Source organism: Saccostrea echinata, unplaced genomic scaffold (genome assembly GCF_033153115.1).
Source record: "Saccostrea echinata isolate AGI-Se365-2 ecotype Australia unplaced genomic scaffold, CSIRO_AGI_Sech_v1 ptg000016l, whole genome shotgun sequence".
Lineage (NCBI taxonomy): Eukaryota > Metazoa > Mollusca > Bivalvia > Ostreida > Ostreidae > Saccostrea > Saccostrea echinata.
The window spans coordinates 23,945,396-24,017,484 of record NW_026889765.1 but is presented as its reverse complement, the minus strand read 5'-3'; the positions used below and the strand labels follow the sequence as shown (position 1 = coordinate 24,017,484).

The window sequence follows — 72,089 nt, the reverse complement described above, 5'->3', positions numbered from 1 at the left end:
TTGCTTCCTGGAGGTTAAGAAAAGTTTTGAGTCGGACAATTTTTAGCCTGTTGGTCGGGAGACCAACATTTTTTTTAAAGATGACCTGAGTGGTAGCAAAATGAAATTTGGCATTCACCACTCCCACCCTCTAGCGAACAGGTTTACCTTGTCTTGGTGTCTTTTCAGTCGTCGTTGAAGCATCGTAAGACTCATCACGCTGTTCTTTATCATCTACTTTAGGGTCCCGTGCCCTTTCATTTGTGTCTTCTCGTGTTCCTATCTTACACTTATTGCAGGCTTTCTGACACATCTTAGACATATAAGATGGGTTTATTTCGCAGTGACCATATTTTGCCCACGTTGTGCAATCTCTGTTATTGTGTGTGTTACTGCAGTTTGGATCTGAATCCGAAAGTAGCGTAATGGAAACACAATTTTTTTAATAATCCACAACTTTATTACTTAAAAATTATAACTCTTAATATTTTAATAATCGTTTTATCTTCATGTGAACGGCAACACCAATTTATTTAGATCTACATCAATATTATATCCTACTTATGTAACATACCGTCGTCTTCATCATCATCATCTTCATATTTTTGTCTTGGTCTTCTCGTTGTCGCCTCACCATCGTTCACATGCACTTCAATATCATCTTCATTTGTCTTGTCAAAGTCATTATTTCTTGTGTTCTTGTCATCATTATCGTTGTTGTTGGTATCATATGACCCATCGAGTTCTTCACAGCTATTACAGGATTCAGCGCAATTCTTCCTCATCCATGAAGGATTTTTAAAGCATTCTCTCTCCTTTGCCCAATATTTACATTTTTTGTCGTCATACAAATTTTTACAGCCACCTATTCGGGCATACGAAATAATTATTTTACTGGGTTATTGAAATAATTCTTTTCAGAAAAAAATCTTTGTTAGATGAAATACATCTGATTGGTAAGGTGATTTTACTTAAACTATATCTTGTTTTAACGAAGCTTACTTCTGTTTTGAAAGTATATAATGTTGGTTGTGGGTCAGAAAATAATCATGAATATTTACCATCTTTGCATCTACCGCAAGATGCTCTACAATTTGGAATCATCCATTTTGGATTTCTTCTGCATTCATCTCGTTTCGCCCAGCCTGCGCATTCTTGTGAATTGTGTTTATCACGGCATCCAATTACCACTGAAAATAGGAATTTGTGATAAAATGGAAAGAATGAGTAGACAAAATTCTAATTCCCATTCATGCATTTATGTGTTGTTTTCTTTTTGACACCATTCATGTTTTCAGTGTGTATCTCCACGTTTTTAATTCCAAACAATCCATATTTGTATATTACCTTCACGACTGAGCTTCTAGAGAAAAATATTAATTGAACATTTGCAAATAGTTTGTACAAAGACGTATCAATCAAAAAAATAAATAATACAGGTAAAACAAAGCAACATAAAAGTAAAACTAGCATGTATCATAGAATTTTCGCTTTTACGAATTCACGAATTAATTTTCGTATGCTGATGATTTTTTTATATTTTATCCTAGTATTTTGTCACTAATTTTTAACTACCATCATCGTCATCATCTCTGTTTCTGGGTCTATTTTCGGTGTCATTATCATCAACATCATCATCTGTTTCATCTGCTGCCTCACACAACTGACATGCTTTTCTGCAATTCTTCTGCATCCATGTCTTCTTTGTAATACATTCCCCTTTCATCGCCCACTTGTTACAGCCTTTATCTCCTTCGATGTTGACGCAATTTTTAGCTGTAAATAATTCATTGTACAACAAAAATAAATACCCATGTTAACAAGTGCTTAAAAACTATAATTGCTCCTTACTTCTTTTTTTAATTGAAGAATATTCAATCTGAATTAATAATTCACATTACTTCTCTTACAAGGGGAAAAAGTCTTTTCCTTTGAAACAAACTCTATGTTTTAACTGTCCAACTGTCCTATAAAAAGTTTTTTTATTATCTATTTGTAGTGTAACCTATTGAAGGTATTCGTGTAAGACATCTTACCATGGTATGACTTTTTTAGTAGATATTCCTCTCAAAAAATGTCCTGTTTATGTTTCCAATAATTTTTGTAGCATATACATGTATATCTAAGACTAAAGAAATCTCGGTACTGTAGATCACTATATTTTCGCGACACCTTATTTTCGCGAGACAGCTAGTGGGTATTTAAATAAGCGAGACAAAATTTTCGCAAGTTACAATTTTTGTTGCATATAACCCTTACTAATACAAATATACGCGAGAATGTAATTTTCGCGAGCAGACAGACTCGCGAAATTACGCAAAAATAACTTTCTCGCGAATTAAAAGTGATTTACAGTATTTTCTTACTATAATTAACATCATTTTTAACTTACATGGTGTTTTCTTTGGCCCAGAGCTACACTTGCCGCAGGACTTCTTACAGAATCTCCCCATCCAGTTGGCGTTAGTAATACAATCACCATTTTTGGCCCATTCCTGACATTTATCATTCTTGAAGTGATCGACACAGTCACCTAATGAACAGAAATTTTAAGAGTTAAGATAAATTTTGAAACAAATGATATTTGAATTCTTATTCCAACCAAAAAGAGGCTTTTATTTTACTAAAATATATAATATACACAGAGAGAGAGAGAGAGAGAGAGAGAGAGAGAGAGAGAGAGAGAGATAAACATGAAGAAAAATAACATTGATGAATATGTATGTGTTTATTAAATTATTGTTTGTGTTCAAACTATGAAAAAGATAAAAAATTTACTTCTTACTCATAGCCCAGTCTCCTGGGAATAAGTTCGCAAACAAACCAAACCACTGCCATGACCAAGCTGCAACGTGATTTTCTGAAAAATAAAAAAAATGAAATAACCTTGCAAAATCGAACCAAAAAACGTCGGGAAAACTCATCTTGCTCTGAATGTTAATTTTTATCCTATCAATTCACAATGGCCTTCCACAGCTCTTAGTACCTCTTTTATTTTCAATTTGTGTCTGTTCTAAAAGATGAGTTCCGATGCTGAAGGATAGTGATTACAGAAATGATGATTTAACCCCTTTATATTTTAGATTTAAGTGTTAGGTATAAATCTTGAGTCCTACTGCGCTCTGCCTTACATAAAATTTAAAGGTTTATTGTCTTATAACAGATTATATTATAGACATTAATTTGTCATTATGACTAATACACTATGGTTCTAGAGGTCTATGTTCGCTCTGCTCTAAATTTGTAACGTTTAATCTGATTTTTCACATTTCATCTTATTCTTATATACTAGTACTTTACTTTTGTCTATTCTAGTTAGATTTAAAATCAGGTTATACTTAACACTATTTTTCTCAGTACCTCCGGTTAACATTTGCTCTACTTGTACATGTAGTATCTATATCGTACCTCCAGCTTCGTCCTCTTCGTGACCACAGACTCGACACGCCCTCTTACAGGACACCTTCATAAAGTCCGGATTAATGTCACATTCACCTTGTGTAGCCCACACGTGGCATTGCCAGTCATTATAAGTATTGACGCAATCTGGATAAAATGGGATAGATCAATGACATAACACTATTGATTCTAATCAATACTAGCAAAGTAATGAAAAAGGTCTTTTACTAAATACATGTATAATATAGTAGATTTCTTTAGCAGTAGTAAAATTTTGCGTTTTGTATACTCAAAAGGTATGCTAATAACTTTGGCGAAACTTTTTTGACACAGTGTTTAATAAAGTTGAAACCAAAACATTACTTAGTACCGTTAAACGGGTGGGTGCTTCAATTCCCTTAAATTTTTGGATACATGTATATCTTCCAGATGAGTTTTCGGTAGGTTTGAATACAGATTTACGAGAGTTCAGAAAGGTTTAGTGTTAAGGACACACGCAAGGTACCTTACTTACTGATAATTTTTCAAGATATTCTTTATTTGAAATTATAGCATCAGATGTTCGTAGGCATAAAATTAACATGCATTACCAGGAGTTTTGAAAATTCTTGTATAATTCAAAGAAAAATATACACAAATTACTAACATATATTCCAGATGTTTTGTTTATCCAAATTTGTTTTAGAAGAAGTGTACAACAGCATATATAGACATTAAAATGTTTAGATCTAAGTATTGAAACTTTTCAACTCCAGAAAAAAAGACAATAAAGTTCAAACTACGTTGCGCATGTCCTTAAATAATCAAAATCCCCCTAGATTTCAGTACTTATATGCATGAGTGCTTTGGTGATTAAACTTAAAGCGGACCATTACCAAACCGCTAAATAAGCCAAGTTAGAGCCCCAATCCTGCCATAAGGCAAGTTGTTTTTTACGTGTATATGTGAGTTAGGTAGTGAGTTAAAATGTACAAGATGTAATATATGCAATATCTGTCTTAAGTTTCTTTCAAAGGTAAGAGATAAAAAAAAGTTTCTTTCAATATAAAATTGTGTCACTTGAATTGTAAAGTCATAGATATATTGACCAATTTTGCTACAAAACATTTTCCAAATAAATAACGATCGGAATATATTGAGAATATATATAATCTACTTATAAAACATTTTTACTTCAAAATCTTTTAATTTTTTTCATTTTGATCTACAGAATTGGAGAATATAGGCATAAAATGACATATTCCTACCACTGCGTCTGTCTGTCTTTAGCTTTTCTCCGGGACTTGGTGCTGTACATTCATCCGATCCGTCAGGACATATGCATTTACAGTTCTGGTCCACGAAACCTCCTCTGATACACTTGATGGTCTTAGGACAATGTGCTAAAAATAGTTTAAACACTGTCCTAAAATGTTTGAAAACGGAATTCTCAGGTGGAAGTTTCAGAGCCAAGAATACGTGCATACGCGTGCTTTTCGTGCTGATTTAACCATATTATCTCCTTTTATACTACTCGTATATTGTGTTTATATACACCGAGTTTCAAAGCATTTCATGAGAAAGTATGAACGTGCTAGCTTGTTTCCAATTATTTCAATTATATATCTGTTATTTCAATTCCATGATGATATGTCTCTAGTTTTGCCAACTGCTGTAACATCTGCGTGAATTTCATTTCTTTTGTTTGAAAACTGTCTGCATTACATAAAAAAAAAAATATTGTAGTGAGTAGACGGCCGTTTCCAATTAATATAATATGCAGAAAGTTCTGTCAACTATCATTTTTAATTTTTTTTTAATTTTTAAATCATGAAGAGTAGTAGATTATTCTACCTGCGCACTCATACATTCTGTTGACAGCTTTAACGTCACTGAAAGCTAGCTCTTTCTTCCACACTTTGCCTATTATATCGGTTGATGTTTTATTCTTAGGACGGATAGTCGTTGACCTCCCGTCCGCTGAGAAAGCCTGTAAAGACAAATATTTACAAAAATACATGCATAGCTATGTTTTAGACAAATCCGATATTGTATTTAACCTTTTTAAAATGTATTCTTTTGATGCCATTTAATTGGGATGCTTAAAATCTTGCTCCGGGGCCATAAAACTTAGACGAGCTCACTTTTGATCTTAGTCTCACTTTTACCAAAGGAATTAATGGTGGAAAAGTGAGACTGAAATCAAAAGTGAGCTCGTCTAAGTTTTATGGCCCCGGGGCCTTATGCCTACCGTTGTTCCATAATGCATAACAGACGTCAGCTCGTAGTTGACGTCATATTGATTAACTTCCCTGGTCCTATATTTCTGGAACCACACGCGCATGCTTGGAGCAACATTTGCAAAGATGATGTCGATGTAGTCATCCCGGTTTGGTAGTTGGTGTTCGTGAACCAGGCCAATGGCGTGACCAATTTCGTGCAGGTAAAGTCCTTTCTTAATAAATTGAATGAATTGAAAAAAAAATATAAATGTACATCAGTGATTCCTTGAATGATTTATGAATGTAGCTTGAAATTATGCTATGACATATAAACATTCTGAGTGACGTTTCATTTCACTTTGATATACTGTATGTGTACTTTAAAAAGCGGGCTTCATATTTTAGCGGCTTTGGCGCGGACAACGATGCTCTAATTCATGAATACCGCTAATAAATCATTTATTAATACAATACATGGCGCGGACATGTGTAGCGCTAATTTATGATTACGCCAACAACTCCATATCCCATGATTGCGCTAAATTTTGAATACGCCGATTTATGTACACGTACAGTAAGTCTTTTATTAAGAGTTTGTCAAAAATGGCAATACAAAGACATACATATACATCTCAAAAAAACTTTTTAACCTAACATGCGTTTGTAAACTAATTAAATACACATTTTGGAAATGAATATATTGCCACTGAACAATGGCGCAAAGTAAAGAATTTTGCAATTTCATTATAGTTTTACATTCATGATTTGTATTTTCTTTTCTAGTATTTAGTTGCTACCCTTTTGCATGAATACAGCCTGTATGTAACTAGGTTACTATGAATAACGTTTCCACATCTAACGTTTAAAGGATTTTAGTTCCATTCCCGCTGATGTGTCTTCCATATGTCTTTCTCTTGCCACTGGCACTTTTCACCTGAATCCTATTATTTCACCGTAAATTTCATCTTAAAATTTTGGCTTGTTTCCCGGCCCCGTTAGTGTAGAAAATACATTGCATTTGAGAAACCCTCTTGTACTTTCGGGAAATACTAAAAGATGATAGTACCATTTGTGCTTGATACGTATTTCCAAAAAATGATTTCTATGCATGATTGAGCAGCATGACACAACTGAAAAGGCACAGAAGAGTTTCTCAGACGAAATGTAGTCTGTATACTTTCGTTGTCCTGGAACAGTCCTGATTCTAACTCTAATAAAAACATTTCGGGCCAGGCCGGACCTTACTCAGAAAATGCAAACAGCTTATAATTTAAAAGATTTAAAGCACTCTTGCAAGAAGGGTGCTCAATTGAAAGAAAGGATTCTTTGAAAACTCAATTCAAAACATGTCTAACTGCATTAAGGTTGTTGTTCGTGCAGATCGGGGAGCAAGTAAATACTACATGTACATGGTAATTTGTTTATTATGAATCTAAAAACTTTAATAAAATTGCAAAATTCAACATATCTTTTGTATATGCCTTTGATTAGTAGCAAAATTTTTATTTTCAATATGTGTCTTAAATTACTTCACAAAAGCATACTTGGTTTTATAAAGATTATTGATATATTTGTTATATGATATTCATAAAGTAAATCCAGAATAAAGTGACAAAATAATATCTATTACATTTTCAACAGTGAAATACTGTGATTTATCTATTGAATAAAAGTGATATTCTCTCACAGTGTGAAAGGACACCAAAATGATATTTTCTCACAGTGTGAAAGGATATCAAAGTAGGTAAAAAAAATAATTCCTGGCCTGTCATAAGACAAAGATAGTAACTAACCATCTTGATAGAGCTAAAACTACAAATTTCTCCCAAAATATGTTGCTAAATTCCATGCTATGTAATATTTCAATCTCACAACTGCTAAGCTATGACGTCTCAACCGCTCAACTATGACGTCAAGCTTATGACACTGTGTTAAGAAAAGACAGGGGCAAAGGGAAAAATCAAAGAAAATGTAATAAACAGAAAATTCAATGTTTTGTTATGAATATGGATTTAATTTCACTCGTGTGACAGGATTTTTTGATATTTTCACTTGTGCTTCGCACTCGTGAAAATATCATAAAATCCTGTCCCACTCGTGAAATAAATTCCATATCCATCTACAAAACATTGAATATCCTCTATATATCAAATACAAGAAACATACATTTTATTTTGTTCAAGACGATTTGCTTATTATTAAAGATCAAAACATTACATATTTTTAATACTGGAAGCATTGTTTCAGACATTTCTTACCCATCTGCAGCCATTGATGTCTAGGTTTAAGATTTGTTCTCCTCCAACCATTCCAAGTTGTGAATTGCATCTAGATAAAAGAGGCTTTCTTTTATAGATAGGTTCTTAAATACAATATCATTACTGATGAAATGGTCACTTTCTTCCATAATTCTTTTATCATTTGCGGGTATTATAGAAAAAAGGCTTACCCATGTCCATTCTGAATGCGGACAAAATTCACATCGCTGCTAGTTTTCTCCCGGAATTTGATACAGGTGTACTTTTCCCATTCTCTCATTGCTGTTTTCATGATGTACAATTCCTTTGTGGCTTTTTAAATCAAAATTTAAGAAACATATTTTTTAAAATAAGATCTTCAAAAACCATGAACACTGAACACTGAAACCATAAAATGTCTAAAGAGCATCCAAACTTGGAAGATTTGATTACGTACTGAATCGATGAAATTCATAAATTTAAAAAGTTAACATGTGTTTAACATTTTTTTCTTCTTTTTGTCACATGAATTTTTCTTATATGAAGACAAACTAAATTGATAATATATTCATAATTAATTACATACTAAAGTGTCCATTGGCAAAAGTATAGGGCATGACTCCGTCCGTCCATCGTAGGTCTGTCCGCCTCACCGCCTTTCTCTTCTTTCGCTTTTGTTCAAAATAGGGCATCATCTCTAAAGATCCACTATAGTGAGAAATGATTCAAAAATATGACCCATTAAAATTTAAATTTTGACCCACTACATTGAAATCAATTAAAATGTTGACCCATTAAAGTAATTAATAAATAAGGTTTCGACCCACTGGAGTGAGAAACTTAATATATCGGTCCCAAATACAGTAAGAAATACATTAAGAATACTGTAAAATCGCACTAATTTTCAAAAGGGGGTAATTTCCTTTTTTTTTTTTGTCCTAAGAAGAGACCAATTAATTCATGTTCTCCACGAAATTTAAAATTTCAAATAAATAATAACTCAATACTTCTTCAAACACGAAATCATATCCCCACAATACAATATTTTTATTGTCAAATCACGAAAATTTGACCCCACAAAAATTAGTGATTTTACAGTATTGAGCCACGAGAGTTACAAACAAATAAACCCATTATGTAAAAATCAAAATAATAGTCTCAAATACCGAGAAACAATCAAAATATTAACAAATCACAATTACAAAGAGTTCAAATTAAAATTATGACAGGTTTCAGTGACAAACAAATAAAATATTGACCAATTGAGGTGTTTAATGAAACAATTTTCAAAAATTTACGTTTATTGCTTGTTGATTGGTGGAAGTGTACAAGCAGAAAGACAGGGTTCATTTACTGCACTATTTTGCATACAATATAAACTAGAGGAACTGTGAGCACTGAGCTCACAAAATGATACCCCCTTCTCCCATGTGTTTATAATGGCAAAGTTCATGTTTTGCTATGGAGATCCGAAATAAGTGTCCAATCAAAAAGTAAAATAGGAGGTCACAATGGCACTACATAATAAAGATTTTGTGAAAGTACATGTATCAATATTTACATTTGCTATGTTTTTCTACTAAGCCAACTGTAGCAACTGATTTGAAGTTCATTTTTGTGTATACTCACGCGTAGAAATATACACGGTGAAACTCGCGGTAAAGTGACGTCACAATGAGGCTACAGAGACGTTAATAAAAATGTAACGATATAGGGCAGCAAGAAATTCAAATATTGAGCATAATATTGTTGCTTTTGAACTTGTAAAATGTAAATATAAGGAATGTTTTTCAGTTTAGTGTGAATTATTGGTGTGTAAATCACACAGACCTGTCACGTAGGCATATTTTTCATGAAGCGCTAGCGCGCTTCATGAAATATGCCTACGTGACAAGTCTGTGTGATTTACACACCAATAACTCACACAAAACTTAAAAACGTTCCTTAATTAAATTTTATTCAGTGGTATAGCAGGATTGCAGATAAGAGATGGGTACCACTCAATGTTATAGAAAGACAGGCAGTGTTCTATGTTGTGCCATTGGAAACCCGATATATGTATCTGATCTAAAAGTAAAATATGAAGTGCATAATTGCATATGTAATAAAGATTCTTTGAAAGTATTATAAAGAGCTAGGTTCACTTTATGCATAAAATGGCCCTGTAGATATACCAATTAATTGACTAACACCTTATGTTCCATTTTATACATCAAGATAAAGTAGAGACTTAGTGCTTTCATTTCCTATTAAAATTTTTCTCCTTAAAGTCCAGGTCTTGGAAAACAAGCTTTATGGAATTGCAATGTGCTTGAATTTTAAGGAAAACTGGCATATTTAAGTACTTTCAGAGAAGAAAAATAATATGAGCACACCCTCTAATCTAAAGAATAAAACATGTTTTGTAATACTCAGAAACGGTTCTATCAGTAAATTATTGCATATTTTAGATCAGAGATTGCGCTCTATATTAAATATAGAAAAAAATAGCTTTAAGAATTGGCTGTTTTTGTAGAATTGTCCAGGATATGAGGAAAATGACGCATTTCATGACGTCATAATGCATTGACTAGCCAGAAAATTACGTCATTTTTGGTAGATTCGCAATGGCCAAATGTCTAAATGAAATTTAATGCATTGTCAACTAAAACTAAGCAGTTTCAGTTTTTCAGAAATTCACAGGGCCAAAAAAGGCCCTAAGTGAACTTTGTTCTTTTATTCAGTGGTATAGGAGGAATTGCGGATAAGAGATTGGTACCCCTTAATATTATAGAAAGAATGGCAGTGTTCTATGTTGTGCTATTGGAAACCCGAAATATGTGTCGGATCTAAAAGTAAAATAGGAGGTGCACAATGGAACCATGTAACAAAGATTCTGTGAATGTATCATTAAATTTAATATAATGGTATAAGAGGAGTTGCGGATAAGAGATATGTACCCCAAAGCGTAACAGACGGACGGACGGACGGACACCCCCATCAAGCGGGGGGTATACGTGTAGTAAGAAATGAATTGATCTAAATGATATGATAAACTTACAGATAAATTAATATTCTATAGATACCGTTCTTTTATACTGTAAGCCCTACCAATGCATTGTATAAATAACGAATAAATATTAGTTTTTTGTACAATTCTGGTGCACTGTAGAACAGCTGATACTGTTCCTCTGTAAGGTTCATATCAAGTTCTGCCAAAATATTTCCGCCAGGGGTGATCATTTTCTGAGCAGCTACTGTAAAAGAAATAAATTTAATTGAGTATTTCAAGTCATGGCACATGCAAGTACGGATTGTCAGTTCAGTGAGCTGAAGGCTAGGGGCCTTGGAGTGCAAAGAAGCAAAAATTTTGAATCATTTTCTAAGTTTTGATGTTTTCTTTACTCCTGTGACCAACACTTTTTTTGTTTTCTGTATTTAAACATGTTTATATGCATACAAATAAACAATGGTTAACTTGTAAATTCTACGGAAATAAATAATTTTGAATTTTATTGATTTTTATGTCACAAACAATTGAAATGTTTATTCTAGAAGAAGATTCGCATTTTAAATTTATGAAATTGAAATATGAGGTGGTTGAATGAAGAAGGGATTTCTGGATATTTTATCAACAGCAAATTTCAAAAATTTCCATCCCAATCAAATTTTTGCACTAATATTCCTGTATTACTTTTCAGTGTAAACATTTGACATACTTACGGTCGATTCCTCCTAGAGCCTGGGTGATGATTTCGTCTATGGTCAGATCTGTGTATTGCTCCACACCCTCTATATTTTCTGGGGAGATATCTAACTTTTTCAACTCCTCCAGCATTTGACCAAAGCACACAGCGGCCAACGCCAACGTCTGCAATAAGTTTAACGCCTGTATTTTAGCTTACTTTCATTAAAGGTGCATAGACACAGATTTGAAGGTTATATTTTCTCAGATTTACTGTATAATATCACAACTTATATGTTGCTTTAGCATTTCACTCGAAAATAAAATTAAAAACTTCTTTAATCTGGAAATTATTGAAACTACGAATTTCGGGAGGCGTTTGATTAACACATCCTTTCACTTTCACAATTTTTAACTTTATTCTTAATACTTAAGAAAAGTAGCAATTTTGTTGTGTATTCATGAATAATATTACATCAATAATCCAGAAAATTCAGAGTAAAAATGTGCGAAAGCAAAACCCACTCACTTAAGTATTGTAGCCCGTGCTCAGTGTTGTGTAGCTATGTACAGAGTTTAACAAATTGAATACACCCGTGAGACGTAAACTGTTTTTGTAAACAGGGCACGAGCTCTGTTGTTGTTAATGTTTACGTTTCACCGGGTGTGTTCAATTGTTAAACTCTGCACACACCACTGAGCACGAACTGACAATACTGGTGAGAGGATTTTGCTTTCTACATTTCTACTCTGAAATTTCTGCATTACAGTTTTAATATTTTTTATTAATAAACAACAAGATTGCTACTTTTTTCAAGTAATAAGGATAAAGTTAGAATTTGTGAAAGTGCAAGGGTGTGTCTATCAAACGCGTCCAGAAATTCGAAATTTCAATAACGTCCAGATAAAATAAGATTTTTATCAAATTTTCGTATGAAATGCTACAGCAACATATATAAGTCATGAAATTATACAGAAAATTTGAGTAAATATTAACTTCAAATCTGTGTCTAAGCACCTTTAAGCTAGTAGTTTCATGTATTTTCTTTCCCGCGGAAATTTGTCACGGTGTACATAAAGTGTTTTAAGATATACATTCCAATCCAAGAAATTTCCTTGAAATTTTCTACTCGCAGATTGAACAGAAATTTTAATTCTGTGGAATTATGACCCCGTGGAAAAAAGTATGTTTACAGTATTCAAAAAAATTGAGGGAGCAGCATGTTCGTACCCCAGCTGTGTGCTTCGTTTAGAAGAAAAATTAAACCACCAAACAGTATGTTGTGATTTTGTTAAACATCTCTTGCAAATGTAAATGTACATCATTAGGTCCATAGCTTCGTGATAAAGAAATCGAATTTAGAGAATCGGTGTATTAGGAGTTAAATGTCATGTTGTAATTTTTTAATTTACCGGGTGGCAGTAAATACAAAATTTACAACATGACACCCGGTAAATTCAAAAGAATGAATCCTCATAACACTGCTTTCTCGCCCCTTTTTAAATGCAGAATTTTACATTTTCAAATCAGAACATTGTTATATTATAGCTAAAGTCTTCAAGCATAGTCTGTATAGATACTCATAAAAGATTTTGGGGGGGGGGGAAGACACTTTCAATATATACATTATATCGATTAAATAAAATCTTACACTTCACTGTAAAATTCCGGTTTCGCCATTACAGCTATAGGTAGGTCATTGTATTATTTGAATGAGAAGGCGGAGCGTCTCTCAAGCGTGCGATTAGTATGAATACATTAGCGTGTGTTCGAAGTGTACTAAGTTTTATGATTAACTGACACCTAAAAAACCTTTTTCATGCTAGAGACCGACAAAATATAAGCATACATTTTTAATTTGGCTGGCTTAACTTTGATTTCTTTTCTGCTTAAATTACGAGTCGTATTTGAAATGATTTACTAGAAATTCGTTAAGTTATTTAAATATTGAATACACAATGGAATTTGGAAACAGAACGTAAAATGAAAGATACACTATTTTTCACACTTTAAAGAAACCCCTTTTTTGAAAAAGAAATAATTAATTCATTTAAGCTTATTACGTACGTAATTAGAAATTGTTCATACATATATAATTTTGCAAAATCCGAGTGCTACAACAAATACACGTAGGCGGTTGAATTACGATATAAAACTACACTCGGTGTATAAAAAATAGATAGTTAAGAAAGTGAAAATTTAAACGTCAATTAAACGTCAATTTAACGTCAGTATCATCGCTGGTGGATAAAGAAACATCCGTGTCAGTGTACTTTGTACAGTCCAAATTGCATTGCTTCAAAAAATCCTGTTTATTCATGCCAGACAAGTTAATATGATCTTCCTCATTTCGGAATTCATTAATTGTCGAAATCCACTCCTGTACTTTTTTGATTTTAACAAACTCTCTCCCTGTAGTAAGATAAATAATAAATCACTCCGAGGTATTTTTAACGCCCTTTTTCATTCGAGTGATTTTTTTTTTACTTATATCTAGATCGGACATGTGAAAGGGTCATACAAATGCATGTTCTTGCTTTTAAACATTATGCTTTAAAAATACCTGCGAACATGGACTTTCTTATACATGATCTAAAAAAAATTGTGAAATTAATTTTGTGCCGATGTAAAAAGTTATACCATTTGCTTCAGATTAAACCTGAAGCTTTCTTCTATTCAAATTAGGGGTGCTTTTTGTGCAAATGTATTCATCAAGTGACTTTTCTTCCGATACACAGGTTTTTTGAGCGCTCCGTACTTCAATTTCTTTCCATGAAGGTTTCTTTTATTGGAAGTATGCATTTGTGCACTTTTAACAAACAATTTATTTTTCTAAAGATATGATGAATTGTTGTTTTTTTTTCAAATAACGGACTATAAAATTAATGACAGTTTTAACTGAAAAAAATCTTTCATATCTTCCAAGGCAATGAACGGAGCACCGATGTATATTTTCAGGAACAAGGGCAAATGAATCATATATACCCACAGTAATTTAAATTTTAAAATTCTGTATTTATGAGACACAAGCAGTAAGTGCAAGCTACATGCTACAGGACTTCAATATAAATTGATATATACCAAAAAAAAAAAAAAATCAAACAAAATCGACTGAAAATATTAACACATCTTAATCATAATAAAGTTTTCTCCCAGAATTTTAATTACCCATTTGAAATATGATTTAACCATCGATAGCTCGCAGACACTAGACACAATATGTCGCGTAGGTGTGCTCAAAGCGTGGAAGTGAATAGATTTGAGTCACGTGTTCAGTGCTTTGTTATTCATGAGGTCAAAGACGGGTTGAAATTTGTTAACAAGGTGCCTTTACTATGGAGACAAGCACCCGTGATTTTGCACCTTTTAGGAAAATAACAAATGAGCGCAAGACTGTTTCAATTTCTTTCATGAATGTAAATGACTAGTATAACTCTTTACATTGACCGTATATACGACAACTTGAAACATCCATGCGCTCATATAAAAAAAAAAATGGGCTTGCAAAATGGGGGTGTGGCCTAAAGTCTATGAGAAATCGATGTAAACAATATGCCCCTGCTATATTAATCACATAAATACCTAATTACAGCGCAAGGAAGTAAAAATTGAAATTGAAATTAATAAACTACAATGTTTGATGGAAAGATCGAGGCAAAAATATTTAGAAAATCTTTAATTTAATTTTTTGTAAATTATCGGGGCGCCAGATTTGGACGTTTAAACGATTCATCCTTTACAACATGACATTAACATCAACATTATCGTCTAAATGGTGAGATTATATATATATATATATATATATATATATATATATATATATTGTTAGAATTTTCAACAGTTTTAATCCCGGGGTATAAACTCGACTTTAATTCTACACAACCGATTTTTGCAGACTTTTTTCCATGACATAGTGTAAAAAAGAGTCTAGATCTGTTAAAAGATCAACAATCGCACGTCAATCAAATTAAACCGCCATGATGGTTTTAATTAAAAGTAACCACCTTAATGTAATACTATATTACAATAACTTCGAAGAGGTGCCTTATAAGATACATTCCAAAAATTATAATAGTGAAGGCTTTAATTCTCATGATTCTGGAGCAGTGTAGTCTGAAAACAAAATTCATATGTAAAATTATAAGAAAATTGTTCTTATTTCATTATTATAACATCTCATTTACTCATTTAAAGCACACCCAAAAATTACTAATTTTCTCTGAGATGTGTCATCAGGCAGTGGTTTTTTCATCAACGAGGGCTCATTTCCTGCTGTAGATTTTCCTCTTGGATGTTAATGTATTTGCTCTAGATACCACAGTACATCATTAATTGCAAGTAGTCTAATATCTGTGTCCCAAATAGCACTTATCTAATTCATACACATATTAATAGGTTTGCTGCTCATTTGAAACAATAACAAGGGTTTTCGTATGTAGCTTTATCCAGGTTTTTGAAAGAAAACTTTTAAAAGAGCATTGCATTATCTCATTGGTGCTATTTATTCAAATATTTTTTATCAAAAGGGAAATCTTAGAATAGGGGACATGAATTCACGTTTTTGATAATGATGTTCAGAACTATGAGTGCACAGTGCTTATACATATCTGGGGTATAATACATATGATAATATATGTATCGCACTATATTTCTTTAAATTGTATGTAAAGGATACCGTGCAACATAGCAAATAAACGTCAATTGCATTAAATAAATTATTCAAGAATCGAATAGTTGAAACAATAGAAAAAAATAGAAGGAGAGAAATGTATGTATACGTACAGAAGAGTAAAGTTTTACAATAAAGCATCTCTCACTGAAAGAAAAGTGAAAGATATCATATATTTATACATATTAAAACAAACGTACCGTTAAAACCAGCAGCTGAAACATTGTTGTTAAATCACTGGTATATCGCCATAGACGTTGTCGCCAATGACTGTTGAGGGAAGAGATTGGTTTTTGTATGGTTGTCGACAGGACGAAAATGGCGGAAAACGCTTCACACAAAAGCACTTCTTCAAAGTGCTTTCGGTACTTTTTTTTTCTTTAATTGGGTTATGTTTTCATTCTGAAAGTGAACTGTGTGTGGTTGACACGATGGTTGACTTGAAGTGGGCAAAGTAATGACCATGTGCATTAACTGACTCAGTTTATTTCAGATCAGCGTTTGATTACTCCATCGAAAGGATTGCTAGCAAGGAAACTGGTTCCCGCATGCTTTATATGTAAAACATCAAAGCTAGGGGAAAATTGAAAAAGGAACACTTTAAATCCAGAATATGTCTGATTCATACATTGAATGAAGTACATATATTTTAGAAAGGAAGTGCATTTCCTTTATTTAAAAAAAAAGCATCGTTCTATTTTTAGACTTTTTACATCTGCCCAAAATTTAAATTCTTTGACACACTGATATAAAGGAACTCATAAATAAAATGTTTGCTTATATTTTGCAAGAAGTTGGTTACTAAAAAAAATGAAAAATAAATACAACGGAAATTTTTAGCATTTTAAGATAGCTCATAGTTGCTTAGGTTTCCTCAAGAAGATGAATCTTTGTAGATTACAATTTACCTGCACAGGCTCATGATCACACATAATTTTTTTTTTTTCATTTTTAACTTTGTACATGTACTTATCATGTACTTCACACTTTCTGAAGAGGCACCCTTGCTCATCATAACCATGTACTTAGTTAGTTTATTTGATACCCAGGAGCAGAGAAGAAGATTTTAAAAGAATTAATGCGTTTGCACTATATGATCAATACAGCACCGCCCTAACACCAGAACCCTGACCCAGGGGCCATGAAATTCACACTTTCTGAAGAGGCACCCTTGTTCATCATAACTTTTTTCTTAATTAGCTTGTTTAATACCCAGGAGCAGAGAATAAGTTTTTAAAAGAAGCAATGTATTTTCACTGTGATCTATACAGCCCCGCCTTAGCACCAGAACCGCTGACCCTGGGGCCATGAATTGCACAATCTTGGTAGAGGGCTTATAGTGGTGATTACAATCATGCCAACAAGTTAACTGTTTGATGTCCAGAAGTAAAGAATATGTTTTTTTACGATTTCACGAATGTCGATGGTTTTAGCCCCATCCCTCAGGCTTCCCCCGGGAGGGGGGGGGGCATGAATTTCATTTTTTTTATTTCCCTTCACCCAAAGATGCTACGTGCTAAAATTGGTTGAAATTGGTTCAGTGGTTCCAGAAAAGAAGCTAAAAATGTACGACGACGGACGAAAACAGACAGCAATAGGTCACCTTAGTGAATCAGGTGACCTTATAATTATATAACTCTTAGCAGGTAATAGAATTTTTTTCGGTAATGAGTGCAATTGATATTTAATTATCCCTAAGAACAATTTAAGCAAATAAAGCATTTCATTATTTATAACTTTATAATGTTTTCGATTCATATATACATGTATAAAGTGGTTGAAAGTAAGCAAAAAGTAAGGGTGAAGACAGAAACATTTGTCTTTTTTCCAACTGTCTTTAATATTATTGTCGCTCTTCCTATATTTTATGAATTTGCGGAGTAAGGATTGATCCTTACGTCGCGGGTTCGAATCCCACTGAGGGACGTGGAGACCGTCTTTCGGATGAGACCGTGTAAACCTAGGTCCCGTGTCGCAGTCGGTGCTGGCACGAAAAAGATCCCTCACTTCTCAATAGGTCTAATTTGCAAAAATTGTTTATATGGACTTTTGAGAAGAATCGCTGTTTTTTATGTTCACATTTCACGCTACAACCGACTCACATTACCCAGATGAGTGTTTAATTTGCTTAATATGTTTGATCCTAAGTCACGATAACTATTATCATTTAATTGTACGGTTAATAAATTTAAAGAACTTTGCAGCATTTTGAAATTTGTTCCCTTTTGATTCTTTGGTTCCTGGAATATGGCCCTAGAACGATGATTAAGTCTACCATCAAAGAAAATCCTCTTTCCTAGATAAATTGAGTCTATTGTGATAATGAGCTATTTGCCCTTAACTGAAGTTTTGGAAATCATGTCCAGATAACATTCAAAAAAGTTGAAGCTATCTTGGTGATTTTTTTTAAATTATGTTTTCAACTTTTCTTTACTCTTGGACAACTAAAAATGAAGTTATCAAAATACACATGTATATGTATTAAATGTGAGTAAAACGAATGCTTTCAAGGTATTAAGCTCAAAAAGTCCAATCAAGCAAAACAAGAGGCCCATTGGCCACATCGCTCACCTGAGCACTGTGGCTAGGGTAAAAGGGAAAATCAGTATTGAAAAGGTTTAAATGCATGAGTGGTCCCGACCCACACCTAAAAGGGGGCATGATTTGAACAAAAACTAAGGATGCTTACATACATGTATGTCTTTCATTAACTGTGACTTTTTTCCCTATAAGTTTGAACTTTCATTGTGGTCCCGCCCTAACCCCGGGGTCATGATTTAAACAAACTTGAATCTACACTATCTGAGGAATCTTCCGAATAGATTATGACCAAACATGGCTTTGCAGTTCTTCTGAAGATTTTTCCTACGTAAAATTTTGAGCGTCCAATGTGGCCCCATTCTACCCCCGGCGGTCAAAATTTGAACAATGAATCTACACTACCTGCGGATCCTTCCATATAAATATGACGAATCATAGCTTTGCTGTTCTTGGGAAAAAGAATTTAAACGATTTTTTCTATACACTAGTACTCCTATGTAGAACTTTGATCATCAATTGTAGCCCCACCCTACCCCGGGGATCATGATTTGAACTAACTTGAATCTACACTACCTGTGGTGTTTCCATATAAATATGACCAATCATGGCTTTGCTGTTTGCTGTTCTTCAGAAGATTTCTAAAAGATTTTTCCCAAGAATTCCTATGTAAAAATTTTGATCGTCAATTGTGGCCCCGCCCTAATCCTGGAGGGTCAAAATTTAAACAAACTTGAATCCACACTACATGTACCTGTGAATGCTTCCATTTAAATACTAAAGTATATGTCCAATCTATATGTCAAAATATGTGCTTTGCTGTTCTTGAGAAGAAGATTTGATTTTTTAAAAAGATTTTTCCTATATATTCCTAATAGATGTAAACTGTGGTCCTATCCCTTCCCCGGGGGTCATGATTTGAACAAACTTGAATCAACACTATAACTGTGGATGCTTCTATATCAATATGACGAATCATTGCTTTGCTGTTCTTCAGAAGAAGATATTTACAAGATTTTTTCAATATATTCCTATGTAAAACTTTAATCGTCCATTGTGGCCCCATCCTACCCGCGGGTGTCATGATTCGAACAAACTTGAATCTACACTACCCGAGGATGTTTATATATAAATATGACCAATCATGGTTTGCTGTTCTTGAGAGGGAGGAAGATTTTTAAAAGATTTTTCCAATGAATTTCTATGTAAAACTTTGATCGTCCACTGTGGCCCCGCCCTAACCCTTGGGGTCATGATTTGAACAAACCTGAATGTAAATCATATATGGTACCAATTGCAATTTTGATGCACCAGATGCTCATTTCGACAAATTATGTCTCTTCAGTGATGCTTAAGCCGAGAGGTTGGGAATCCAAAATATTTTAAAAGAATTGGAAGAGCTGAAAAAGGTGCCAAAGACTGGAGCCAAATACGTCGAAGGATCAGAGCTATGCATGAGGGAGATAATCCTTAATTTTGAAATAAATTTCTAAGTATTACTATACAGCGATCAAATATATATCCGTATTTTCAAGCTAGTACCGAAGTACTAGGTTATTATGTTAATCTGCACCAACTGTGAATGCTTCTATATAAATATGACCAATAATGGCTTTGCTGTTCTTGAGATGAAGATTTTTAAAGATTTTTCCTATATATTCCTATGTAAAACTTCGATCGTCCATTGTGGTTCCCCCTACCCCCGGTGGTCTTGATTTGAACAAACTTGAATCTACACTATGTAATGAAAGTTTCACATAAGTTTCAACTTTTTTGGTCTAATGGATATTGAGAAAAATTTTAAAAGATGACATCAAATGTTCACTAATTTACCAATTTGTATACAATTTGTATACATCTTGAAATAGGGCATGCCCCGTTATTTGAAAAAACTTAAATTCCCTTTACCCAAGAATGCCTTTTGGCAAGTTTGGCTGAAATATATGGAGATAACGAACAGTATTCAAGCTCAAAAGTCCATTATACAATACAAAATAGGAGCAGAGCAAACACGAACCTCCAAACATTGAAATTGGTCCAGTGGTTATTGAGAAGAAACAGACGAACGGACGACGGACAACAGGTGATCAGAAAAGCTCACTTGAGCTTTCAGCTCACAGGACAGTGACAAAATACGTTACTATTTGACCAAAAATCGCTTTTTGAAAGATATTAATTCTACAGATAAAAATAAAATAAATTCCATTTGCAAAATAAACGAACGAAGGCTGGCAGCAAAATCACGAAATTATAGCAATTAATGAATGATTGAAGACTCTGAATATATTCCCGGTATAAAAAGGTACAATTTGTTTCTCCGTTTATTTTTTCAGAATTTTAACAGGTTCCTAGCTCATGTACCGAAGTTGTTTTTTCTCTCCGATGTAGTGTTTATAAATTCTGGATCATGAAACAATGGGAATCAAACTTTTCAGAAAGTTTCTTTGGGGTCTTGACTACGGTATCCGGTATGACGCTCGGAAGTTTGGTTTGGTGTTAAGGCATGCAAATATTCTAAATCGGTACTTATTTAAGACAGGGGGGGGGGTAAGTAAGGTATACTATATAAGAAGTGCATATGGGCAAAGATTCCTTGAGATCTGAAGGAAAAGGGTCAGGTTAACATCATATAATTGCCATAAGCAATTTCTCTGTTTACAATGACTTTGGCCTTGGCCCAATTTTGAAGTCAAATATATCACAATTATATAATATGCAGGTGCTCCAAAGGTTTATGGCTTTTCATGTAGTAGTTTTAAGCTTTATCTGAGACAATCTGATTAAAATCAGATCCTATGATCCGCTCACGTAGATCGCTACATGATCTATGTGAGCGGATCAAAGGAACTGATTTTAATCAGATTGTATCGGAGATAACTGAAGAACTGTAGCATGCAGGAAAGGAGTAATGAATAAAATAAGATATATACGGGGAATCGAATTTGAGACCCTCGTACTATTACTTGCCAGGTGCTCTTCAACTGAGTTACCAAGGTCTATATCCATGGTTCGTAAAGCCCGAAATTCTACATTCCGACCTTGAAGACACAAATTTACACATAACCTAAACTACCCCCCCCCCTCCCCCCCCCCCCCACTGGCCACCAAATGTAGCAGGAAATGAGGAATGTATAAAGGCATTAAGACAATATATGACTGGACCGGGAATCGAACCTGGAACCCCTGTACTATTACTAGTCAATGGCTCCCCGACGGGGAATCGAACCCCTGTCTCCCGGGGATACTTTAACAACTTTACATATATAGGATTCGACTTCTCAAAGTTGCTTCCATTGACTTTGACCTTTGACATTGGCCCAATTTTAAGGTCAAAGGTTTCAGACAGTTCACAGTTCCAGTAATAACAATGCTTCAGAGTTTTACCGCTTTTCGTGTAAGAGTTAAAATTAAGGCTTTATCCAAGAAAAATGAAGAACAATCTTCATGCACCTCCTCAAAGTTGCTGTCATTGTATACTTCGAGGAAAATGGTTGATTAGCATCAATTATACTTTTATTGACCCCGTCGCTTTCAAAACTGACCGGGAGGCTTCGCGTGATTTCCAGAAGTCATAGTCAAACCATTGCAAATATCCTCAAATCAGTCTCAACATTATACTTCTAAAGTTCTTTTGAACGCAGAGAGAGAGAGAGAGAGCGCGCGAGAGAGAGCTTCAAATTGTACACATTTTAGTTGTTTGTTCGTTATTAAGGTAAGTGAATGCAATACCATGAATACATGCCAAAATCGTAATATTTATACAAATAAATTATTTTATTAGTCCGAAAATATCTAGGATTAACGTCATTGGTTTTATCTCTTAGTCTGCAAATCTGATATCCGGTACTAATGTATTAATCGAGGAAAGTCGAGAAAATCGCGGCCGGGGATAATTTCCGACAAACGAGGCATTTTTTTTTCCTCCAGTCTAACAACAAAATGGCAATTGCTGTCTGAAATGTAAGTTTTGCAGATTGTCTATATAAAGACAGCAGGTAAAGGAATAGACAAATAGATTTAATATTTAACATTGAATTATTGGTTACATTGACAACGATTTTAAAATTTATTTGTATGGCCTAAAGAAATATTCACACTGCGAATCAGTATTTTTAGATTATATTTTATTATAGAGGTAGAAAATTTTCAATTTTAGAAATATAAATGTCGCCTTCTGGATAAAATAAAAGTGTTACACTTGGCTTATTGCGCAGGATTGGGAATATCTGTCTGATTTATAAATCAATTAATTCCAATGACATTTCCAAAAAATGAAATATAGAGTACTCAACAGATAATTAAAGTTAAATATATATGAAACTCACTTAAATTTGATTATGGGGGTAATAAATAGAATATCATATAGAAAAAAGACAGATCAAATACTTATATCAAAGGCCCAAGGATATTGTAACAGGAAAGGAGAAAATGTATGGCTGGACAGGGAATCTATGCCGCGTGCATCACTGGTCAGGTGCTGTAACCACTATCCAAGCTGTTATCCACGGCTAACTATTACACTCGACCCTCCCTGAATTATCACATTCACATTGGGGAAGAATATACATTTTACCCAAAAAGACAATTACCCAAGTTATTTTTGCCCCTTGGCAGAACTTTTCACGTGCAAGTCCATGGAGGGAAGGACTTCAGCACCAAATTATGTAATAGGAAAGAAGAAATTGTTTGACTAGACTGGGAATCGAACCTGGGACCCCTACATCACTAATCACTCGGATGTTCTAACCACTGAGCTACAGCTGATATCCAAGGCCCAAACCATTTTCTTTGTTGAGCTCGAGTATTTAATACAGGTTCCTTCATGACATATTGTTTTTATTACTTGTATGAACTATGTTTTATACATTTACATGTGGATGAATATATTTTTCTCTTTATTGAGATCAAATCAATTTGGTACTATGGAAATGCAATGGATGATATGCAAAACTGAACATTCTTGTAAGCATCCCCCCCCCCCCCCCAGTGATTTAATGATATTTTACATGTTGCTTAGAAACACATATGTAAGTAATATGTACACAGTTATCATCAATGTTTGTCATTGTATGGAATGTGACATTTGATGACATTTGTCATCTGCTATTGAAACAGACTGTAAATGAAACCTAGAAATGTATTCTAAATAATGCATGTTATGAACTTATGACACTTACAGTTACTAAAAGCTTTAATCTCCTCCTTGTTTCTGATTTTCTAAGCTCCAATAATACTTTGGACCCCTGGTCTACCTCATTGTCTTTGTTTATAGACACCTCATCTTGTCATGTTTATCACCATGGGCTACCTCATTATTGTCTTCGTTTGTTAATAGACACCTCGTCTTGTCATGTTTATCACAATGGGCTACCTTCTTGTCTTTGTTTGTTGATAGACACCTCATCTTGTCATGTTTATCACTGTGGGCTACCTCATTCTTGCTGCCTATCAATGGTACAGAGACAGACTACGTCACTCAATGATCCACCGAAGTATTTCAGCCTCTCTTCGAGTTGGAAGTGTTGTGGTTCAAAGAGTAAGCACGTCAAATCAAAGTAAGTTGTTAAACATTTTGTGGCATTTATAGATTTATTTTTTAGCAAAGAAGTATAGAAGCTGACCAAATTTGTGGGTTACAAATGTACATGCACTGTACAAGATTGTTGAACTTCGTTATTTAACAGGCAATATGAAGCTGTCACTTAGCTGTTCCAAGCTTGTGGAAAAGCTGGATAATTTGGTCGTCACTGAAGTGTATAATGATGATGATATCTCTGTCTCACAAACCGTACCTAAGGTAAGTTAACTGTTAGAATGGCACCAAGACTATAAAACCAGAACAGACTTAAGTCAAAGTTAAGATTTTAACCAGAACAGACTTAAGTCAAAGTTAAATATTTTAACCAGAACAGACTTAAGTCAAAGTTAAGATTTTAACCAGAACAGAGTTAAGTCAAAGTTAAGATTTTAATCAGAACAGACTTAAGTCAAAGTTAAGATTTTAATCAGAACAGACTTAAGTCAAAGTTAAGATTTTAACCAGAACAGGCTTAAGTCAAAGTTAAGATTTTAATCAGAACAGACTTAAGTCAAAGTTAAGATTTTAACGAGAACAGGCTTAAGTAAAAGTTAAGATTTTAATCAGAACAGACTTAAGGCACAAAGTTAAGATTTTAACCAGAACAGACTTAAGTCAAAGTTAGGATTTTAACCAGAACAGACTTAAGTCAAAGTTAAGATTCTAATCAGAACAGACTTAAGGCAAAGTTAAGATTTTAACCAGTACAGACTTAAGTCAAAGTTAGGATTTTAATCAGAACAGAATTAAGTCAAAGTTAAGATTTTGAATATCTTCTTTTTTATTTAACAAGCATGTTTAAAGTTGCAAGTTTGTGTAATATTCAACCACAAACATATGATCAAAGTCTTGTTCTATTTTCAAAAGTTGTGGCCTTGAGACCAAGTTGATGTACCATGTATTACAGTATCTTATAAACAGATAATGTAATACTAGTAACTTATAATTGATAAATGTTTCAGACTTATCATATTGTTATTTTGTTTTAACTTAATAGTTCTTCCAAAGATATTTAAAGATTTGCATAATAGGCAAGCATTGCTGTTTAAAAAAAATGCACAATATATGAATCTATAATAAAAATTTAGCCTTTCTTACCTAAAAAGGGCAGAAATCAAAGCATACTGTACAGTTTACATGTTTTGTAGAATTTTTTCATGACTTGTGCACATCAAGTTTTGGAATATTCCCCAATTATGCTCTGGCATCTTTGAATTGCATACACTTTGGTCAAGGAAGATTTAGTATGAAGTACAAATTAAAGTACAAGGGAGAGAGAACATGATTTGTGCCCAGGCCAAGTGTTAAAACACAGCTGATATACTGTCATATTAGATCTTTTTCCATTCTGAAAATGTCATCAGTTTGTACACTCCTGTTCATTAACATCACTTAAAATTATTAAATTTTAGGTTCATGTAAACTTGGAGAAATGGACAGCATACTGTCGAGATATCAGTCACACTCAGTTGACCGCAAGAGATAAGGAGGTCACAGTTCTCCTGGAGTCTATCCGTCCCGCTGATCTTGAGACTTTTGCAGAGGAACAAGTGCACATGTCCTCAAAAAAGTCATTCCATGTAAGCTGATTTTCACTTACTGCTATGCTATCTGTATTATATGTGTAGATGATCAGGGTTGTATTCATGATGAATTGATGTGGCGGAACTGGATAAAGTCAGATAAGAAACTGCAAATCTGGAAGTAAAAGATGCAGACATATAGTGTACATTAAAAATTTATTTACCCCTTTATAAATTGTGATGCCATAATAAGGCTACTAGACTTGTCCATACCATATTTTGACATTTTTCGCTCATAGAGATTGCTTTGTAAAAGAGTATTTGTAGATAAGATTGCATGTTATTGGGCTGCAAGAATTTGCAAGGTGCCCATTAGTAATAACTGTCTGTCCTCTGTCTGTTAATCTGTATGTCCACAAATAATCTGTTTTTTTTCCCCTAATATTTTTTTTAAATATTGTCCTATTTTGTTCAAAGAAGATGGGCTTATATGGCATGTAATCTGCAGGAACATGTATATGAATCATTTATCATTATTATGAAGCAGACAATTTGGACAGCTGTCCACAGCTGGGCAGATTTTCCAAAAGCAACACAGATAGGAAAATGTTACATTACATTGTTATTCCTTGTAAAAAGATGTAATAATTAAACCTGCTGATCCAGGGACTTCACTTGGTTTCTGGAGAGGGGTGTGTAGGGATGGGTGGGTGTCCCCTCCCTGAAGCAAGTTTTTTTTTAATATAATAAGTACCATTTTGGGTGATTCCTGTGCATTCAGAAAATCATTTTCACACATAAAATTGATTGATTTTTATGGTTTTACATCTATGCAAAATTATTTCACTCATTTGAGGCTTTTACTTGGCACTCAGGTCATTTTTTAAGGGGGGGGGGGGTTATGTACAACCCAAGCATCCCCCCTTTGGTGATGGCCTTGCTATGCTACATGTATCAGTTACAAGAACATTTTTAACACTTCTGATGATTTGAAAAAAAAAACAGTTATCAGATAATAGGATATAGTTAAATGTAAATGTATTAAAATTTTAGTGGGTTGAAAGAATTGCTTTTGATCTCGGTGCAGCAGAATTAAAGTTTAATTTTATTTTGAAATTCCGTAAATAATTCAAACTGGCAAAGGACTAGACTCTGGGGCATTGACCCAAAACTTATTGATTCCCCATTATCAAGGACAGGCAACTCATATCACTATGCTATCATGATTAGATACGGAAAATGGGTTTTTAAATGACTATGAAGCAATGCATTTACACACAGTGACTTTTTTTGGAAAAAAGTTAATTTTTCATGGTCTCTGGGTCTTCTCTGCATTTTTCCTATATCCCAAAAACCCAATTCATCAATAGAATGGTAAAATATCATGTGTCGCATCAGTGAAATTTTCTCTTTTCAACTGTGTCCAGATTCCCGCCGAATCTAAATTAAAAGCGCTGTCATTCATTGGTATGTTGGTTGATTGGGTGGGAAGACACATTCTGATACTTCAGTTGATTCTGTGTGTCATTCGGTTGGGAGCTGGGGAAACGAGGAGGATTCCTAACGACATGCAAGTCTGAATTAGCAAAGAGAGATAACTGCTGAAAATGTTCCTTTTGTAAACTAAGTAGATATAAAGTGATGACAACTGCAGTAAGTCCTCTGGGTTTAATTTATCTTGCTTACTGCAAGAAATCTTAAAAACCAAATCCCTGTCTGCAAGGGATGTTTGTTTTGTGTCTAGCCAAGGTGATGTTTGCTTTCACGAAAATCAATCTCCTTTATAATTATCAAGTTAACATATTCTGATCCCTTTCACTGCATCTTTAGATGTACATCTCCTCTTTGATGCCCTTGCTGACTGGTCAGTTTTCTAGTATATGGTGCTGTGATTCTTTGATTTTAATTTTTTTTATTTATAGATATTGGATCATGGTCATCCGCTGGCTTGGAATACAGGTCCACCCTTTGGGATTGTGATGCAGTGTTCAGAGCCTGACTTCTTAGCTCTCTGTTTATCATTCATGGATAATTGTATTATAATGGAAGAAGATCTACAAGTGAATAAAATTATCAGTAAGTCTTGAAGTTAATAAGTAGTCAAAATTTATAAAATTCTGATATCAAAGTTTGTCTTAATTATAATATTTTGAATTTTGATGCAAAGAAAATGAGAGTCTGGTATTTTAACAATGTGATTAAAAATTCAGAACATGGAAAAAATTGAAATTCATTAAATGTATATTTCTGTACAGTATTATATATACCATATGAAAAAAAAATCGTTATGTAAGGAATTAATTGAGTGGGAGATGTTAACTTGATCAGTGTAAAAGACAAAGTGAGCAGTAAAGCTAGAGTTATCTTTCTTTCCCTGTTTAATTTTAGGTGTTCAAACATCAGGGAAGGCAGCAAGCTTGATTAACCTTGACCTTAGAGAGATTCAGACCATGGAGGACACAAGTAGCCAGTGGTCAAATGAGTCCTTGGCCGACACTGCAAGTCTGGCCAATCATGATGTTCTAGAAAGCTCCAGCCAAGATTGGGAGGGGGTGGAGGCTGAAAACGGGATAGACATGGACAACTCAAACATAGAGGATATGGACATAGTGATGACAGAAAGTGGGGCAGGGGAGGCCATGTTCGACCCCGATAATCTCAGTGTCATTCCACCCACAGCATTGAAGTCTTCTAAACCTCCTAACATCGTGGTGTATTGTGGAAAGAAAGATGCCAGTAGAAAGTTTCAGAATCTGAAGCAAGTCTTGGAGCAATGTGTGCATAATGACTGTTATGTTATTTATCATCTGAAGCACGAAGATGTTCACACGGTGCCTTGGGCCGAAAACACCGCTCTGCTGGTACTGACAGAGGAGAACTTGTATGACCAGAATGATGACATCATTTGTCGCTATTTTGAAAGAGGCGGCAGGTTGATCAGTTTCGGAAGTAACGTAGATGCAAATTTTGTGCCTAGAAGAGAACTCCACAAGGGAACTGGAATTAGAAATGTGAGCTATGGAAAAATTCAAAATGTGCCTTTGTTGTGTGGGCGGTACTCGTACATGATTGACACGACTCGAACGGACATAGCTGTGAAAGGATTGGCTACTGATGACAAAGAGCAGACTTTAGCAGTGGAAGTCACTCAGAATGTCCCAGAACAAATTCCTGGCAAAGCTATACTGTCTCAGGTAATACCATAACACTATGCAGTGTTTTTGGTGACCCCAAATCACAGCCAACAGACTGAGGCAGTTTCTCTCTTAGGAAATGTGGTCTTTTTTTCTAAAAATTAACTTTTACTTGCCCACTAATTTTAAGATTTCAGTGTAAAATTCTTCTAAAATGCTTAAAAAGCCCCTTTTAAATTATGGGAGAAAAACACCTTTGCAGAAAAAATCTAAGCAAGCAGAGATTTTAATGAGATATTGATTCATGTGGTGAATTGACATGTAGAGTCTATACCTTTTAATATACTTTACTGCCTGATAAAGCAACTGGGAAAAATGGGATAATCCATTGCCTTTATTCCAAAGGCTAAAGTAATTCGAGATTATTCTGTGTTACTGTTATATCTATTGGAGAATTATATCTCCGAGGTGCAAAAATAATGTGAGAAGCTTATGGATATACACCTACACTAAGTTTTGATAACTCATGGTAGAATTCTCATGAACACAATATTGAAATTAAAATTAATATTCCTAAAGTAATTCGAGATTATTCTGTGTTACTGTTATATCTATTGGAGAATTATTTGATATATCTCCAAGGTGCAAAAATAGTGTGAGAAGCTTATGGATATACACCTACACTAAGTTTTGATAACTCATGGTAGAATTCTCATAGACACAATATTAATTGGAATTAAAATTAATACCCGGTATGAAAGATAGGAAGGTGTGAATGATAAAGTCTAAAAATATTGATAAGAAGAAAAAAAAACTCCACAAAAATATAGCTTTTATCTTGTTTATTGTGCATGTATTTCAGAATTTTAAAATAAGTAAATTAAATAACATATTCTCTTTTTAGATTGATCTTTTGAAAATGTTAAAGGACACATTAACAAGAGAAATTATCTGACATGACAAATATAGAAAAAGTGTTTTCTTTCTTTATACAAATTTAGAGTATCATATGCCAAGTTGTGACTTTTTTCTACTTTGTTTAGTAACTGATATATGGCTATGTTTCCAGTGACAAATTATGACCCTAAAGCCCAGTACCCCCCCCCCCCCCCCCCTATTTTCTCTAGGGAAATTTTCAGTTTGAAACAAGTAGACTTGCGAAAAGTTTGAAAAAAATCTATGAAAGATATTGAGAAAACAAGTTGATTTTAAATATTTGATAGTTATTACAGTTATTAAAAAATAATTGATGGATGTAAAATACAATAATTACATTATTACATGTGTTTCAATTGATCAATTCTCAATTTATTATGAATCAAGCATTTTATCAGTAAAAAACAATGTGTTCAATGTTTATCATCAGTTGTCATGAAAATGTTGCTTATTAAGTTGGGTTTTTTTTTTTTTGCATAAAATTCCATGTACTTATTAGGGCCAAACAATTAGGCTTATACTTCTTTCTTTCTTAATCTTTAATGGAAACATGAAAGTAAATCAGTGATTAAAAACTTTTCAACATGTTAAAAAAATTTGGGCTATCTTAATTCCCAAAATGATGATTGAAAATGAAAAATCTTTCAAGTTTGATCAGAGTCTCACTCTATATGTGGAAGGACTGAATAAGAAAAAAAACCAATCTGATTTTCAAAAACACCATTATTTCATTTAAAAAAGCATATTTTCTCGAAACCAGATTAATTAACTCTTAATTTTTTAATAACTGATCTAAATACTTTTGAATATTAGGAGTGCTTGGCAAATGTGGTTTTGGATAAAATTATTTTTTCTTGATTTCGAAATGCTCTCATTTCTCAGAAAAAATTTAGGAAATATAGAAAAATTTTGATTATCAATCATGCTTGAACATAATTATTCTATCCTTGAACTTTTCAATAATTGACATTTATTTAATATCTAAAACCACAAAGAACAATAAATTTATCTGTTCCTTCTGATTTTTTTTTCACATTTTACATTTATAAGGACTGCCTTCACAGCCCATGTTTAATTCATACAATCTTTTTTTTTTTTTATTAAAATGTAAAAAGAAATTTTAACTGAGGGGCAAAAGTTTGCAGTTGTGCCATTGAAGAGCAAAGCATATATTTTCACAAAAATATATTTTAAAATGAAGAAAGTTTCTATCTTGGGCAGCAAAAAGGATATTTATGGTTTGGTTGCTGTCATATATTGTACATGTTGTAATATGAATTCATGGATCATGCAAGTTGAAAACAAGATATTTTTGTTAGACACTGATGCCCCCTTAGGGCAGGTCATGTCGAAGGTTAAAGTTTCTCAAATGCAAGTCATATTAAAAGGTGAAGGTCAAGAGGGCAAAAAATAGTACCCAAAGAAAGGTCTTATCACAAGGAATACACCTGTGAAATATGAAAGTCCTAGCACCATCCATTCAAATGATATTTCCAAGAAGAAGGTTTTTCAAAAGTAGGGTCAAACTTTAAGGTCAAGGAAAAGGGTCAAAAATGGTGTTAAAGAGAAGGTTTTGTCACAATGAATACACCTGTGAAATATAAAAGCCCTAGCACCGACCATTTAAAACTTATGGCCAAGGTTAAGTTTTTTTCAAAAGTAGGTCAAACTCGAAGGTTTAGGTCAAAAATATTTGTACCCAAGGAAAGGTTTTGTGAAGTGTGAATGCCCTAGCACCAAGTATTCAAAAGTTATGGCCAAGGTTGAAGTTTGGTAAAATTTTGCAAAAGTTGGTCAAACTCCAAGGTCAAGACATCAAATATATTAGTACCCAAAGAAGGAATACACATGTGAAATATCAAAGCCATATCTCCAACCAATCAAAAGTTATGGGCAAGGTTAAAGTTTCTTCAGATTAACAGACAAACAGATGGACAGAGCAAAAACTATATGCCCCCGAATCTTCAATTACAGGGGCATAAAAAAGATAATAATGTTAAATATAAAACAAAACTTTTAAGAACAGAATTCAAGACAAAATGGAAATCAAACTTTAAAAATAAAACTGATACAATTTTAAGTGCACAAAGTCATACCTTGGTAAAACAGACAATTTAACAAATTGATATTCAAGCATTATCACCAAGTACATGTATTGTCCAAAAGGAACTACTTAATAGGGTCTAAAGACTTTCCAAAATATAAAGCAAATATGTCAGAAACTTTCTTTGTTGAAATAATAATTTGTCATATTACTTAAGCTTGCTACTTACTATAAGTCTTTGTTAGCTCAGGCAAGCTTTGTAGCCTATGGGCCACTAATTTAATTATGGTATATGAAGTGCTTTGATGATTGTCACAAGGAGCTATTCAATCATTTGATTATATCTATTGCCTGCAGGTCATATGAAAGGACCCATTACGAATTGAAAATTTATTCTTTTTTCTCAAAATATCAAGGTCTACATTCCTAAATGACAAGCACATTGAATTTTTCAGTGCTATTTATTAAAATCTTAAATTTTGAGACTTAAATGATATTTAAAGGTGTGAAAAGAGGATAATCCTACAATTTATCTGTCTTTATGGTGAAACATAATATGACATGTATTAAGTCGTCAATACTTCCAAATTTTGCAATTTTCTCCACTGAAAATTCTCAATTGAAAGGATATTGGACTGTATATACCAAAAAAGGGTCAATTAACTCCAATAAGCATTTCAAATTTTTGTAATATTTTCTTTTGTACATATGAGTCTCTTGCAGTTCAACATATGAAGAGATAAATAATTTACATAAACCAGAATTTATTTATACCCTATATATATGCATGGTATGACAAAGAACAAGGTAGGGTTTCAATACAAATCTTGCCCTGTGTTTTTCTTAAAAATGAAAGTAATGTAAAAAAAAAAATTAAAACTCATGCTTTCTGAATCATTGAAATTCCATGCAGAAAGGTCATACAAATCTTTTTCTCATATGACCTTCTAAATGCTAATTGTGATGTCATAAACTTGTGCATTTTCCCGTATTTTCTTGAAAAGTTGCAGAAAACACCAATTTTCAATGGAATTTTCTTTGAGATAATATTGTCCACAGGCATCACCCACAAAGATTTTGAGATATGTGATTTTTCAAATAAAATTACACAACGTATCCGAAAATTAAAGTGGGCGACGGCTGTGGACACTATTTTCTCAAGGAAAATAACCCTTGAAATGGGACATTTTGAGGCTTTTTCTGTTTAAAATAAAGAAATGCATCAAATTAATGACGTCATATATCCAGAATGGTACTCCTTCAAGCCATATTCTTTCCTGATTTATCACAGTCATATACTCAACTAATATTTAAGCCAGTTTCAAAACTTTTTGAAGATATAATTCTGTTTAGGGCACAATAAAGCTAAAACCGTACCTTCTTCTTTGACAAGTAAAATTGGAACTGTAAATATAAAGATGAAAGGGTTTTTTTTCTGGATTTTGTTGTGATATATACTGAAGGTTCTTTATGCTAATGTTATTACTAGCAACTTGATTCAAAGAGTCTAATGCATGATTTCTTAGCATTGGCATTGTAGAACACATGATACCTGTCTGTGTTATGTAATTCTGATGAACATTTAAGAAATTTATACCAAATTGACAATTATATCTTCAGCTCAAACTGGTTAAGGATAGATAATTATGATAATACAAATAACATTTTTTAAAAAATTATTTAAAAAAAAAAAAGTTTGTCATGTTCATTATATGTAAAATTAATGAGTTTAGCCAAATAGATTTTAATTTTTAATCAAAATTATATATTAATTATCAATAATCTCCAATAAATTTATAAAAAGTTGCATATATTTAAAAGGGTGATGCCAAAACTGTAGAATTTTGAACATCATAGAAAGCCTACAATTTCTTAATATTTTAGAAATTTGATATTTGCATCATTAACAACCAAAATAGATGAAAAAATGTGTACATATTCATGCATCTGGTTTTTTTTTTTTTTTTTTTTTTTTTTTTTTTTTTTTTTTTTGTTGGGGGGGGGGGGGGGGGGAGTGGGTGTTGTTTTAAAGTTATACAGATTGAGAGAATAAAATTGTATACAATTTACATTAGGGATGGCACAAACACGATGTGGAAGTTTAATACCTCCAGATAATACGCAAAACATGTATTAACTATAATTCTAAATCTTTGAATAGGGGAATTGGAGTTTATCAGTGCTAGAAGCTAGTACATTAATTTGTGAGAGTCATATTGAATTACCAACGTACAATTGTCGGACCTACTACTTGCTTTTCGAGGGATTGTAACAAGAGTCATGATTCTTCTGTAGGTGTTGCTCGATCAGGATCCGACAGATGTAGCCCTGACACAGGACTCGTTTAACCAGTTGAAAAAGTCAAATCCTGCACGGTTTGAAATTCTAACCCTCATGTTAACAGGAATGGGAATCAATTGTGAACATGTGACCCAGCCTGACCTTTCACCTTGTTTTCTACTGGCTAATGACCAAGTAAGTAGAACAAAAGTGCAATAGACATTACTATGTATTAAATCATGAACTTGTCTTCAACTTCAGATTAATTATGTAACATGTGTTTTCCAGAATAAAATCTGTTTGAAGTTGAAAGCCCGGTTACTGTGTCAATTTTTCAAGGCAGTTGAAGGTTCTCTGTTTCTCTTTTTTGACAGATATTGTGTTTTTTCCCACTTTCAGTGGGTGTTACAGTCAGGTTATTAATTTAAATGAAAATTTGATTGAAATGTGATCTTTCAATTTTTTGGATGTGCTTCTTTCATGTTTTTTCCCCCAAATGTCAGCTTTGAATTAAATTATGAATTTATTTAAGAATTGAGATTTAATTAAGTCAAGTACTTATAGACTATTTGTAACTTTGAAAAATAAGCCCCCCCCCCCCCCCCCCCCCCGGCCCAAAAAAAAGTAGAGAAGTGGTAAAAAGCTAATCTGCGTGAGTATTCAATGCAAAATAAAATCAACCTCTACCTTTATATGATGCAGAAACATAAATATTTTAAAAAACAGATAAGATTAAGGATATGTTTCTCAAAAAAAGTTACAATTATAATAATTCTCACTAAACATTCATGAACAAAGCTCACAAAACTGATTTTACACACACTTCACTCTTAATCATGTTAATAGAATGGTAAGGCTGGTTGTGTTCTAACTGCACTGTTTGTGGAATCATTTTAATTTGTCGGGATCAATGCAAACCAAAATTTTACTGGTTTCCATTTAACACAAGATAACAAGGAATCCCTGTTAATTTTTTATGATGTGTTTTTTATATATCTATATTTTAAGCATACTGGATTTATTGTAAGATGGGATATTTTCAATTAATTTAACTTTGCAGTGATAGAACAGCTGTGATGTTTCCCATTTAAAAATTGCATTTTTCTGTATCTTTGTGCAGTTTGATCAATGACTCCAATTTTTATGGGTTTAAATATGTGTGTTCACCTCCTTTTTTTCTCAATCTTGGTTTCAACTGTTTAAGATATTCTTATCAAAATTCACAATCCATTTGAAACTGAACTTTGTAAGAAGTGAGATTGAATTCTGTAAACCTAAATACTATGAAAAAAACTCTCAATTTTGTTCATTTCATTTCCTAGAACTTTTTTTGGGGGGGGGGGGGGGAGTTTTGTTGAATTTTTTCTATGATTTATACTTTTGTTTTCATTGCATTAAGGAAGGATTTCCAATATTGATGTTTTTTTCTGTTAATTGGCTAAATTAGAACATATTATAATCAGTTTTATAAAATAATATTTCTGATTTGTCTGATTAATTACACCTGTGAAATGCAAATAGATTTTTTCTCTTATTTTCTTATTAAAACATTCAAATATGTTTCCAAATAATGTTTGAAAATACAAATACCTTTGTAAATATGCATAAATTAACTTTTTTTTGAGAAAAGATGAATATATGATGACAGAATATTTAACTTTAATTCTGACTTTAGTTTTACTAGTCTTCTACAGTCATTCTAAAAAAAACATGATCATAATATTAGTTTCTTATTTGCTAACAAATTTAACACCATCTTTTAAATTTAAAACATTAGTTTTAATGCTAAAACTCATTGTACATAATTATATAGTTTCATAAATAGTTACATGTACACGTAAAATAAAACTGTTTGAGTTTTTACACAAAAAAAATATATACAGTAAAGCTTGTCTATTCCGGCCACCACTGGTTCCAAAGAAATTGGCCAGATTACACCTTTCCGGATAAGACAGCATTTTTAACAATTGAAAGTACTGCTTCGTGTCCACTAATTCAAGTACACGCTAATGCATGATTAAAATAAATATATTAAAAAGCTTTTTTCCAAATGCAATAATTCGTCATAACACTTAAATTAATCAGTTGATGAGGAAAATTGTGCTAAATTTTGAATGCACTAATTTATGTTTATTTACAATATTGTAATTAATGTTTGTAAAATCAATTCCACTACATACCTTATTGACGCTTATTGTAAAAATTTTATGCAAAATGGAGTCTCTTCCTTTTTATTAAAGTATATTGGTTATGCAGAGTTTATTGTCCCTTCTGTAGTACATTTTAGGTAATATCTTTACATTCAATAAAGTTATAAGCTCTAGGCTACACAAATAAAAGGTTCTCATACATATATTTCAATGTTCATGAAAAGGGGGGTTGTCATGGATGCTTACGCAACACATTGAGGTTGTTTTTCCACTTGTCGGAAAGGCCCGAGAAGAGAAAACATAAAAACTTCTCTAACTTTTTTGTTTTAGACACACAAACTATGCAGATTTGAAAGTGAATTGAAACTTACATAAAAATGGCAAGAGAACCTATCGTATGCTGTTGATTTTAGTTCTAAGTCAGCTGATTAAAATTACTTTTTTACTGAATTAACAAAATTAGTTGTCTCTTTTCAGAATTTTACTACGTACCATACAAGTAATCCAGGAATGACTTTGCTGTTTAAATTTAAAAAGGTTTTCTTGTTTTGGTAAAAAAAAAATCGTACTAGTTTTAATTCGACATCTTATAAAAAATGTTGATCATTATACCGTAAATCACCTTTTATTCATGAGAACTTTATTTTTGTGTAATAACACGAGACCTGTACTTGCGAAACTTTCATTTTCACATATAAAATTATTGTACTATTAAAGATTATATGGAGCAATAACCAAAATTCGTGAAAATTAAATTTTGTTTTGTTTATAAATACCAAACGATAATCTCGTGAAAATAAGGTGTCGCGAAAATTTAGTGATCTACAGTACTATATTATTTTTCCAGGAATTATAGTTTTTTTGGTAGAAATAAACTCCTATATCAATTGACTTCGGTATAGAATTTTAACTTAATACCATTTTTTGTGTCAGATTTCAATTATTATGTCTTACACTTCCATACTAAATACAGAAAACAAATAAGAGGTCAACTTCATGATATTTTATTAACGGTATTTCATATAATTCATAAATCCCCTATCACCCATTAACTTCTGTAAGGCTGAGTTCATTATGATCAGGACCAGATTTGTGAACGTTTATTTGTTTCCAAGTGCATTGATATATCACTTAGAGAGTTATAATTCCTATTGAAGTGACTATTTTCTTCAATTGAATTGATCCATATATATCGTAATGAGTGTTTTGCCCTTTACTGCAGGCAAATACATGTTCAATGAGGTTCCAATATCGTTTTTCAAAACAATTTTTTAAGAAATTGGTTGAGAACCCAATACATCCTGATTAAAAAGTTTTAAATTTAAGATAAAGTATCTTTGAATATAGTATTCTTTCATATCTTAGATCGTATGTAAATGCAATATCTTGCAGGTAAATAAAGTGCGCCTCTTGAACAAAATTGCACAGAGACTCAAAAATGGTTTACTGAAGTCTGCCAGTGTCAGCCTACAGTTTATTCCTAAACTGATGCCAGAGGTCAAGGTCACAACGACTCTACTTCCTGTTGTCACAGACAAAATGGAGGAGTTGAAGTACTTCAGTATTGATGAATACTGGGACAATTTGACAACAGCCAAATTAGGAAATGTTGTTCTCTATACAGATGTTGTCCCTTCAACCATGCCATTGCTAGATGGGTATTTATGTTTTTGTAACTCATTTTGCTAGAAATGGAAGATTCTGAGTTTGCTGGGGGTTTTTTTCTTTTGAATTTTCAAAGAACTTCCCTTCTGCAACATTTTAGTTGCAAATTTCAAATAGTTACCTCTTCAAATTTGTAAAAGAATTATATCATTATATAACTTTTTAAAAATTGTGAAATATGTTGGCAGTATGTTATTATTTCAGACTTCAAATCAAGATTTTTTTTTATTATTGGTCAAAATCACACTTGTATACTGTGGTATCTTTTCAGCCTTCAGTATTCTGAGCCTAAAACAGTTGGATTGGTAGCCATTGCTGGTAGACAAACTCAAGGACAAGGTAAACGTTAGATTCATTTAGTGTCAATCTCCTATTTTTTTGATATTTCACTATGTATCATCAACAACACATACATTAACTATTTTGGCTGACACTGGTTGAAAACATTGCATTGTTGTAGTCCATGTGTATGTATACATGTATGCATATTGACATTGAATAGTTCCTAAGTGAGCATGATGTTGGTTGACATATTAAACTTTACTATGTGAAGACCCAAATACTTAGTTCATCATGAAGTTCTTTGTTCTCTGTTGTCTACCCATCCATTCAACCATCTTTACTGGTGCCTTGCTATCTGTTTAGTATCTGTATACAAATATTATGCCTCCAACACATGTAGTCTGATATCAATAAACTTGATAAAAAATGTAAAATTCAAGCCAAAGCTGTAACGTATTAATTAAGTGACCTAAAAATGGTACTTATGTCAGGTTGTCTTAAACCAGGGAGTCATATTCTAGCAATTTTCAAAATGCATGCATAAAATACTAATTAGTAATACATGAACTTGTTTTCCTGTTCCCTATCCTTCATTATAGTTTTCAATCATTTCGACTTCTTCTCCAGAACCACATGGTCATTTTCACACAAAGTTTCAAAGGGATTCAAGTTAATTCAAATGAAGAACCATACCTTCTATCTAAGAGAGATCATTATAAGAATCTTGAAATTTTCTGGGATCTTTTACATAATCTCCTCTCAGGAATCACATGAATTTCAGGACCCCTGGCTCAGGGGATTTAGTGTTAGGATGGGGCTCTATTGATTATATAGTGAAAATGCATTGATTCATTCAAAACCTTCTCAGTATGCTCCTTGGTTATTTGCAGATAAACTAAGTACATGGTTATATATGGATGACTCTTCCATACTTGTGTTTTTTGGCCCCTGGGTCAGGGGTTGAGGTGTTTAAAGTGGGGCTCTATTGATATTTCAGTGAAAATGCAGTGAAAATGCATTAATTCATTGAAAATCTTCTTCTCTGCTTTTGGGTATTAATCAAACAATCTAATTAAGTGCTTAGTTATATTTCATGGTCCATGGATAAGGGGTTTAGGCATTAGCTAGGGCTTGGCTCTTAATGGCCATATAGTGAAAATGCATTATTTCTTTGAAAATCTATTCCCCTTGGAATTTAGCAAAATACTAAGTGCATGGGATGCCTATTCTAAAATTGTGAATTTTATGGCCCGTAGGTCAAGAGTTGAGGTGCTAGAGTGGGGCTATCCCTCTCTGCTCCTGGGTATTAAGCAAACAAATTAAGTGCATGGTTATGATGAGCAAGGGTGCCTAATCCAAAATTGTGAAATTCAAGGCCCCTGGGTTTTGGGCCTGGTGTCAGAGTAAGACTCTGTTGACTATATAGTGAAAAATTTATGCCTTAATTCTTTGAAATCTTCTCTGCTTCTAGGTATCTAGTAGGCAAACAGAGCACTAAGTTGTTATTTTACCAGATTTGTAAAATTCTTGGCCACTGGGATAAATGTTCTGGTGCTTGGCAGGGCTCTCTTTCTATACCACAATTACACTCGGTGTACTGAGATTGCAGGATTTATGTGTCACTTAACCAGTCATATACGTCATGATTGCCAGTTACGTACAGTTACAATGTAATCTCACACTTCTAGTTTACAGTTATTGTGTCAATTCCTCGTAAGAAATCAGCTCTTTGTAAATTTAACAGCAGATAGGTGTTATTATTCTACTGACACCTCTAGCACCACAAAAGTTTGTTACATATATCTGTGAAGTTCTTACATTTCTGTATATAAATACATGTATGTATATACAGAAATGTAAGAACTTCACAGATATATGTAACAAACTTTTGTGGTGCTAGAAGTGTCAGTATTATACTATATTTTATCTGTAGTGGGAGAAAATCACAGGTATATTTGGGAGGAATTTACAGGTTTAAGGGTAGCATGTCTGGCCATGTGAGGTTAAAGGTCAGTAAATGACCATCAGTGACAAGGATTAAGACAGTAGTTAAAGTTATCAGATTGTTAAAAGATGTAGATTACATGATTGTTTATCCATGGTAAATAATAGAAGGATGACTTGACATTTGTACAGGTTAAAATCTTATACCTGTCAACAAATGCTGGTGTGTGACTGTATATTTAGAACTAAGGCAGCAGATAAAAAGAGAGAAAAAATATTTAAATCACTTATTTTTTTTTTTAAGTGTTCATTTTTGTTGTTTTCATTTTCATGGTACATTGTATGAAAAGACCCACAAATTCATTTCCCCATGAAATGTTAAAATTTCATGCTACTGTAAGATATGTTTTTTCTTCTGAATCAACTTTGTTGTAAGCATGAATTCATTATTATTTTGTATTCAAAAAGGCTTTATAATAATAGAGATCTGGGCCTTCTAAATTTAAAACCTGTCATGACAAACTAACAATTTCCGGAATATTTTGATCAATTTTACTGAAATTTTTTTTAATGTGGCGGGGTAAACTTGAATGCAAGGGGGCTTGAGAACCAATCTTCATTTTTTATTTGGTGTGTTTGCTGTAACCATGTTTTGTTGTAAAATTTATTCAAATATTCTTTCTGTAGGAAGAGGAGGTAATTCCTGGCTGAGCCCTGAAGGTTGTGCAATGTTTTCTTTGCACATCAGGATTGAGGGAGAAAATCCATTAGGACGGGCAGTATCATACCTCCAGCACATCACGTCACTAGCTGTGGTAGAAAGTGTGCGAACCCTTCCTGGATATCAGGTATTCACAAGAAAAGATATCAAAGAGTGTGTGAACCCTTCCCAAATATCAGATATTCATATAACTGGCTGTGGTAAAGAGTGTACAAACCCTTCCCGGATATCAGATATTCACATACAAGCTATGGTAAAGAGTGTACAAGCCCTTCCATGATATCAGATATTCACATACAAGCTGTGGTAAAGAGTGAGCAAACCCCTCCATGTAATTTTCTACTCCTAGTTTGAACAGTTATTGCAATTCTGCAAAATTATGAAACTTTGGAATAAAGTACGTTTACAGTATTCATATGACTAACTATGGTAGAGAGTGTACGAAATTAAACTTCCTGGATATCAGAATTTCATATGATGAGCTGTAAAAGTGTTTGAGCCTTTCTAGATATCGGATATTCAGATGACTTCTTTGGTAGTGTGTGTGAAAATTGTCTGGATATCAGATCAATTTCAATAGCTGTCATAATGATACCACCTCAAATTCACCTGACTTCCTGACGTGTATACATTGTACATACAATCTTCAAATTCTGCCTAGAATATGATGACTACTTTTGGTAGTGTTTGGACCCGTTCTGGATGTATCAGTTATCAAAAGTAATAGCCATCATGAAAAGTATAGAGTTCGCATTTCATCCACTATCCACGTGCCTAGCTGTGATAGGAAGTCTGGAGAGGCAAATGTCAAAAAAACCTTATATTCACATTAAATGCCATTACAAGTTAACCTTGCTATTAATTTGAATATTACCAAGCAATCTATATATTGCACAGTCAATCTGTTTGTAATTGGTTTCTGAAAAAACTATTAATTTTTAGTCTCTAATGTACTTTATCAAAAAAAAAAAAGACATGTGAAAAGAATGTGTTTTGTAATAAACTTTTTAGCTCACCTTAACCAAAGGCTCAAATGACCTTTTCTGTTGTCTGTAAACTCTCCATGTTTTCAAACGTTGGGACAATCTCAATAAAAAGCTATATGCAGTATATGCATATTTTTGCCCCCCCCCCCCCCAATAAAAGTCAAAGGACAAGTGCACTTAAGCAATGCTTAATGGGCCCTTTTTCAGTGCCGTTTTACTTTAGAATATATGACCAAATCGTTCTCTTTTGGTAATAGTTAAACACAAGTGGATATTTCTAATTAAAAATTACACTAAAACGTCACCTAAATCAGCATGGATTTGAAACAAATGAAGAGTTTTAATGCCTATAGATACCCCAAATCCGGAAAAGTCGTATCGAACCTATTTTGAGTTTCGTTTATTTAAATCAATGGGAGGAGACATTTAAATTGACACTTGAACAATCTGATGGTGGATCATTGACGGGCACGTTTGCCGAATTCTTCTTGCGCTATTTTACCTGTAAAAAATCGAATGAAGTTTATAGATGCCTGTAGCCGTAGTGATCAAACTAAGAAATTTGCATGCTTGCATTTGAAAAAATGCAATAAGTATTAACATTAGTTCCTTTAAATTTTGAAAAGAAAAAATTGTATTTAGGTGGCCTTCAATACCGGTACCATTGTCTTGCATGAATGTTAAAAATGTTTGACACTTTTATGTATGATGACATTTTAACGACACTAAACACTCCTAACCCTCCCGTGTTCCTAAAATCAAATACATACAATATCTCTAAGCGGAACGACTTTGATATAATGGTATAAAACGTGGCTATGTTTTACAGTGAGGACATTTGTGGAATGTTTACCTGGGTAGAACTCATGTGACTACCGGTATTTTAAATAATTTATTCCACAGGTGGGTTCAACACAGGTCATACAGGTAAATAGCTCTCGCTTGCTATAGGAAAAACGTTGAACTTTACATACATTTTTAATATTTTAAGTACCAGCCTAATCTTGCACAAATTTCCTACTTTCACACAAGTTTTATAAATGTATAATGCGTTTTTTGTCATTCGCACAAGTTTGTACAACATTAGGCTGACAGAAAACAAAAGCTTTGAAATGAATGACCGTAGTCAATTTACTATAGAAAATCACGAATGTCGACTGACCCCTACCACATTGTATGGCTTTTCTCTTTGTATATTCATGAATACCAGCGATAAAATTTGTTGATTCTTATGGTTTAGATATCAATTAATGATTTGAGATGACAAATTAAGCTTCATTTGATTCTTCATTTTTTCACATTTTACCGGGGCCCATAAGTGCACTCGTTCTTTAAAAAAATCTTGAAATGTGCTGAATTGTATATATTGTACGAAAAATCTGAAATAACAGAAAATATTTTAGTTTCGAAGTAGTTATTGGCAAATTTGTTTCTATCACGTCACAAACTATTTGGGTTTTGCGTTATTTTTCAGAAACAGGAGAAAATGGACAAAATTTGTTAAAATTTTAGCTTTATGGAGGGCAAAGCTGCTCCATTACAATATTCACATATTTCATTGATATTGAAATTTTACATTTATATCAAAACACTGACTTTGAGCAGATCTGCACTCGGTGACTTTTATTCAAAATATCGACGTAATATACACCTTTTTCTCTATTTATCATGAAAATTTTGAATTTACATCATTTCCTGATGTCATATCTAACAAATGGTGTCATGGCTGATGAAATCACTTAGGCCAAAGTTTTTTTTTCGTTTGGTTTACGATTCCGCCGACCCTAATTTTCACAAATCATGAAAATAAAAATAATGTCTTTTTCCGACATATTTTTCCGGATTTTTCTCAGCTGAACTGGTGGGTTTTAAATTTTAGAATGCATCTTAGTCAAATAAGCGCTTACAAATATATGAGACCTTTACAAACATTTAGGTGACCGTAAATAAACACATGTGCTAACCAAAAATGGCGGCTCTGTAAGGTAATTCCTCACTGAAAGCAATGACACACACTTAAAGAACTTTTTCTGCATGGAAAAGTGAATAAAATCTTGGATAAATGATCCCTTTCTCCAATTGCAATGTCTCAATTGGCTAAATTAATACCGTAATATTGGAGAGTGGTACCCAACCCTGATCGACCTAGCAGACACGGATACACCTATAGATAATAAGGATTTATCAGTGCCTTCTCAGGGGCCGAAGTTCGGCCCATTCCCAATTGAAAATGAGTTCAGTTTTTCCCAATTTGGCAGTATTTTTTCTCAATTGGTGAACAATGCTTTTATTTTTAATTATCTTGGAAAAACAATAGGTAAAATTGTCAGATTGTCTGTAATTTTAACTCATTTAGCAAAGCTACAGTCATAACACATGTTTAAAAACACTGTAAAAACATCGCCAACTTTTAATCCGAATTTCCTCTGTTTTTCTAAAAATGATGATACTGTGTAATTATATAGATTTATTAAGTTATTTCCACCTACTCATTTGATCTGCGAGTTAATGGTAAGGACTTTAGGCATTATTTCAGATAGAAAAATATATTTTCAATGCATTAATACATATTAAAAGAGGACTTTTAGAAAATGTGTACTTAGTATATTTTTTTGCAGGAGGTTTACAATCTCCAGAAACAGATACTATAATGATCTAAATTGAAATCTCATAATCACATGTACATGTACTACCCTAAGTTGTATAAATGCTTTATACTCATTGAAGTCCATTTTAATTTTATTAGTCTATTATTTATAATTGATTTTGTACGAATAAGATGGATCATATTTAATTGTCATTTGGTTGCCAAAATTAGAGTTCGTGCTGAAATGTTAAATGAATTACCCCTGAGTACATGATTTAAGCAACATTTTTAAAAAAAAATTGCAATTTCATCAAATAGCCGATATTTTTTCCCAATTCCCCCAGAATGGCGTTTCCCAAAATAGGCTGATAAATCCATGGATAATAGTTAGGCCAATTTAGTGTTGAGAGATACATCTTAATAGTTGAAGCAACGTTGACTGGTTTTTCACTGGATAAATTCAAATGTGCATAAAACATCTGTTAGTTTATAGAAGTAAATTCAATATACAAATCTTTGCAAATTTCATACTCAATTGAGATTAAAGTCCTTTGAATTACTAATTAGTAATAAATAATGAGCATTGCCTACTGTACAGGTACATAACAAACATTTAAAGAAGGACTTGATTGAGAAATTATTAGGCTTTTTTGCCGCAGGTTGAACATTAAATTTGATAGCTGCATGATCAAATTATTATAACCTTTATTTCAACGTCAATTACTTTTAATATTGTTAAACACTTCAATTGTATTTTTCTTCAATCTAAATTTAACTTGAATTTGGATCCTTGTTTTTAGTGTGTGGGGATACCAAGGTTTATAACACATCACATATCACTGAAGAGCACAAAATGTTGAACATCATGAACCAAGCACTGATTGACAAACAAAAATCAGAACTATATGTAAATGAAAATGACATTCAGTCTAAAGTTAGAAATGAATTAAAATTAAATAAAAAGAGTTATGTGATCTAGACAATAAAACTTAAAAGTACTATTGACGTGTATTATTTTTATTAAAATAAACATTGCTGTTATTTTATAATGAAATTGTTGAATCCAAAATTATTTTTATTTTAATTTTTCGACCACCCAATGCATTTTTTTGAGACAGAAAATCGTAAACTAAAAAAAATAAAAACTTTGGCCTTACCACTTTGAAGTCTGCAAATATCCCCCTGCCTTAGAACATAATTTTAGATTTCTCCTTTCAAGTTTGATTTTGGGGGCAAATATTGGTCTCTACCAAATATAGTCCTTTGCTCCAAATCATCCTTTGGAGAAGGGGTTTGTTTAAATGAAGGACATGCCCTCTTTCAAGGGAAGATACATGTAATTAAGAATTGATGAAAATTTAATGGCATCATTTAAAAATCTTCTCAAGAACATTCTGCAAATGAAGAATAGCAGGGCCAAACTGACTCAGGTGAGCATTGTGGCTCATGGACCTCTTGGTCTTTACTAGGATTATTTTCACAGCATATGCTACATTAAAACACACTTTACAAAGTGCCAAGGAAGGACAATTTTGCTACGTTATAAATGTTATTCGTTATATTTAATAAGTTCATGATATATTTTAAAGTCATAGGGAATAGAAATTACTTTGTTGTGTAAATTCTTTATAAGCATATTCGTTATAAGCATGTTTACTGCATGCATGAAGCTGAACCGGTGTACGTACATGTACCACAAACATGGTACCACAGAACTAATTCAAGTATGCACTGCATAAAATTTAATTTCATTGCACAAATTGTGAAATCTATGAATTAATGTTTCCATGACAAGTAAACTGATCAACTTACAAGAAATTTAACAAATATAGTGCATTTAAAATCAAGATAAATAAAGCAGAGGATTGCAAAGAAATTCCTAGATTAATAGTCTTTTTAGACAGTAGAATTAATGTAATTTGATTTTTTATTTATATGTTATAAAGTTTCTGCAGAGAGCTATTTCTCTCAGGTGTACAGATATTGACTGATCTTAAAAAGTACAAAATGATATTAATAAAAGTGCAGTGAAGAAATTAATAAATTAGAATAAAAGCAAATTTTAATGAAATTGTTAAAAAGGTTCAACAACAAGTGAAAATGATATATTAATTGCTCTCTGAGGCTGTACTTTAATAGGATCAGTATTCATTATATACATACAGCTGTCATTATACAGTCAAACCTTGCTATCTTGAACTCAACAGGACTGAGTATCCAAGGAATTGAGATAACAAAGTTAAGAGACATAAAGAAAAAGTCTTTGAAATGCCAAAAACTACATGTGTGTAGCTAAATATATAATGATTGGACATATGCTGTTAAGAAGTAAATGTTTACATGTTTAAAAAATACAGACAATAATCCTGGATATGTAAACCTGTAATTGACAACTTCACCGTACTTAGGTAATTCAAGCTACGTAGGTAAATATGATGTCAACAAAAATTTTGAACCCGATTGCACACAACTCAATTATAATTTACACTACATCTTGGAAAAGCAAAATACTGTATGTTATATTTTATTATTTCCTCGTTGAGTTTTATTTATGTGATTGGAATATGAGAAGATCTGACAATAGATGAATTATACATATATCAGGGCAACATTTGATCCCAATGCAAATTACGTCACTTCCATTTTGCACAGGATTACCTAACGCACCCACAAACACACACACACATTTGAATTACTATATCCTCTCAAACTCTGTTGCAAGGGGATGAAAAAGTGTTTCAAGTCCAGAGCAACTATCTCTAGCTAAAGCTACACTCTCATCAGAGACTTTTACCTCATTTTAGGACATTGACCTTCGTCTGAAATGGCCTAACGACATTTACTACAGTGATAAGATGAAGCTAGGAGGAGTGGTGGTCAGATCGTCCTATGTTAATGGAGTATGTGATGCCATTATAGGTAAGTTACACTGTAGTTTACACTAAAAGTACAACCTCCTTATAAGGAAATGTGAGGGATGAACAATTTTGATGATAAACATAATTAATTAAATAAGTTAAGTTCATAGTATGTTTTTAACCTACAGGAAATGAAAATTGCTTTGCCGTTAGTGTGAATTCATTATAACTGCATGTAGCTATTTTAGTATTATTATTATATTATTCTAGCTATATTACCATGTTTTACTGTATACCAAAAGACAGCGGCTTGCAAATTTGGATCTTGGAATCAAAGGAGTTTTTAATTGAAATGAAATGGAAGTTTATATCATTTGTAAATTATCATTTCACAATTGGACTTTAAAATTTTATATCTTAAGGCAATTGTGCACAGATATGTTTAGATGTGTATGAGTCACATTTAGCAGTTTGAAGTTGATCTTATGGTCATGTATCAGCTTGGAGGAAAAGAGCTGATCAAAGCATTTGTCAGCTTTAGTAATTTAAGCCTTAACTTTAGGACCTTTTGTTGAAACCAGATACTAGTGATTTTATATTCATTTATATAACCCAGGTAAAAGCCATTTGAATCAGATTGGATTGAATCAGTGCTTATAAAAATTGTCAATGGCTGGATTAATACATATCTGTTCATGCTAAAAATGCTTACTAGGTCACCTGAGTCACTCGGGCGACCTATTGCTATCTTTTTTCGTCCGTTGTCGTCCGTCGTTCGTCAGTCGTAAACTTTTGAACATTTTCAGCTTCTTCTCTGGAACCAGCAAACCAATTTGAACCAATTATGGCAAAAGCCTCTATGGGTGAAGAGGAACAAAAATTGTGAAATTCGTGGCCCCTACCCCCCTGGGTATTATTGAAACAAATTGAATACATAGTTATGATAAGCAAGAGTGACTCTACCAAAATTGTGAAATTCATGACCCCAGGGTCAGGGGTTCTGGTGCTAGGGCGGGGCTATATAGATCATATAATGAAAGTGCATTATTTCTTTGAAAATCTTCTTCTCTACTCCTGGGTATTATTTAAACAAATTAAATAAATAATTATGATAAGCAAGGGTGACTCTACCACAATTGTGAAATTCATGGCACCAGGGTCAGGGGTTCTGGTGCTAGGCCGGGGCTATATAGATCATATAATGAAAGTGCATTATTTCTTTGAAAATCTTCTTCTCTACTCCTGGGTATTATTTAAACAAATTAAATAAATAATTATGATAAGCAAGGGTGACTCTACCACAATTGTGAAATTCATGGCACCAGGGTCAGGGGTTCTGGTGCTAGGCCGGGGCTATATAGATCATATAATGAAAGTGCATTATTTCTTTGAAAATCTTCTTCTCTACTCCTGGGTATTATTGAAACAAATTAAATACATAGTTATGATAAGCAAGAGTGACTCTACCAAAATTGTGAAATTCATGACCCCAGGATCAGGGGTTCTGGTGCTAGGGCGGGGCTATATAGATCATATAATGAAAGTGCATTATTTCTTTGAAAATCTTCTTCTCTTCTCCTGGGTATTATTTAAACAAATACATGGTTCTGATCAGGGATGGGGTAATTAGGTCTTTCCACCTTTCTGTGGAAAGACCTCTTGAAATGCTTCTGTTTATTATTATTATTAGGTCTTTCCACCTTTCTGTGGAAAGACCTCTTGAAATGCTTATGTTTATTATTATTATTATTATTATTAGGTCTTTCCACCTTTCTGTGGAAAGACCTCTTGAAATGCTTATGTTTATTATTATTTTATTTCTCACCAGGACTTTTGAAACCGCAAAACTTATCAAAATAATTTATAGTTCATGATACTGGATATAAAAAGTTATTCTGAAAAACGACCCCCCATGTTTGAACTTTGACCTCTTATGCAGTTATTGCCCCTTTCACCGTAAAGCTTGTTATCGCTACTCCTTTGAAACCATAAACCGTAGAAGTACGGAACCTTCACCAATGTATTCGACTAATTGAGGGGACTCTTCAATCTTTTCATTGCGAAACTATTCGTTGACCCCTTCAATGAGTTATTGCCCCTGAAAGTTTTTGAAGTTTACAAATAATCAAAAAATTTCAAAACAATAAGTCGTAGAGACATGGAACCAACTGCATTAGATTCTTTGACCTTTGACCTTGAAATTTATATGAAGGTCAAAGGTCAAGGTCATTCCATATATGAAAAATATATTTCCTTCTATAGCTCTTTTGTTCTTAAAGATTTATTATCTATTGTTACATAATTAATGTGTACTCTTTAAGTTATTTACAATATTTCATTCTTGTCCCCTAAGTTTAACCCTTTTGAAAGTTATTGCCCCTTGTGCAAAAAACCTTGTTATCGCTACTCCTCTGAAACCGTAGACCGTAGAGACATCAAACCTTCAATAATGTCTTCAGGGTCTTTAGACACAACTTCAATCTATTCAGTGCGAAAGTATCCGATGACCCCTTATATGAGTTATAGCCCTTTAACGTCTTTGCGCTTACTATTAAACCTTATAACTTTAAAACTAAAAGTCGTAAAAGCATGGGATCAAGTGCAATGTGACCCTTGACCTTTGACCTTGAATATTTGTTCAAGGTCAAAGGTCAAGGTCATTTCAAAATTTTTAAATTTTCATTTTTTCTATCTTTTAAGCCATTTATGGATTCTTTTTCTATAAAAATTAACTTCAGAGAGTAAAATATGAAAAATATATGAAATTTAAAGAAGGTGGAAAGACCTCTAATTGTTCGAGAACAATTAGTCTACTAGTTATTATTCTTTTTCTTCTCGGACTTTTGAAACCGCAAGACTTATCAAAAAACTTTATAGTTCATGATACTGGATATTAAAAGTTATTCCGAAAAACGACCCAACATGTTTGACCTATGACCTCTTACGAAGTTATTGCCCCTTTCGCAAGAATAGCTTGTTATCGCTACTCCTTCGAAACCGTAAATCGTAGAGATACAGAACCTTCACCAATGTCTTTGACTACTTGAGAGGACTTTTCAATCTATTCATTGCGAAATGATTTGTCAACCCCTTCAATGAGTTATTGCCCCTGAAAGTTTTTGAAGTTTACAAATAATGAAAAATTTTCAAAACGATAAGTCGTAGAGACATGGAACCAACTGCATTAGATTCTTTGACCTCAGACCTTGAAATTTTTGCAAAGGTCAAAGGTCAAGGTCATTCAAAATTTGAGAAATTAAGCTCTTTTTATATCTCTTTTGTCTTTCATTATATACTAAATCTCTTTGCATCTTTAATATGTCCTCTTAAAATTATTTCAAAGATTTCATACTTGTCCCCTAAGATTTACCCTTTCAAAAGTTATTGCCCCTTTCACTGAAAACCTTGTTATCGCTACTACTCCGAAACCGTAAACCGCAGAGACACGAAACCTTCACTTATGTCCTCAGGGCCTTTAGACACAACTTCAATCTATTCAGTGCGAAAGGATCCGATGACCCCTTATATGAGTTATCGCCCTTTAACGTCTTTGCTCTTACTATTAAACCTTATAACTTTAAAACTAAAAGTCGTAGAAGCATGGGGTCAAGTGCAATGTGACCCTTGACTTATGAACTTAAATAATTGTTCAAGGTCAAAGGTCAAGGTCATTCAATTTTTTTTTTTTAAATTTCATTTTTTCCATTTCTCAAGCCATTTCTTGTTTATTTTGTATAAAAATAAAACAATAGAGAGTTAAATATGAAAAATATATGAAATTTAAAGAAGGTGGAAAGACCTCTAATTGTTCAAGAACAATTAGTCTACTAGTTATTATTATTATTATTATTTTTCCGCTTCCGCCTTTTGAACCGAAAGACTTATCAAAAAGTTTTATAGTTCATGATACTCGACATCAAAAGTTATTTCGAAAAACTACCCAACGAGTATGACCTATGACCCCTTTCAGAGTTCTTGCCCCTTGTACGAAAAACCTTGTTATCGCTACTCCTTCGAAACCGTAAACCGTAGAGGTACGAAACCTTCATCAATGTCTTCGACTTATTGAGGGGACTCTTCAATCCTTTCATTGCGAAAGTATTCGTCCACCCCTTTTATGAGTTATTGCCCCTGAAAGTTTTTGATGTTTACGAATAATTAAAAATTTTCAAAACGATAAGTCGTAGAGACATGGGACCAACTGCATAAGATTCATTGACCTTTGACCTTAAAATATATGCAAAGGTCAAAGGTCAAGGTCATTGAAAATATGAGAAATTAGGCTCTTTTTATATCTCTTTTGTCTTTCAATATATATTAAATATCTTTGCATCATTAATATGTCCTCTTAAAACTATTTCAAAGATTTCATACTAGTCCCCGGAAATTTACCCCTTTAAAAGTTATTGCCCCTTTTACTGAAAAACTTGTTATCGCTACTCCTCCGAAACCGTAAACGGTAGAGACACAAAACCTTCACTAATGTCTTCAGGGTCTTTAGACACAACTTCAATCTATTTAGTGCGAAAGTATCCGATGACCCCTTATATGAGTTATTGCCCTTTAACGTCTTTGCATTTGCTATTAAATCTTATAACTTTGAAACTAAAAGTCGTAGAAGTATGGGGTCTATTGCAATGTGACCCTTGACCTTTGACCTTGAATATTTTTTAAGGTCAAAGGTCAAGGTCATTTCAAATTTTTAAATTTTTTCATTTTTTCTATCTTTCAAGCCATTTATGGATTCTTTTTGTATAAAAATTTACTTTAGAGAGTAAAATATAAAAATTAAAGAAATTTAAAGAAGGTGGAAAGACCTCTAATTGTTCGAGAACAATTAGTCTCCTAGTTGTAATTAGTATTTGTAATTGAGCGTAATTAATTACATTTTTTAAAGTAATTGGAAATAATTTGTATTTGAGCCAGTCTTCAATTACAAGTAATTGAATGCATTTAAATACATTTCCAAAAATGTCATGTATTTTCAATTACTTTTCAATTACATTTCAATTACTTTTTTTTAAGTTATAAGTTTAAAAAGGTGTCTTTTCAAGATACACAGTTCAGTATACCTGCGTGGCATGGGCTTGTGTTTTTGCAACAATTAAATGTCTCAGAATGTTTAATTTGTTTATACAGCATGTCACACTGCCCAGGGCAATAGGTAGAGGTCTAATTTTGTCCAGGTGTGAACCCCTTTAATACCCAAGAACAAAAACACTGAATAAAAGTTCACTATATATAGTAAAAACTTTATTCAGAACCAAACATGAATTCAATAGTATTGGATGAATTTAATGTCCCAGAAAATGTTTCTGGAAATTTTAAAGTCAAAATCATTCCATGTTTCCTTGTCTTTCTTGGTTAGCCCAAAGTTATTTAGCTGTACCAGCGACTTCAGCACCCGTTGAAAGACTTTTCAGCATGGCTGGAAAACTGTTCAGACCAGAAACAGTACATAATGCTTTGTGTATCTCAATGCCGATTATATATGTATTTGTTCTCAAGATTTTTTAAAAATAAAACTTAAGTAATTGAAATGTATTTAATTACATTTGTAAAAGTAATTGAGAGTAATTAATTACATTTGAAAAAATCAATGTAATTGTAATTGCAAGTAATTGACAAAATTATCAATGTATTTGAAAGTAATTAATTACATTTCAAAGTAATTGACCCCAACCCTGGTTCTGATAAGCAAGGGTGCCTCTTCCAAAATTGTGAATTTCATGACCCCTTGATCAGAGGTTCTGATGTTAGGGCGGGGCTCTATTAATTATTTAGTGAAAATGCATTAATGCTTTAAAAATCTTCTCTGCACCTGGGAATATCAGAGGCAAAGATTAAAAGTTTTAATAAGGAAGGGTATTTTCACCAGATTTTTGAACATCAGAACATCAGAACCATTTGATCAAGTGTTCTGGTCAAGGCCAGAGCTCTATTAATTTGTATTCTACTGAGAGGAGTTATTCCCCTTTGCCATTTACTTGTGATAATTAATCACTGTAAATAATGTACTTGAAAGGTTAATAGAATAAGAGAATTATGCAAGAATTTTTATTGTATAATACAAAAAGTACTTTAATAGTTTTTATGATCAGGTAGACTTGTAAATAATAGATAAATAAAAATGAGACAAAAATAACTTGTCTTATTAAATGTTCATCAAAGACCAAGAGATGCCAATGTAAGAGATTTCAACAAGGAATTAAAAGAGTACAGAAGCACTGATAGTTTGATTATATACTGTCTGGTGAGAGTGGGGAACAGATTAGAACCTAATTTAACAACTGTTAATGTTTTGTTTGTTTGTCTGTTGTTTAACGTCCCTCTCGAGAATTTTTCACTCATATGGAGACGCCACCACTTGCCGATGGAGAGCTGCAAATTTTGTCCTATGCCCGGCACTCACGGCCACTGAGAAGTGAGGGATCTTTTTCGTGCCAGCACCTACTGCGACACGGGACCTCGGTTTATACGGTCTCATCCGAAGGACCGGTCTCCGCATCCCACAGTGGGATTCGAACTCGCAACGTAAGGATCAACTCCTTACTTCGCGACTCTAGAGCAGACGCTCTAACCACTGCGCCACGCGGGTGACAGAACTGTTAATGAATACTAGACTAATTATTTTGTTGATCCTGATCACCCTATTTTTCTTGCTTTTGGGCAACAAAGTTTCACCTTTCAGTTCATTTTATACTCTATGGATCCTCTAAATTGTTGTATTATACTCAGGTGACCGTTAAGGCCCTTGGGCCTCTTGTATATTGTACGGCTTTTTGTGGACTTTGTGGATGTAATTATTTGTGAAATAATTTTTATTGCTAAAAAATTATTCTACATGGCAATGCATAAAAGCTGATTATCAGTACACTAAATGCAGATACAATAAGTTTTTTTTGTTTTTGTTTTTGTTTTTGTTTTTTTTTTGAAAAGCTACAGAAAATTACCACACACACAAAAAGGGTATCAGAGATTAAAATGGGAATAGGCTTTCAGGAGAACAAGTTAAGACTTACAGATAATTTGTAGCAAAATGGTTTAAATAACAGGCTTGAGGCCATCTTAGATTAGGTCTATATTTTTCTTCTTGCTGAATTTTGTTTCTTTTATTGGTTGTTTTTTAATTGTTTACAAGTAAACTTATGGATATATAAAGATCTGTTCTTATGAAATATCTCTTCTTTTTTCTGTCCTTGAGCCTCAAAAAATTAAGCTAAAGAGGAACAATTTTTGTCTATTTCATGTCTGTCCACAGGATTTTACTTCCTCAATTGTTTTATTCATGTTTGAAAATCAAGACAGGTCAAGGTCATACATAAACTTCATGCAAGGTCATGCAGTTAGACTTTTCCAACATGAAATTTGCCACCTTTAGACTTTGTTTTTTTTACAATCACACAGATTATCTACTATAAACAGGATTTGCAATTGCAAAAAAAAAAAAAAATGTTCTCTTTTCAGGATGTGGTTTTAATGTCAGCAATACAAACCCTACAATTTGTATCAATGATGTGATCAAGTTATTTAACAAGGAACAGAGCACATCTCTTCCATTGTTGTCTAAAGAGAAATTAATGGCACGAACCATTAACATCATAGAGGACATCATTAATGAATTTCAGAAGAATGGACGTACAGAATTCTGCAAAAAGTATTATCAAAGATGGCTCCATGGGTAATTGATTATAATTTTTTTACCTTTCTTGTAATTTAAAGCTGGTCAAAATTGACTGCTTGAGAAGTAAAAGGAAAATTTTAGTATGGAACACTCCTCATAATCTACCATAGGCACCATATTAATAATTATTGCTCAAAACCATCATAGAATTCGAATTATTGAGTTAAAATAAATTTGCAGGCATCACATTGTAGAAAACATAATTTAAAAAAAAGAATTCAATACTACGTAATTATTTTCATCTCTGTACCTTACATTTTTATCTGAGCATAAGATTACCTCAAAGATGGTGGAAATTTCCAAATATTTCTCAACCATTACCAATATTCCTCATATTCATGAGAAACATGGAATCTCCCATGATGGGAAGTTTTTAACCATACCACGAGATATGATTCTCCCAAACTGTAAGATTGTGTAGAGAGACTGTTAGGTGAAGTAAATCAAATCATTCCCATTATTGGCTTTTATAAAACATTAAGCTTCAAGGCTTTGATAAGCATACCTTGAAGATGTGATGAACAGTTGTCTAACTAAAATGTAAGTTCAGCACGTACAGCATACATAAATTGTTGTTCTGACCTTATTTTACTGTGGATTGAAAGGTAAGAACATGGACAGAGAGACATATAAATAGGAAAACCTTAGTGTTAAGATTTAAAATCTATGAATTGTACACATAGTAGCTTATGAATGTTTAAGCAGCTTGTATCAAACATAAAGAATACCAGTCGCAGTAGCCTAGTGGTAGGGCGCTCGCTTCTTGATCAGGAGGTATTGGGTTCCATTCTCATTCCTTGTGCCTCGCAAACCTAAGAAATTAACATAGGCACTGACTGATCCCTGAGAAAGCACCCCTGGCACTACGCAGGTGAGTTAAGGCTAGGTATAGCATTTCTATGCGAAAAAACTAATTTAAATGTCTAAGGTCTATATCTATTATACAGAGAAAGTTAAAACTTATTGTATAATATATACTTGGTACCCAAGACATAAGATAGCCAGTACCCATTATGATGTCATATTATGATGTCATTGGAAATCAACAAAAAAGCTTCGGCGCAAGGGCATGCTCTATTTTATTTAACTGAAACAAGGTATATTCAGAAACAAAATATTCCAAAGATTGCTGGTATTGCTGCACAAATATCAACAGCTCAGTTGTTTAATTTCTATTTGTAAAGTTTTAAGTTGAATCAGGGTAAAAATGTACAGTCCGGTATAAGTTTCCTCAAATTCCGATCAAATGAGAAAATGCCTAGGATTTGTGCAGCAGTTTTATTAATCCATAGAATATTCTTCTCAGCATTATACAATTTTTATGCAAAAATAAATAGGGTAATCCCTTGCGCTGAAGCTGTTTTGTTGATGTGTTTTATTACCTCCAGTAGGTAAGATCAATGATGTCATAATATGACGTCATAATGTGTACTTGCTATAACATATCGAGGGTACTAAGTGTGCATAAGAAGATAATCAAAACTTTCTCTGAATAACAAATATACTTCTTATGCGTTTTTATTAGCTCATTTGCATAGAAACGCCTATACCTAGCCTTAACTCACATGCGAAGAAGTGAAAGTCACGGGTCTTTCAAATGAGATCTTAAAAACTGAGGTCCCATGTCACAGCAGGCATTGGGATGATGAAGAACCCTCACTGCTTAATGGCCCTGAATGTCGAGTATAGGTCTAAAGCCCTTCACCCATATGTGGTGATGAGTGAAAAATCTTGCAGGGGATGTAAGACAACAAATAAAGAAGAGATTCAGAGGAAATATCCAAGTAATTTGTTTTTACTGCATGGACAGAGTATTCTGAAAATTTAAGATACTCTATGATAAAGTGCATATTTTTTTCAGTAATGGATAATTAACTTTCAATAAACGTGGGATAATCTGTCAAATGCAAAACCCAAAAGGTGCTTGTAGATAAGTACATTTAATATTAGTTGCATAAGTTGTTATCTAAAAAAATGTGAAAAAAATGTGAATTGTTATCTGAAAAAAATGTGAATCAGATTTGTTCTTTAATATTCCAGTGTGAAGAGATGTAATATCAGTCACCTAAAACCAATAATATCATCTTATAAAACAAAATGCTTACAAAGCACAATGCATCTATGTTTTCTGACAATGAACTTTAAATTGCATAAAATCCCTTGTTTTAGCCCAAGATTTAATGCACACATTTTCAGCTACATGTATATCCAATAGTGCAAAGTTGAAACCTTGTTATTGTGAAAGTTTATATACATGTATGTCTGTGTAAAAGTTTGACCCTATTTTGTGCCCCAAGCCTCCCTGTATCCCCAGATCTGTTCACTGTTGATTTGAATGTATTTAAACTTTGTAATTGCATGTTGTTGCTTGATGACTTACATTGTATATGTGTATGTCATGAATTTCATGAAGGTCGACGTCAAGGTCACTGCATGTAGATAAGATTTCAAAATCTGGGCCATAACTCTGGAACCTTTGATAAGTGTGAAATCATAATTAAGTTTGTTGTTTATTTTAATTAAGTACTTAAGGTGTCTTGATCTTGATTCAAGGTTATAGCATAAAGGTCAATGTCTTCAGGTACTGAAATATTTAATTTTAGTCTTGACCATAACTTTGGAAGTTACTGAAATGCAAAGATTAGTTTATAGTGGCTGCTGTTCTAAATGTGTATCATCACCTTGTGTCAAGGTCAAATTTAAAAGATCATGGTTACTGAGCGGAGATTTGAAATAATGATACAAAACTTGTCAAATCAATGATTATGAATGGACAATTAGAATTTATATTAAATTCCTTACACATTGTTAACTATTGCATTAGATTTCATCAAGGTCAGATGAAAATGACCAGGATGATATTTAAAGAACTGGGTCATTTGCCCCCTCCCCCCCAGCCATCCCCTACCCATCCCCAAAAATATTCATTTCCTCTTATGATGAAATTTACACTTAACTGTTTTGCATTAAAATCTTTGATGCTTTTGTGTGATTTAACTATTCAGTGAAAAGGCACCACAGAATAAGCACCACTCTGTGGTGCCAAGTTAAGAAAAGATTAAGAAATCTACCATTTGTTGCCATATTATTGAATTCTATTTTGTTTTCTTGTAGTGGCCACAAAGTGCAGTTAGAGACAGAGGGGGACAAAGTCTTTACAGTTCAGGGGGTGGACGAGTATGGCTACCTTAAAGTGATGTCAAATGATGGGCAGGTCATCAGTGTGCAGCCAGACGGAAATAGTTATGACATGATGCGAAACTTGATTCATATGAAAACACACTAAACTAGTTCCCCACAAACTTATGGATGTTTATCTATATTCTTATCAGGATAGTTGGTTTTTTTTTTTGTGATATCAAATTTTAAAAACAGGGTTTCCCTCAGTGCTATTGACCCCTTGTCACATTCTCATCCTCATTAGCACTTTAATAATAATGAATTAGTTCAAGTGGTTCATCTCAAAAATAGCCAAAACAATATACATAGCTAAATAGTAAGATTTTAAAATATTGCTGGAAAAAAATACAAGGGAAATCATGTATATCATAACGTAATATGCATCATTTCTTAAGTTTTAAATTTTTTTTTTCTTTTTTTCTTTTTGTTTTCTATGAGTCAGTCGCAAATTGAAGAAAGCCAAAAAATGAATTCCACAATATTTACTAGTAAGAGCAATTCAAATGTAATCAGAAAAATTTTAGCACTCTATATTAAAATTAATTTTTCCCCCCTTTAAAACTCGGATTGAAAAAAAAATTCAAAATCTATGCATGTTATGGTGTGAATTTTTAAAAATGTTACATACTACATTTTGAAATAGAAAATCTAACCTTCCATCTTATTAATAAAGTACAGTGGCATGGCCATAGTTTCATTGCATTCTTCATTCATCATAAACAGTTATGCAATAGAATCTCCACCTTCCATATTCCACTTCGTGATTGTTTGTTATAGTGATACACAGAATAAAAGAATGTATTAAGTGTAGCAGGATTTCAGGATGTTTTGCAGCAATTTTGTCATTTCCAACATTTGCATTTGGTATTTATATCTTTATATACTCCCCTTTTTCATTATTTATAGTGTTTCACAGAATGTACATTTATATATGTGTAGAAGGAATTGAGAATGTTTTGCAGCAATCCGTGTCCAGTATTTGTTTTTGGGTGTGTATAAATACAGTACTGTTGTTCATATTAGTCACTCAGGTGACTTTTGTTATCTGTTTTTGTTTGTCCTGTTGGGTTATGCATCTGCTTGTCCAAGCAGAATTGCTTTGCTGGTTTCAAGTTAATTTCTCTAGAAGCATAATTTGGTTAAGGTGGATTTTAGTATATGTAAATAAAGTACCTTTCCAAAGAAACAATTGAAAAAAGAAGGGATGGAGTCATTTGAAAATCTTCTTCAAAACTACCTGGATAGAAAGAACCGTCTGGATAGAAATTAGGGTTTGTGTTGTATGATGCATTTATAAATGTGGTGTATAAATTGTTTGAGGATATAGAACAACATCAACCTTGTTAAGGTGTCTCCTACAAGTCGCTGCATGATATTCAGGTGACCTTTAAGGCCCATGGGCCTCTTGTTAACTGTTGTGCCATATTTGTGTTTTTGAAGTGCTATTGAAAACTTGCCTAGGAAGAATAAAGTATGCCAAAAAATGTGCTTATTGATTTTTTATACTGCATTAAATTCAGGAAAAACTTGATTAATGCTGAATTACCCGGTATAAATACTCAGAAATCAGGACAGTCCAAACCTCAATATCCATTAGAAAACTCGTACGTTTAGTCCATTACTGATCCATTGTTCGAATCTATGAATCTCTGTTCGATAATGTGACTTTTTATAAAATGGTGTATTCTTGAAGATGTAAACAAATAAAAAAACTAGTAGACTAATTGTTCTCGAACAATTAGAGGTCTTTCCACCTTCTTTAGATTTCATATATTCTTCACATTTAACTTTCTACTGCTTATTTTTATACAAAAGAAACCAGTAATGGCTTGAGAGATGGAAAAAATGAAAATTTTAAAATTTTGAAATGACCTTGACCTTTGACCTTGAACAAATATTCAAGGTCAAAGGTCAAGGGTCACATTGCAATTAACCCCATGCTTCTATGACTTTAAGTTTTAAAGTTATAAGGTTTACTAGTAAACGCAAAGACGTTAAAGGGCGATAACTCATATAAGGGGTCACCGGATACTTTCGCACTGAATAGATTGAAGTTGTGTCTAAAGACCCTGAATACATTAGTGAAGGTTTCGTGTCTCTGTGGTTTACGGTTTCGGAGGAGTAGCAATAACAAGGTTTTTTGCACAAGGGGCAATAACTTTTAAAAGGGTTATGCTTAGGGGACAAGTTTGAAATCTTTGAAATAGTTTTAAAAGTACATATTAATGATGCAAAGATATACTGTATATGTTGAAAGACAAAAGAGCTATATAAAGAGCTTTATTTCTCATATTTGGAATGACCTTGACCTTTGACCCTGACATAAACTTCAAGGTCTATGGTTAAAGAATCTAATGCAGTTGGTTTCATGTCTCTACGACTTATCGTTTTGAAAATTTTTCATTATTTGTTAACTTCAAAAATTTTCAGGGGCAATAACTCATAAAAGGGCTCAACGAATCCTTTCGTAATGAATAGATTGAAGAGTCTTCTCAATTAGTCGAAGACATTGGTGAAGGTTTCGTAACTCTACGGTTTACGGTTTCGGAGGAGTAGCGATAACAAGGTTTCTAGTGAAAGGGGCAATAACTGCAAAAGGGGTCAGAGGTTATACGCGTTGGGTCAAATTTGTTCATAACTTTTTATGACCTTTACGATGAACAAAAAATCTTTTCGATAAATGTCGAAACAAAAAATCAGCGGAAGAAAAATAATAATAACTAGATGAGATCTCGTTGCGAGCAACGAGTGCGTCTTCCGTCCGATTTTTGGTAAGATGAGAAAAGGATTTGATTGAGATTTTCGTTCAAATATAATGATATAAATAATTTCTTAAGAAAAACAATTTCCCCTCAGTAACGTGTAACAAAATATTGATCAAAAAAGAGTTATAGATTAAAGACTTTCAGCCCCTCTCGATCCGTATTTTGAGGGGCCAGCCCCTTTTTCTTGATATCACCTTAAAGCTCTCATGATTTTGAACAATTTTCGTTCAACAACTGTTCAGAAATTCTTTTTCGTTTCGGAGTTATTTGCAAAAGAAATATTTAGGGTCGTCCCTTCAATTCCCTAACGGGGACGTTTAGCAAAAATTGAAAGGTTGCACATTGTTAAGAACATTATTTTAAACATCTTTTCAATATTGCTTATCAAAATATTTCCCACTTTCGAGATATAAAGAATCAAAGATTTAGCATTCTGGCCCCTTATGGCCCCTAATTACGAAACATATGAAGTAAATATCATAATATATAGATGTGAATTATGAAGATAAACATTTTTGCTTCAGTATTGTATTACAAAATATTGATCGTTGAAGAGTTATAGATTAAAGACTTTCGGCCCCTTTCGGTTCATAATTTGAGGGGCCAGCCCCTTTTCCTTGATATCACCTTAAAGCTCTCATGATTTTAAACACTTTTTGTTCAACAACTATTCAGAAATTCTTTTCCATTTCCGAGATACTGCAAAAGAAATATTTAGTGGCCAGCCCTTCAACTCCTTTAGGGAGACGTTTTTGAAAAATTGAAAGGTTGCATATTGTTTAGAACATTATTTTGAACATCTTTTGTTCAATATTGCTTATCAAAATATTTCCCACTTTTGAGATATAAAGCGTCAAAGATTTAGCATTTTGGCCCCTTATGGCCCCTAATTATGTAACATATGATGTAAATATCAAAATACATAGTTATAAATTGTTGAGATAAACATTTTTGCTTCAGTAATGCATTACAAAATATTGATCGTTAAAGAATTATTGTTCAAAGACTTTCGGCCCCTCTCAGCCCCTATTTTGAGGGTCCAGCTCATTTTTCTTCATATCACTTTAAAGCTCTCATGATTTTGAACAATTTTTGTTCACCAACTAGTCAGAAATTCTTTTTCGTTTTTGAGATATTTGCAAAAGAAGTATGTAGGGGCCGGTCCTTCAACTCCTTAATGGGGACGTTTAGCAAAAAATGAAAGGTTGCATCTTGTATAAAACATTATTTTGGACAACTTTTGTTCAATATTGGTTATCAAAATATTTCCCACTTTTGAGATATAAAGCGTCAAAGATTTAGCATTCTGGCCCCTTATGGCCCCTAATTATGTAACATATGATGTAAATATCAAAATATATAGTTATAAATTGTTGAGATAAACATTTTTGCTTCAGTAATGCATTACAAAATATTGATCGTTAAAGAGTTATTGTTCAAAGACTTTCGGCCCCTCTCAGCCCCTATTTTGAGGGTCCAGCTCCTTTTTCTTCATATCACTTTAAGGCTCTCATGATTTTGAACAATTTTTGTTCACCAACTAGTCAGAAATTCTTTTTCGTTTCTGAGATATTTGCAAAAGAAGTATTTAGGGGCCGGCCCTTCAACTCCTTAATGGGGACTTCTAGCAAAAAATGAAAGGTTGCATATTGTTTAGAACATTATTTTGAACATCTTTTGTTCAGTATTACTTATCAAAATATTTCCCACTTTTGAGATATAAAGCGTCAAAGATTTAGCATTCTGGCCCCTAATGGCCCCTAATTATGTAACATATGATTTGAATATCATAATATATAGTTGTAAATTGCTGGGATAAACATTTTTGCTTCAGTAATGGATTACAAAATATTGATTGTTAAAGAGTTATTAATTAAAGACCTTCGGCCCCTCTTGGCCCCTAATGTGATGAGTCAGCCCTTTTTCCTTGATATCATATAAAAGATCTTGTAATTCTACACAATTTCTGTTCAATATGTTTTAACAAAATACTCAGAGTTAAAAAGATATCGTAAGAAATGTCTCTAAAATTCACTCATGATTCGTTTCCTAAATTTCGACCCCTACCGAGCTTCCATACTAGGCACTTCCGGAAAATTTGAAAACCCAGGTGATCAATGACAACATGTCCTCTATCATCGCTGAAAATTTCAGCACTCTAGCTTTAATCGTTTTTGAGTTCCATTGCAGACAAGGAGGTCCTCTGAATTTTGATTAAAGGGCGATAACTTCCTACCGGAAGTGAATTTCAAAAAAATGAGAAAAACGTATAAGGTTCAGACAAAGATACATCTTCCCTGAAATTTTCAAGTAAATCGATCGAGCCAACTCCGAGAAATCTTCTGCACAAAAATTGTAAAGAAAAAAAAAGAATAATAATAATAATAAAAGTGAAAAAGAAACAATAGAATAATAGAAGGGTCTTCCGTTGGAGACGGAAGACCCTAATAAGAAGAAGAAGAATAATAACTAGTAGACTAATTGTTCTCGAACAATTAGAGGTCTTTCCACCTTTAAATTTCATATATTCTTCATATTTAACTCTTTACACTTTATTTTTATACAAAAGAAACCAGAAATGGCTTGAGAGATGGAAAAAATGAAAATGTTAAAATTTTGAAATGACCTTGACCTTTGACCTTGAACAAATATTCAAGGTCAAAGGCCAAGGGTCACATTACAATTAACCCCATGCTTCTACGACTTTTAGCTTTAAAGTTATAAGGTTTACTAGTAAGCGCAAAGACGTTAAAGGGCGATAACTCATATAAGGGGTCATCGGATACTTTCGCACTGAAAAGATTGAAGTTGTGTCTAAAGACACTGAATACATAAGTGAAGGTTTCGTGTCTCTGCGGTTTACGGTTTTAGAGGAGTAGCGATAACAAGGTTTTTCGCACAAGGGGCAATAACTTTTAAAAGGGTTAAGCTAAGGGGACAAGATTGAAATCTTTGAAATAGTTTTAAAAGTACATATTAAAGATGCAAAGATATACTGTATATGTTGAAAGACAAAAGAGCTATAAAAAGAGCTTTATTTCTCTTATTTGGAATGACCTTGACCTTTGACCTTTACATAAACTTCAAGGTCTAGGGTTAAGGAATCTAATGCAGTTGGTTTCATGTCTCTACGACTTATCGTTTTGAAAATTTTTCATTATTTGTAAACTTCAAAAACTTTCAGGGGCAATAACTCATAAAAGGGCTCAACAAATCCTTTCGTAATGAATAGATTGAAAAGTCTTCTCAATTAGTCGAAGACATTTGTGAAGGTTTCGTAACTCTACGGTTTACGGTTTCGGAGGAGTAGCGATAACAAGGTTTCTAGTGAAAGGGGCAATAACTGCGAAAGGGGTCATAGGTTATACGCATTGGGTCAAATTTGTTCATAACTTTTTATGACCTTTACGATGAACAAAAAATCTTTTTGATAAATGTTGAAACAAAAAACAGCGGAAGAAAAATAATAATAAGAAGAAGAAGAAGAAGAATAATAACTAGGAGACTAATTGTTCTCGAACAATTAGAGGTCTTTCCACCTTCTTTAAATTTCTTTAATTTTTATATTTTACTCTCTAAAGTAAATTTTTATACAAAAAGAATCCATAAATGGCTTGAAAGATAGAAAAAATGAAAAAAATTTAAAAATTTGAAATGACCTTGACCTTTGACCTTAAAAAATATTCAAGGTCAAAGGTCAAGGGTCACATTGCACTTGACCCCATACTTCTACGACTTTTAGTTTCAAAGTTATAAGATTTAATAGTAAGTGCAAAGACGTTAAAGGGCAATAACTCATATAAGGGGTCATCGGATACTTTCGCACTAAATAGATTGAAGTTGTGTCTAAAGACCCTGAAGACATTAGTGAAGGTTTTGTGTCTCTACCGTTTACGGTTTCGGAGGAGTAGCGATAACAAGTTTTTCAGTAAAAGGGGCAATAACTTTTAAAGGGGTAAATTTCCGGGGACTAGTATGAAATCTTTGAAATAGTTTTAAGAGGACATATTAATGATGCAAAGATATTTAATATATATTGAAAGACAAAAGAGATATAAAAAGAGCCTAATTTCTCATATTTTCAATGACCTTGACCTTTGACCTTTGCATATATTTTAAGGTCAAAGGTCAATGAATCTTATGCAGTTGGTCCCATGTCTCTACGACTTATCGTTTTGAAAATTTTTAATTATTCGTAAACATCAAAAACTTTCAGGGGCAATAACTCATAAAAGGGGTGGACGAATACTTTCGCAATGAAAGGATTGAAGAGTCCCCTCAATAAGTCGAAGACATTGATGAAGGTTTCGTACCTCTACGGTTTACGGTTTCGAAGGAGTAGCGATAACAAGGTTTTTCGTACAAGGGGCAAGAACTCTGAAAGGGGTCATAGGTCATACTCGTTGGGTAGTTTTTCGAAATAACTTTTGATGTCGAGTATCATGAACTATAAAACTTTTTGATAAGTCTTTCGGTTCAAAAGGCGGTAGCGGAAAAATAATAATAATAATAATAATAATAAACAGAAGCATTTCAAGAGGTCTTTCCACAGAAAGGTGGAAAGACCTAATAAACAGAAGAAAATCAATAGGTCTTTCCACAGAAAGGTGGAAAGACCTAATAATAATAAACAGAAGAAAATCAATAGGTCTTTCCACAGAAAGGTGGAAAGACCTAAAAATATCCCCAAATTTTCAAATTGTATCTTTATTTTGAAATCGTATCCCTCCTTACCCTTAATGACAAATACAAATATATTATAAATTCAAAGGCAAATGCACTGTAAATAAAACATGGCAACTGGACAGACCGGTCGACCCTGTATATAATTTTCAAATTAAAATCATGATTTTTCTTATTTAATCAAAAAAAAAACTCCACACAAAGTTAGATATTTTCCATTTTCATGAGAAATTATTTGTATTCTGTAAAAGATATTAGTTAATTGATAAAGATGTATGATCCATTTTTCAAATTGATGTAAATTTCCAAGTTAACAGGATTAATTTCTCTGCCGCTGGTATCAGTTGCAGTTTGCACACAAAAACTATTCAGACACCTACACGTGTCAACGTTTATGAAATTGTCTTTGGAGGACACTTTGCAACGTCAGCAAAGTTTGACAAGCCAAAATAAAAAATTAAAAATCTTAGGGTGTGTATTTGTTTGTTGTTTTTTTTTTCGACAAGAAAATTTTTCAGAATACATTAACAGAAGGATTTGACTTACCCCTCCCCACCCCGATACAGCGTGCCTGCTTTTTGCAATCGTAAAGTTGTCGTAAACCAGCAATAAACACCTAAGATTTGATTTATTCCCTTTAAGAACACCGATGAAGCTGTAAAAACCTGTTGGAAAAAAAGGTAAAAGAAAAGTTGTCCACGAGGATGTAAAAAAGGGGGGATTTTAGTAATAATAATATTGAAAAAGTAGGTTAATTTAAAAAGCAAAAGTGGGCTTTAGTTCAATGATTTAAAAAAATGAGAAAAAAATCTTTATCGGTAAACTGCCAATGATATGACTTTCTGAGTAAAAAAAAAACAAAAACAAAAAAACTTTATCGGTAAACAATGGTGAACTGACAATGATATGACTCTCTTAATATAAAATCTAGGTAGTTTCCATATTTTTCTTCCATTTTTTTTAGTATTGATTCTTCTTACAAGAGGCCCATGGGCCACATCGCTCACCTGAACACATTGGCTAGGAAAAGCACAAATCAGTTAGGCATTGAAAAGTTTACAGAGGAGAGGGGGGACTTGAATTTTACACTACCTGAGGATGCTTACATATCAATTTAACTAACGGCTTTACTGGTCTTGAGAAGAAGATTTTTAAAAGATTTTTTCTTACATATTCCTTCTTAAAAATTTGATCTTCTATTGTTGCCCCTCCCTATCCCCGGGGGGTATGATTTAAACAAACTTGAATCTAAAGTCTAAACTATCTGAGGATGCTTCCATATCAATATGACTAAACATGTCTTTGCTGTTCTTGAGAAGATTTTTTTCTTATATATTCCTATGTAAAACTTTGATCCCCCATTGAGGCCCCACCCTACCCCTGGGGGTCATGATTTGAACAAATCTGAATCTACACTACCTGAGGATGCTTCCATATCAATATGACCAGACAGGGCTTTGCTGTTCTTGAGAAGAAGATATTGAAAGATTTTTTTTTCATATATTTCTATGTAAAATGTTGATCCCCCATTGTGTCCACACCCTACCCCCCGGGGTCATCATTTGCACAAAATTGAATCTACACTACCTGAGAATGCGTCCATATCAACGCAACTTAACTAGGCTTTGCTTTCTTATGAAGAAGATTTTGAAAGATTTTTTCCTATGTAAAACTTTGATCCCTCACTGTGGCTCCACCCTACCTCCGGGAGACATGATTTGAGCAAATCGGAATCTACACTACCTGAGGATGCTTCCACATCAATATGGCTAATCATGGCTTTGCTTTTCTTGATATTCTTATATTGTGGCCCCACCCTACCCCCGGGGTCATGATTTGAACAAACTTAAATCTACCCTATGTAAAGTAGATTTCCTATAAGTTTCAACTTTTTTGGCCCAGTTGTTCTTGAGAAGATTTTTAAAACATGCCACCAAATTTTCACTATTTCTGAATTATCTCCCACTTGAAAGAGGATGTGGTCCTTTATTTGAACAAATCTGAATCCCCTTCACCCAAGGATGTTTTGTGGCAAATTTGGTTGAAATTGGCCCAGTGGTTCTGGAGAAGAAGTCGAAAATGTGAAAAGTTTACAGACAGACAGACGGACTACAGACAAAATGTGATCAGAAAAGCTCACTTGAGTTTTCAGCTCAGGTGAGCTAAAAAGCAATTTGTTTGACAGGAATCCGCAGACATCGAAGAAATATCTGTCAGGGACATAGGATTAACATCAAGGAAACCCTGCAGCATATAGTCTGGAATGTGAATGATAGTTATCTTTTATTCTGCTATGTAAATTGAATACACTTACATGAAAGGATTTGAAAAGACTTTCAGAAGTAATTTCAGAAATTTGCATTTTGTAATTTTTGCTTTTTGTTATCGTCCCTTATGGAATCATTCAGCAGTCGGGGTTCTCCAATCATTTAGTTAGAAAATTCGTCTTCTAAGTTGTGGAGCTGGTTCGGGATTAATCGCTAAAATGTCACTAACTGATGTAGAAATATGTTCATTAATGGCTTTTGTAAAAGACAAGTTCAAAAAAGACTTACGAAGCCTCGATGGACTATAAACATGCAATCACCAGACATTTCTTCAAACATGAAGTCCATTGCCCTTGGTGTAAAGAGGCTGTTGAGATGATTCCTAAGCGGTAATTATTGGGGTGTGTTACTAGTTACCACCAAAGCCATTTCAAAATTACTTCTCTGCGACATAGCAGAAAGATTTTTGCTCCATCAGACTATTTACGTTGTATTGCGCACTGAGAACTGTGGTACAAATGATTTTTTTTTTCTGGGAAAAGATAATTTTTTAATCATTTTTCTCCTGACCAAAGATCTCGAGGTTTAGCAAAATAAATTCTCTCTGTATTTGATAGCATGTGACTTTGGCAGAAATTTGATTCCAGTCGAAGGAGCTAAGAATAGGGTCTCACATTCGAGATGTTCAATAAAATTTAAAATAGTCCATTAAATTTGTATAGTAATGTAAGTGTAAATGATTCAATTTAAAAATTTAAACTGAAAAAAAATGTTTATAATAACATTTCTTTGCTACAAAATATTTAAAATCATTTCAAATATCTTAAATTTTATTAATCATTCCACAATTGATAAAAATCTAGACGTAAATAATAAACAGGTGTTATACACCTGTTAAAACAATGGATGAAATTATTCGATTTCTGTGATAAACGTTTTAAGTCTTGGAAGAAATGCGTTACTAGGAACGGTAATACTCAGAGAGAAAGAAAGAAGATGGGCGTGTTTGGCGTGTGATCTGCAGGAATAAGGCATACGAAACATTTATAGTTTAAATGTCTACGATTTGGTCGGTTGACCACAGCTGGACATACTTTACAGAGTTACGCACATGGGAAAATGTTACATTTAGTTTGAAATACTTTGCCAAATTTAATATATCAGTCCGCTCATTTTAATAATTACTACATCTAAAACTTAGTAACGCTTCACATAAATAACAAGCATTCTGAGAGTATTGCATTAGCAATACTAGTCCCCTACCGGCAAGTGTAATCTGGTTCCCGTTAGAAATTGAAAATGCCATAATTTAGTCAAAAATCATTGAAGCGGGACGAAATGTGAACTTGATCTATAACTCATCAAGGTTAAGTCACATGCCAAAAATCAGCTCAATATCTACAAGCGTTTAGAAGAAAATTGCGTAAAACCCCTATATATTGAAAAAGCCGTAATTCCGTCAAAAATCAATGAAGCGGAACGAAATGCAAACTTGATCTGTAACTCATCAAGATACACCCACATACCAAAAATCAGCTCAATATCTGCAAGCGTTTGGGAAAAAAGTGCGGAAAACCAAGTGGGACAGACTGACAGACAGACAGAGGGACAGACGGACAGACAGACAGACAGACAGACAGACAGACGGACGGACAGACTCAGAGGAAACCTATAGTCCCCTCTGGTTTCACCGGTAGGGGAATAATAAACACATATAGGGTATAGTTGAATGCAATTACAAGTATACTTGTATATATTAAAGTATCAGTAGGTTGGAAGAATTGCTTTCGCTTTCGTTGCAACAGAACCAGAATTTATCTATTTGAAAATAAATCAGTTCAAAAAATTAAACTGACAAAAGAATTGATTGTTTGTATTAAAAAAAAATATTAACGCTCCATGCGAGGATCGAACCAAAAATATTTCTTTTTCATTGCACTGTACGTGTAACACATACTACTGAGCTATCACCGCTACACACACTTTAAGGCATTTAAAGCGACAATGAAGCACCGCATTTACACATTGGAATTTTTTTTGGAAAAGTTCATTTTTTATCGTCTCTGGGTCTTCTCTCCATTTTTTCAAATGTTTGTTAGTTTCTTTGAATTAAAATGCACACAAAAAACGTTTCAAAATCATGGAGAGATGACCCAGAGATAGCAAATTTTTAGAAAAACGTGTCTAAAAATGTAACATTTTGTACCAAATGACTCATCTAGCCAACTTTCAAGTTCTTTTTTAGCAAAATCAAAATACAATATCGAGAAAATATTTCCTTTTCCTATTTTACAGGAACCCGATACATCAAAAGAACGCTAAAATTCCATGTGACAGATCAATGAAATTTTCACTTTTCAAGTGCGCCCAGATTCCTGCCGAATGCCAATCAAAAGCGCCCTCGTTCTTTTAACCCTTGCTTTGAGCGAAATACTAAAATAACAGTGAATTTATAAACGAATATTGTAACAAAGGAACAACTTGCATAGACTGTAAAAATGATCTGAGAGTATCATTAAATTGTATTCTTTGTTTTCCATCCAAGAACTTTGACAAAATCTTATTTTTTTACGCATGTGATTTTTTTTAAAAGAATTTATGAATTTTGGAAACTGCATAATTACCGCATAAAGATTTTAAATTACATAAATTGTCCACAGGAATTGCATTTTTTTAACATAAAAAAAATGAATTTTGCTATCAAATCTAATTCATATTTCTTTTATTTTTATTATTTTTTCTTAATTTTTTTTTTTTTTTTTTTTTTTTTTTTTTTTTTTTTTTTTTTTTATTTAGAAAAAAAAAATTGAATTCACTATTTAAAACGTAACTCTGTATGTCAGAAAATAAATTAAAAAAAATTCTGAAGTATATGGACACGTTGAATATATATATATATATATATATATATATATATATATATATATATATATATATATATATATATATATATATATATATATATATATATATATATATATATAAATGTAACTATAAAAAAAAAAAAGAAGTGTGTTGCTTCATGTGCGTGAAAATGGTTGTACGTTTGCCACATGCCTTGGATGGAACTAATCAAGTTCTCAGCTGCATCTACTAATAAAAATAAATCTCTCGGCAAATTGTCCATACACGCAGAGCTCTATGCTTCTAAAAAAACATACAATAAACATACAATAAAGCATACTATGTATATGTTGATAATATTCAGACCTATCACGATATTGTTTATACTGAATTATCTCTCATGATCACTTGAATGATGTCAAATAATACAATAAACTTTATATAAAATGTTTTGAATGGGTATTAAATACATGAATTATGAGCGCTAAAAAGCAATTTATTATCCCAAGTGTTTATTGACTGTACATGTAGGTATCAACGTAATTTTTCCACAATAAAACATTTTTTTTATTACATCATTTTATAATTCAGTATGATAAAGAGTCCGAATACTATATTGACGTGTCCGAAGGTGGGTAGAAATGTGTTGAACGGTTAACAGACTTGTTCTGTCATGGAAAGAATTACTGCACGAAGTGGGCGAAATGACCTCCACATTTATTCGTTAGTTTAGAGAAATACTTCCTTGAAAAAAAAGATGGAATTACCCTGGGCAGAAATATAATCTTTTAATTTGCTACTTGAGAGAAATTACAGTTATGCCAATGCATGAGTCAGAAATTGAAACAATTCATGTCAAATAAACTATCGATATAAGTGTATACCGCCACATCCCATGCACTTTCATGATTTTTTAAAATAATATTTGAGATACCTTCTCATCCAGTTATGGATTGAATGTTTACTGGCTTACACGGTTATTTCCTCTATAAATAATGGTTTTAGTATTGTTAGTTTCTATACCTGACGTCAGAGAAAAATAATTGAATCTTCTCACAAATTATTTTATTGGACAAATTAAGAACCAAACATTTTGAAGTACATTTAAAGCTAAGTGTTCTAATTAATGTTTTTTTTTTCTATTTATCCAAGGCACAATATAAGATTGCAAGCCTGGAAAGTAAAGTATGTATGTAAAAGCGAATAAAAAAAAATAAAAAAGCAATTAAGGACAAAACTTAACAATGTATTTAGTTTATATGGGAGGAGGAATCGATTTCTCTCTCTCTC

At 33.0% G+C, this 72,089-nt stretch overlaps 2 protein-coding genes across 2 annotated transcripts in view; one reads left to right on the top strand and one right to left on the bottom strand.

Moving 5' to 3' along the window:
• Positions 1-16,521, bottom strand: part of LOC133188574 (uncharacterized) — a 17,719-nt gene extending 1,198 nt beyond the window's left edge. Inside the window, exons 1-16 of the mRNA XM_061324055.1 lie at positions 16,351-16,521; positions 11,519-11,666; positions 10,950-11,052; positions 8,403-8,524; positions 8,029-8,149; positions 7,838-7,907; positions 5,609-5,812; positions 5,212-5,347; positions 4,626-4,760; positions 3,388-3,525; positions 2,765-2,839; positions 2,372-2,512; positions 1,555-1,755; positions 1,041-1,169; positions 554-844; positions 148-384 (exon numbers count right to left, since the gene is read on the bottom strand). Of these exons, the coding sequence (XP_061180039.1) occupies positions 148-384; positions 554-844; positions 1,041-1,169; positions 1,555-1,755; positions 2,372-2,512; positions 2,765-2,839; positions 3,388-3,525; positions 4,626-4,760; positions 5,212-5,347; positions 5,609-5,812; positions 7,838-7,907; positions 8,029-8,149; positions 8,403-8,524; positions 10,950-11,052; positions 11,519-11,666; positions 16,351-16,374 (2,275 nt within the window). The 5' untranslated portion in view covers positions 16,375-16,521. The remainder of the gene's footprint in view (positions 1-147; positions 385-553; positions 845-1,040; positions 1,170-1,554; positions 1,756-2,371; positions 2,513-2,764; positions 2,840-3,387; positions 3,526-4,625; positions 4,761-5,211; positions 5,348-5,608; positions 5,813-7,837; positions 7,908-8,028; positions 8,150-8,402; positions 8,525-10,949; positions 11,053-11,518; positions 11,667-16,350) is intronic.
• Positions 16,522-22,559: 6,038 nt separating this feature from the next.
• Positions 22,560-59,724, top strand: LOC133188572 (biotin--protein ligase-like). Its single transcript, XM_061324053.1, has 13 exons — positions 22,560-22,648; positions 24,084-24,243; positions 24,373-24,485; positions 25,679-25,846; positions 27,712-27,865; positions 28,178-28,983; positions 34,199-34,378; positions 37,726-37,991; positions 38,270-38,337; positions 40,912-41,072; positions 47,323-47,437; positions 54,844-55,057; positions 58,175-59,724. Exons 2-13 carry the CDS (start codon positions 24,099-24,101, stop codon positions 58,344-58,346), a joined length of 2,562 nt encoding a protein of 853 aa, XP_061180037.1. The 5' UTR covers positions 22,560-22,648; positions 24,084-24,098; the 3' UTR covers positions 58,347-59,724.
• The last annotated feature ends 12,365 nt before the right edge of the window (positions 59,725-72,089 follow it).

Coding starts and splice junctions, on each gene's coding strand:
- LOC133188572 (XM_061324053.1), top strand. CDS start 24,099: ATGTTTATCACTGTGGGCTACCTCATTCTTGCTGCCTATCAATGGTAC. Junction 24,486..25,678: donor TCTCACAAACCGTACCTAAG/GTAAGTTAACTG, acceptor ATTAAATTTTAG/GTTCATGTAAACTTGGAGAA. Junction 38,338..40,911: donor TAGACAAACTCAAGGACAAG/GTAAACGTTAGA, acceptor TTCTTTCTGTAG/GAAGAGGAGGTAATTCCTGG.